The sequence below is a fragment of the Pelodiscus sinensis genome, chromosome 4 (assembly GCF_049634645.1).
Source record: "Pelodiscus sinensis isolate JC-2024 chromosome 4, ASM4963464v1, whole genome shotgun sequence".
Lineage (NCBI taxonomy): Eukaryota > Metazoa > Chordata > Testudines > Trionychidae > Pelodiscus > Pelodiscus sinensis.
The window spans coordinates 131,828,753-131,899,740 of NC_134714.1; the positions used below are offsets into that span (position 1 = coordinate 131,828,753).

At 45.3% G+C, this 70,988-nt stretch overlaps 7 protein-coding genes and 1 pseudogene across 7 annotated transcripts; 5 read left to right on the forward strand and 3 right to left on the reverse strand.

Annotated features, from left to right (window-relative positions):
• The first annotated feature begins 370 nt into the window (after positions 1-370).
• LOC102462783 (olfactory receptor 5AP2-like) lies at positions 371-1,309 on the forward strand. Its single transcript, XM_025186693.2, has one exon. It carries the CDS (start codon positions 371-373, stop codon positions 1,307-1,309), a length of 939 nt encoding a protein of 312 aa, XP_025042478.2.
• A 5,572-nt stretch (positions 1,310-6,881) lies between these two features.
• Positions 6,882-7,820, forward strand: LOC102462545 (olfactory receptor 5AP2-like). The gene has a single exon (XM_006111828.2). The coding sequence runs from the start codon at positions 6,882-6,884 to the stop codon at positions 7,818-7,820; it is 939 nt and encodes a 312-aa protein (XP_006111890.2).
• Positions 7,821-12,992: 5,172 nt separating this feature from the next.
• Positions 12,993-13,793, reverse strand: LOC142829327 (olfactory receptor OR9H1-like; annotated as a pseudogene).
• Positions 13,794-18,446: 4,653 nt separating this feature from the next.
• Positions 18,447-19,391, forward strand: LOC102462054 (olfactory receptor 5AP2-like). Its single transcript, XM_006111827.3, has one exon. The coding sequence runs from the start codon at positions 18,447-18,449 to the stop codon at positions 19,389-19,391; it is 945 nt and encodes a 314-aa protein (XP_006111889.3).
• A 9,725-nt stretch (positions 19,392-29,116) lies between these two features.
• On the forward strand, positions 29,117-30,092 carry LOC102461835 (olfactory receptor 5AP2-like). Its single transcript, XM_006111826.3, has one exon. It carries the CDS (start codon positions 29,117-29,119, stop codon positions 30,059-30,061), a length of 945 nt encoding a protein of 314 aa, XP_006111888.2. The 3' UTR covers positions 30,062-30,092.
• Positions 30,093-36,640: 6,548 nt separating this feature from the next.
• LOC102461593 (olfactory receptor 5AP2-like) lies at positions 36,641-37,585 on the forward strand. Its single transcript, XM_006111825.2, has one exon. The coding sequence runs from the start codon at positions 36,641-36,643 to the stop codon at positions 37,583-37,585; it is 945 nt and encodes a 314-aa protein (XP_006111887.2).
• A 7,207-nt stretch (positions 37,586-44,792) lies between these two features.
• LOC102461352 (olfactory receptor 5AR1-like) lies at positions 44,793-45,731 on the reverse strand. Its single transcript, XM_006111824.2, has one exon. It carries the CDS (start codon positions 45,729-45,731, stop codon positions 44,793-44,795), a length of 939 nt encoding a protein of 312 aa, XP_006111886.2.
• A 6,317-nt stretch (positions 45,732-52,048) lies between these two features.
• LOC102461112 (olfactory receptor 5V1-like) lies at positions 52,049-52,999 on the reverse strand. Its single transcript, XM_006111823.2, has one exon. The coding sequence runs from the start codon at positions 52,997-52,999 to the stop codon at positions 52,049-52,051; it is 951 nt and encodes a 316-aa protein (XP_006111885.2).
• Between the last annotated feature and the right edge of the window lie 17,989 nt (positions 53,000-70,988).

A 70,988-nucleotide genomic window follows, 5' to 3' on the forward strand; every position in this document is an offset into this window, starting at 1 on the left:
ACATAACATGTCTCTTATCCCTTGGCTTTCTACAGGTTGAATCTCTTTAATCCAGAATTCTCTTGTCCAGAAACATCTGTCGTCCAGAATGATTTTAGTTACACGGGTGTCCACTTTCTAATAGCACAGTAAGCAGTGAAAGTATTGGTAATGATGCTAGACAATAGTAACCTCCCATCGTCCAAAAAATTATCTCGTTCAGAACTGGTCAGGTCCCAAGGGTTCCAGATTAGAGAAGTTCAACTGGTATTGTATTTCACAATGGTGGTATCCACCGCCCAAGCCCATATGGTTGATCTTGAATCATAAGCTCTGTCTTGGCTTTGTTTTTCTTCTTCTACCCCAACAGCATTGATTGCATCTGGACTATATGGCACAAGGCAATCAAACTGGAGTGTCCGTATTCATCCTTCTGGGATTCCCAGGCAGTCAGTCATTGCAAGCTGTCCTCTTTGGGATGTTTCTGCTGATCTACACCATGAACCTAGCGGGGAATCTCAGCATGATCACTTTAATCAGGATCGAGATGCGGCTACACACTCCCATGTATTTTTTTCTGAGCAACTTGTCCCTGGTCGATGTCACTTACTCTTCCACTATTGTCCCTAACGCTCTGGTGAACTTCTTAGCAGAGAGGAAAGCCATTTCCTTTGCTGGCTGTGCCACACAATTTTTCTTTCACTCCTTCTCTGTGAACGCTGAGGGTTTGCTTCTGGCCGCGATGGCGTACGATCGCTTCATAGCCATTTGCAAGCCGCTGCTGTACACGCTCATTATGTCCCCGAAGGTCTGTGTTCAGCTGGTCGCTGCATCCTACTTCTATGCCTGTGTCAGTGCCCTTGTGCACACCGGCTCTTTGTTCAGCCTGTCCTTCTGCGGTCCCAACATCATCGATCACTTCTTCTGTGACATCCCCCCGCTCCAGAAACTCTCCTGCTCGGACACGCGCATGGATGACATTGTGCATTTCGTCTTTGTTGCCATACCCGCATTAATTACTATCGTGGTTGTTGTTGCTTCCTATGTTTTTATCATACTGGCCATCTTGCGGATCCGCTCCAGTGAGGGCAGACGCAAAGCCTTCTCCACTTGTACCTCCCACCTGACAACTGTGTCCATACTCTTTGGGACTCTGCTCTTTATGTACTTACGGCCCATAGCCATCGACTCAGCATTTTATGATAAAGTGTTGTCTGTGTTCTATACCCTAGTGATCCCCACGCTGAACCCCCTCATCTACAGCCTGAGGAACAAGGAGGTGAAGGATGCCTTCAGGAGGCTAATACACCAGAAAATTATTTCTCGCTGAGGAGATGAGTTTCATGAGTTATTAAGAAACAGAAGTGAGAAGCACTGCTCTGAAAATGGAATTTCTCTCCTTTTCGAAAATGTAGAGGTTTAAAAAAAAAGTTTCCTAACTTGGGACAAAACATTGAAAATTCATAGTATTTTGTGGGACAGAAATTCTGAAAAATTCAATTTTGGGAAAACCACAATGGAATTTTTTGGCTGTCTGGCTGAGGCTCTTCCCACTTCCACTGTGTTGTTAGAACATGAGATTGGAAAGAGCTTTTCAAGAGGATAGCTAGGGAGTTGCCCTTTTGAATTCTCAAAAGGAAAACAAAACCAATTAATCAAAAATAAACATTTCCCCCTTAAAATGTTGTGAGAAAGGTCTGTTCTATAGGACGACCCTCACAATGGAGAATTCCCAACTAGCTGTAGCAATGAGGCAAACGTGAGATCTTACTGCTCTTAGCCCTCTCGCTGGGTCTTACATGGTGAGAAAGAAGGCAGCAGGAAGAGAAGAGGGAAATGTCTTCTTGCTCCAGCCCAGAGGAGTGTGGCCAATGTCACACGGTGAGAGTTACACCTCTGAAGGAAGGGCTGGGGGCCGATTCTGGCACAGAGATGGAAGGGGACAGCTAAGGAGGTGAGCCATGATGGAGAATACTGGCTTATGGGGAGAACAAGGACTTCAGGCACTGGGATGATATGGAAGCCAGGGAGAACCCAGATGTTGGGTATTCAGTCAGTCCTTCCTCCTCCCCAGCACACCTGGAAGGCAGCCTAGGGAACGGACTCCCAGGGTGACTATTTTTTAAAGAAGAGCCTGAAATAAAGTGCTTGAAGTTACCCAAAATGGAAACTCAGATGAGAGGCCACTTGCAGGGTTACCTCCAGGCTACAAAGAGACACTCAGGAGAAGGCTACATGTTTCTCAGAAAATTCCCAAATTCGAAAAAAAAAGTTGACTTCCAAATTGTTACAGAGCCAATATTTTGACATTTCCTACAAAAACCACAATTCTGAACTTCTTCAGCTCGTGACCTACAAGAGGGTTCATTCTGATGATGTCTAGTCATTTCATTTTAATAACGTAGGGTATGTCTACACTACAGCATTGTTTTGAAATATCTAATTTCAAAATAGTTATTTCAAAATATCTAATTTTGAAATAACGTGTTGCCACACAAAATGCATTTCTAAATAGCTTTTTGCTATTTCGAAATGCACATCCACACTGATTGGACACTGAATCGCATTTAAGGCCAGCCGGAACTGATTCTGTCAGGGCATCAGGTCAGAAGTTACCTTGTGGCCAGGGCGTCCAGCAGGGCACCCTGGGAAGGGCTGGAGGCCCCCAATTTAAAATGAGCATCTACACAGAGCTTATTTCAAAATAGGCACTCTTCCTTGTGGAATGAGGTTTACCAATTTCGAAATAAGCCCGCCACTATATTGAATTAATTTTGAAATAGCAGTTGGCTTGTGTAGATGCTAGGAAAGTTATTTCGAAATAACGGCTGTTATTTCAAAAAAACTTGGCTGTGTAGACATACCCGTAGAAACATTTTGTTTTATGAAGGCAAAAATGTATCATTTCAATGATAAAAAATGTTTTGGTTCAACCTTATTTCATTCTTTATTTTTATATTTTATTAAAATATAATCTGGGTCTAGAATAACAGAATGCACACACACATACTGGGGCTAAGACAGTGACTGGGGAAGCTTTTGTGTTTGGGTGTTTGAGAAGAAAAGGATCCTTCCCCCCCCCCAAAAGGCCACATGGACAGGATAGGGCCAAAAGCCACAGATACTTCCAGAGCAAGCATAACCATAAGAGAGGACAAGAGAAGGAAAGGTTTTGCATACTGTGTTGGCTATTTCAGGTTTGGAAATGCGAGCAAAGAAACAGTGTCCTGCTGTTTGAGTTCCGCTTTGTTCAGAGAACCAGGACTTTATACACAATTTGTAAATAGACAGCATTGCATCAACGATGCCTAAATCCATCTTCTGTTGTTTCTCCCAATGGAAACAATGTACAGAGCGCTGAACGTTGGCTACCCATTGAGGCCCAAAAGAGGTAACACTACTTTAGAAATGTAGGTCAAACTCCTTGTGAATTCTACACATTTCTTGGTCTTTCTCTTTTCTGAAGAAGAAATTGAAGTTTCAGTACACGGTTGCTTTTATTTCTTTCATGTAATTAACATTTTGTCCTTAATCCACTTGCATTTAAAACAGAATTGACCCTACTCAGAGCTGAGCAGTTTCAAAATCGATTGCATCTCAGCTAATGCACCTCAATCTTGATATGCCCCACTCTCTGCTATAGCCCTTCACAACCCCCTGACTCGGTCAGTGCCCCTCAGTTCCGATCTTCAGCCATTTTAGCTATTCCAATCCAAGGCTTTTAGACATCCCTGAAGAGACACCTCAGTCTTGATCTAGTGTACAACACTTTGCTTCTCTTGTATCCCATCTCTGGGCTCTCAAAATACCAGTGTCCCGAAGAACTCAACTCTTGATTTCTCAGCAATTAAAAAATAATTAAATAACTGTACCAGGAAATGCATTTGCAATAAACATTGCCAGATTGATTTCTGACTGGAAGTCATTCTTCCAAGGGGCAGCTGCAGATTTATGGAGTGGATAAATCAGGCGAAAGGGATAAAGAGAAGCCACAGCACTTTGAAGGACTTGATCAGACTTTGGTACCAAACTATCTCCTGATCCCACGTGACCTAACAGGCGTGTTAATGATGCCCTTTGTGCCTGACCTGAGGTTGAGTGCGCTAAGGGATTCAGTCTCCAAATGCCATAGAGCAAATAAATACACCCCGCCTCTTATTACAGCTTTTGAATCCAAGAAAGAGAGATGTCTCTCTTGCAACAGGCAGTAAAGGACAAAGAGTAACGTGAGTAAAACAAATGCTTCCATTCTTCTAACACCTGGGAAATACACCCACATCCATTCTTTCCATTGCAGAACAGAATTTTTTTTCCATTCTCTACATGGTGATTCTTATTCCACCAAAATGATGGATTTTTTGTTGATCTCTGTATATTTGCAATAAAATGGGATAAAAAGCCTAAAATACCCTGAATGTGCCAGGACTCAAGGTGTAAGGTTTTTTTTTAATGTGGTTCATTCTTTTGAACAACAAATATTTTCATTGAAAACTTAAAGCAGGTTTTTTACTAGAGGGAACATTCCACACTGACAGCCCTAAAGAGAGCTGGTCTCTCTATGTAGACAGAAGGTCCCATACAGAATGGGCGGCCCTGGTTTTCCTCAGCATCCCATTCTCGGCTCTGATAGGAGGGCTTGTGGGCTCAGGGTGGATACACAGATATCAGGGAATGAATATCAGATTTTCTCACTAGTTTGCAGTGGAAAAACAAGCACATTTGGACCCACTTGGATTCCAAGGAAGCATCTCGCTGGATGCTTTCTGACTGGCACTCCCTGCTGCCAGGCCATTACCAGGTATGTATTCACCATGAGGCTACTTAATGTCTGCTTTCAAAATCTCTTCCGAGAAACAAAGGTCAGTCTTCCCACTATCTCCACATCCTTTGGGGAAATAAGAAAGATTAACATAGCAACAAAGAAAAAAACCTCTAATGTCAGATACTCAAGAGGCCAGGTCAATACACGGCTTTGTAGACATTCAGATTCTGGTTGGATTCCAGGTCTGACACCCAGCCCCATGGGCATGTGTTCAGGTATTGCCCTAGTGAGAGTGAGAGAAAGGGAGAGAGAGATTTTCTTTACATTCCTGCTCACTAAACTCTTTTTTTCTTGAAGGGGGACTTTTTCCTAACCCACTTGTTGTTTCTGCTACAACACTTCCATGCTAGTCCCAGGGTCCAAAAGACGTGGCAGGCTTTCAACCCTGGTGTAAATACAGCTTCTCTTTGCTTAACTCTTCTGTTTCTTCATATACCCTTGACGGATATAAACTTCCCCTTTGTGACTGTTACCTTGGTTATCTCAAAAATAATTTGGTTTATTGGATTTACCCTGGGGGTTTATGACAAATGGGAGCTATTGGCTAACGTGTCATTGTGAAAATATACTGATCCCTAACTAATGGAAAATTGCTTGAATGCCAGCATGAGAATGATTTTCAAACAGCTCCTTCATCTTCCTCTTGTATATTAGGTTGTTGCAGAGAACACAGACTCCCAGAATTACAGGATTAGAAGGTACCACTTGGGGCGTGTTCTAGCCGAGCCGCCTGCCAAGGACATGTTATGTCTAACCCACCCAAGTCGAACAGCGTGCACTTCTTGCCAAGAAGGCTAATGGCAGACGGGGGAGCATTTGTAGGAAAATTGCCAGCAGAACTAGAAGTGATTATTCCCCTCTATTTGGCACTGGAGAAACCACATCTGGAGTATTGTGTCCAGTTTTGTGCACCCCCACATCCACTACAGAAAGGATGTGGACAAACTGAAGGGCAACAAATAATTAGTGGGCTGGGCACACATGACCTAGGAGGTGAGGCTGAGAGAGCTGGTCTCATTCAGTCTCCAGAAGAGAAGAGTGAGGGGGGATTCGAGAGCAGCCTTCAACTTCCTGATGGGAGGTTCCAAAGAGGATGGAGAGAGGCTGCTCTCAGTATTGACGGATGGCAGAAGAAGGAGCAATGGGCCCAAGTTGCACTGGGGGAGATCTAGTTTGGATAGTAGGGAAAGTCTATTTCCCTAGGAGGGAGGGGAAACACTGGAATGCGTTCCCTAATGAGGGGGTGGAATCTCCATCCATAAGGTTTTTAAGTCCCGGCTTGACAAAGTCCTGGCTGAGATGAGTGAGTTGGGATTGGTCCTGCTATGAGCAGGGGGCTGAAATTGATGCCTCCTGAGGTCTCTTCCAACCCTCATCGTCTATGATTTTATCCAGCCTCCTTTTGAAAATCTCCAGTGAAGGAGATTCCACAACCTCCCTTGGCAGCTCTCTTCCATTGCCCTAGCCTACTTACCGTTAGGAATCTTTTAATGAGATTGAATCTAAATGCATGATGCTGTAGTGTGCTCCCATTACCTCTTGCTCTGCTGTCTCCTGCAAGACAGAATGACTTGTCTCCACTTTTTTTTATGGCAGTGTTTCATGTATTTGGACACGGCTCTCGTGTTCCTCTGTAATCTCTTTTTCAAAACTTTGCTCACATGATTTCATTCCATCCCTTTGATCAGCCTTGATGCTCACTTCTGGGACCATTCCGGTTGCTCTACATCCTTTCTAATGATGCTTAGCCATCTCATACCATGAGTCTATATTTGCAAATGCCAGTGCCTGCTAGGGATTCAGAGTTTTAAAATTCTGAACTGTCCTTTCTATTTTGTTTTGAAATGTCTGTTTTTTAAAAGGAGAGAAATCTTGGCACAGACACACAAAATTCATTTGTTTGCAAATTTCTCACAGCCATACCAACATAAAATTGTATCTAGACTTTCTATTGTATTTCACAATGGATGTAGCTGCCTTCTACCCCATATCGTTAATCTTGATTCATGAAATCTTTGAAATCTTCAGCTTTCCTGTGTTTTTTCTTCTATCCCAACAGCGCTGATCACATCTGGACTATATGGCACATGGCAATCACACCGGAGTGTCCGTATTCATCCTTCTGGGATTCCCAGGTAGTCAGTCACTGCAAGCTGTCCTCTTCGGGATGTTTCTGCTGATCTACACCATGAGCCTCGCGGGGAATCTCAGCATGATCACTTTAATCAGGATAGAGACGCGGCTACATACTCCCATGTATTTTTTCCTCAGCAACTTGTCCCTTGTGGACATCACCTACTCTTCCACTATTTCCCCCAGGACTCTGGTGAACTTCTTAGTGGAGCATAAAGACATTTCTTTTGCTGGCTGTGCCACACAATTTTTCTTTCACTCCTTCTGTGCGTACTCTGAGGTTTTGCTTCTGGCCATGATGGCGTACGATCGCTTCGTAGCCATTTGCAAGCCGCTGCTGTACACGCGCATTATGTCCCCGAAGGTCTGTGTATGTCTGGTAGCAGCATCCTATTTCTATGCCTCTTTTAATGCTGGGGTGCATACAATCACCTTGTTCAGCATGTCCTTTTGTGGTTCCAACATCATCGATCACTTCTTCTGTGACATCCCCCCGCTCCAGAAACTCTCCTGTTCGGACACTCACAGGGATGACATTGTGCATTTTGTCTTTTCTGCTTTATCTGGAATAAGCACTGCCCTGGTCGTCATCATCTCCTACATCTGTATCATGCTGGCCATCTTGCGGATCCACTCCAATGAGGGCAGACGTAAAGCCTTCTCCACCTGCGCCTCTCACCTGACAGCTGTGTCCATTCTGTACGGGGCTCTGTTCTTCATGTATTTTCGGCCAACCTCCGGCAACCCATCAGATTACGACAAAGTGGTGTCTGTGTTCTATACTCTGGTGATCCCCTTGTTGAACCCCCTGATCTACAGCCTGAGGAACAAGGAAGTGAAGGATGCTCTGAAAAGGACAATATACCAGAAAATTATTCCTCACTGAATCTAAGGGCTTGTCTTCACTTAACCTGAAATCGATGCTCTGGAGATCAATATCCTGGAGTTCAATTTAGTGGATCTAGTAAGGACCCATTAAATCAAATATTGACATGATTCCTGTTAACCCCACTACTGCACAGGGTCATGAGGAGAAAGGGAATTTGACCTAAGGTATGTCAACTGCCATAGATGGAGTTGCGTAGGTCAACTTTCTCCCATAGAAAAAGTTTCATGGTTTAATAATAAATAGAAGTGAGAAGAGCTGGCCTGAAAATGGAATTTTGCTTTTATGGAAAATGTTGACGTTTAAGAAAAAATCATTGGAACAGACAAATGTCCATCTAGCCCAGAGGCCTGTCTGCTGAAAGTGGCAAAAGCCAGATGCCCAAAAGGGAATGAACAGAACAGGGAGCCATTAAGTGATCCCTCCCTTGTCACCCTTTTCCACCCCCTGACAAACACCCATGGAATTCATCAAGTTCTTCCTTGAGCCCTGTTAATGTCTTGGTCCTCACAACCTCCTCCGGCAAGGAGTTCCACAAGCCGTGCTCTGTGTGATGAAAAACTTCCTTTTACTTGTTTTAAAACTGCTACCTATTAATTTTACGTGGTGACCCCTAGACGTTCTGTTATGGGAGCAAGTGAATAACTGTCCCTTATTCACTTTTTCCAACCCAGTCATGATTATATAGAACTCTCTGCTATCCCCCATCGTCTCTTCTTTTCTAATATGAAAAGTCCAAGTCTTTTAAATTTCTCTTCAGACGGGACCTGTTCCAAACGTATCATCATTTTGTTGCCCTTTTCTGAACTGTTTCCAATGCTAATATATCTTTTTTGAGATAAAGCGACCACCTCTGTACGCAGTATTCAAGATGGGGGCGTACCATGGTTTTATGTAGAGGAAATAAGATCATTCCTGTCTTGTTATCTACCCCTTTGTAAAAATAATTCAAGCCAAAAATGTGAAAATATTAATAAATGTTGTGGGATAGAAACTCTAATAATTGCAGGTTGAATTGCTTTAACTTTTGTTTTATTGATGTCTTGAGTCTCCTGCATCCAGGAGTCTTGCAGAAATGTGGATAATAAATCCCCTGGAGTGAGAAGTGAGGAACCGATCCAGACTAAGACAATCTCCAGGAAAGTCTCACTGAGATTCCCCACCAGGGTAGTAAGAAACCTCACAAAGGGAGTGATGGCCAGTGCTCCAGACACACAAACAGCCCTGACTTTGAATAAAGCACAAAGTTACAGTTAATTATGTAGGCTGGATTTTTCAACGGGCTTAAGGCAGTGGCTATCAAAGTGCAGTGTGTCCTCTCCTTTCACACACTCCCGGAGCAGTGAGTGTGCTGGCACTCTGGCCTGGCATCTGCCAAACCCCAGCCCCACCAAACCAGCTCAAAAGAGGCAGAGAGCAGAACCACACTGTGTTTCTCTCCTCCCTCCCACCCAGCTCAGCTGAGGGAATGTCCGTATAATCAAGAGCTTTCCCGGTGGAGAAGGGGGAAGTGGGAAAGAGTGTGAAGAGAGAGCAGAACAAGAGACTTTGTGCTGCATTTCTCACCTCCCTCCTGCCCAGATTGCGGGGGGGAACACCAGTATAACGATGGGCTTTTCCTGCTGCTCTCATTGACTGAAGTTGCAGTCAATGGGATCAGCAGGAAACCATATTGGGACCCACGAAGGCACAGAGTTAGGTAAGCAGCTCCCCTTAAGCCCAGACTCTGTACCCCAGTCCTCTGCATTCACTCCCCCCTTGCCAAGACGCTAAGACCCCACCTTGCTCCTACCCCAAGGCTAGTGAAAGATTCTATGGGCTGAATGTGGCCCACAAGAGCCCCCATGTGAAGGGAGCTGAGTTCCTAGCTCTGTGGATGCCTGCAAGAGTCAGGATGAACCTCTTGGGTGCCAGAGACAAGCAAACAACTGAGGTTTCCTCCATCTCTGCAGAGGGCCAGAGGTCCAGCTGGGCAAGCATGAGCTCTGTGGGGCGAGGGAGCTGTAGCTCTACTTCCCTCTCACCGCCACACACTACTGGGCTTGGATCCTCCCTCCTCCGGGGACAACCGGCTGCACAGGTGGGCCAGGCTGGGGCTGATTGTGTCCAGAGAAATTCTTTTACCCCTTCCTGGCCAAGGTGGGAATCACTGTTCCCTGTAAGCTGAGCGCTCGTGCGGCCACCCAGGAGAGATTTCCATGCCACCCAGCAAATCAGCAGAGCGCCCATAGCCAAGAACATGTGTTTCTACCGGTGGTGCACATCCACACCTGTCTGGGGGCACATCACAAGCTTTATTCTGCACAGGAATGGAAAAATTAAAGGGAACACTGGTGGGAATCTGTCCCACCAAAGCAGCCAATTGCACAGGATGGGCTAAGTATCCCTTACAAATCTGTCCGTTCTCTTTCTGTGGATATCACCTTCCAATGCCAATATCAGATACAGATGTGATGTTTTCAGAGTAACCATCTCTGTGGTCCGCTCCATGGATGCTCTTGTCACATTTCAGAGCAACTGCTCTTGTATTTCCCCTTCCATGGTCCAGCAAGACTCCTCATTCCAGTCTTCCAGCCCCTTGGCCATCCTTTCTCTTGGGCAGAGACGTGCATCTCTCTACAGTTAAAGTCTTTGATCTCCATGACCAGCTAATCAGCAAGAAAAGACCCTCTGCTTGGGGTGTATCTTCAAAATACTTTTTTTTGTGTGCATAATTGAAGATGGAGAATTTGCATAAACCTCTACCTATATACTTCTCAGGAAATCCACTTTGCACTTGTCCCAAAAAAGTCCATTCTTGTCTGGGCACATGTTCAGTGTAGTCCTTTGAATTCGAAGGCCTCATGTCAGAACTCCCCCCTGGAGATATTACATGCTATCACAGCCCGTAATACTACTTAAGTTTGCCCTTCATACCATAAGGCTTTCCAAGGACACATCAGGAAATTGTGGTATCTGTCACCTTAGGCCTCCGGTGTCTAGACGTCAGCTCTCTCTGGGCAGGGACCCACTTGGCCTGGAAATTAGATTGCAGATCCTGAAGTTTACTGGGATTCTACCAGCAGGTTTGACCTTAGTCCTGTCCCTGAATTTGCATTCTCTCTCCAATGTGAAAGGCTAGTTTTTGCATTACTAAGGCTAGATCTTCACTAAACGGAAGATTAACGCTTCCACGATTGATCTTCCTGAGTGTGATGTAGTGAAGCTAGTTAACACTTTCTAAATCAAATTCAGAGGATTCTCCCATCGGCAGCCCGTATTCCTGCTCCTGTGAGGAGTAACGGAAGCTGAGGAGAGCATTTTCTCCCATCCGCCTCTCACTGAAACTCAAAACAAAGTACAGTACACTGTGTCCAGCTATGTAATTAACTTGAGTATCTTGATTTGATCTTGCCTTTTAGTGTAGACCTGGCCTCATCCTCAACCAGAACACACAAATGCATATAACATGTATTGATAGAAAGGGCTATAAATAGTCTCTGTGTACCTTTTAATATGATAGTCTATGACATTGTCGTGTTTCCTGAATTTTTGCTCACCAACATACAGAAAACATTGATAAAGTTCATGCAATAGCCTCAACACCATGCCTGCGTTTGTCCTTTCTATCCCAGAGGCACATACAGGGCCAAATTATGAGTAGACGGAACTTGGTTGAAGTCATTTACTTCTAATGAGGATGTTTTGTTTGTATGTAATTTTGTCAACTGACTCTTAGAGGAACAAACTCAGACAAAGCTTTTAGCAGAGACTACCAGGCAACTAGCGGATGTAAATTCTATGTGCACATCCATGAAACAGAACAGGCTGCTGGTGATTAAGTGGAAGGTTATATAAAATGAGTGGACTAGCATTGTGAAGAAAAGCTTCAAAATGGCTCGTTGCGACATATCTTTTATGGAAGGTATAACCCTGTAATGGAATCTTCTTGACATGACCAGAATTCTCCCAATTATTAATTGGTGTGAATGACTCAAATATTCAAAAACTAGAAGGCAAATAATAAAACCACATTCAGTTATTTATTATAAAATACCAGCAGATTTACCCCAGTGTTGCTAACATCCTTAAGTCGATTAATTTTTTGTAAAATCAGGAAAATGTACAGGATTCATTTAAATTCTTGTATTTTTCAAAAATAAGGTGTTGTTTTTATAAAGCTAATGTTTATTTTGGATTACTTAAAGTGGATTCTTAAAACTTTTCACTTTAATTTTTTTTAGTAATGTTTAAATGGGAATTTCATCACGTATTTTTTTTCTTCATCACTATAAACTCTTTTAATTTGCTCAGTTTTAACAAAAATGGCTATACTCTATTTGTTATAAACAATGTTTTTAGAAACATTTTCTTCTTCTTTCCACAAACCAAGCATTGATGTAGCTATGCCAAAACAAAGCACTACTCCAAATTTCTATTTTATCTGTTTTCTGTCGGGTTTATTGAAACGCAATCCTGTCCCAAGTTCAGCCTATTTTTCTTGCTCCTCTTGGCTCAGTCTCTTTCAAGAGTTGCTCAGATATGTCAATTGGAGGAAAATACTTGGTTTGGCGATTCTGTCTCTTTTCTGTTTGGTTTTATGAGACACAATCCCATTCTAGGCGCAGTGCCTTTTCCTGGCAAAGTCAAAACCCGAGCTTGCTTTAAGTTAGGATCAGGGGAAGCGGTGTACCAAATCTGGTGGTCCTAGCTTTTACCATTTAGAAGGAGTTCTTGAAGAGACAGACAAACTCTAGAAAATAAACAGTAGAGGAATGATTTCTTTAGCCACTCTCATTATTAGAGTATCCAACCCAAGCTCCTAAAACACTTAATACATGAATAATAATTAATGCCTATTTCTCATATCAGTAAGTCTCAAAGCACTTCCCTGTCTTTTTTTCATGAATGTATTTCCCTTCTCAGCACTCTGGGGAGGCGGGGCCATGCCACCAACCCCATTGATGGAGAACTGAAGAACAGTGAGGCTAAGTGACTAGCCCAGGTTCAAACCAGAAGTCCATTGTGGATCAAGAAAACCAAAGCAGGTTTTCCATGTCTTCAGCCAATGCTTAGACCATTGGCCCAGTGGGCCCTTCCCTTGAGGATGGCAATGCAGCCTTGGCACAAAATGGTTCCCAACTGGGAGCTGAACATCTCTGAGGAGTTCGCTACCACAGGAGATGCCAACGCTCAGCTGTTGGGTGAAGGTCTCCTTGGCATACCTGCCCCTTCGTTCGTTTTGATACAGGGGACAGAAGCTTGATTATCAGCAAACACCAAACTAGTGATGTGGAGAACCCTCTCCCTCCGTCTCTCCCGCTTACTCCTTAAACCCATTCCGAACATTTCAATTCCCCAAGAATACATCTCCCGACCTAACTTCCTTGAAAGGGCCTCTTTCACTTCCTTGTTCCTCAGGCTGTAGATCAGGGGGTTCAACATGGGGATCACATAGGTATAAAAGAAAGAAATGATTTTGTTGCAGTCCATGAGGCCGTAAATACATGAAAAAGCCCTTTCTGTAGAAAATGAAGATGGCTGCTAGGTGGGAGGCACAGGGAGAGAAGGCTTTGCGTTGGCCCTTGGCGGAGTTGATCTTGAGAGTGGCCACATTGTGTATATATAGGAGACAAGGATGATTAAGAGAGTCGACGTTACCACCACAGCCGTACACTTGAAATGCACAAGGTCTGTGGTGCGGGTGTCAGAGCAACACAGCTTCAGGAAGGAGGGCACGTCACAGAAGAAGTGATTGATGATGTTGGAGTGGCAGAAGGACAACCGGAATATAAAGATAATTTGAACAACTGCATTCAGCCAGCCCACTAGGTATGACCCCAGCACCACCAGCACACAGAACCACTTGAATATGTTGATAGTATAGAGCAGTGGATTGCAGATGGCCATGAACTGATCCTATGCCATGACAACCAAGATGCATAAGAAGAAGAACTGGAGAGCATACTCAGCGAACAAAACTACTTTCCTCATGGATAGTAAAGTCATAAGTGTGCTGGACAAGAAGCAACGGGCTTCAACTGCAGCAAGGGAGGTTTAGGTTGGACCTTAGGAAAAACTTCCTGCCTGTCAGGATGGTTAAGCACTGGAATAAATTGCCTAGGGAGGTTGTGGAATCTCCATCACTGTAGATATATAAGAGCTGGTTGGAAAGAATCATAGAACACCAGAACTGGAAGGGCCCTTGAGAGGTCATCGAGTCCTGACCCCTGCCTTCACGGCAGCATCAAGCAAAGTCTAGATCATCTCTGACAGGTGTTTGTCTAACCTGACAGGTGTTTGGCCAAAAAGAAAGCCCCAAAAAAGGACAGGAGAGGGCCAAAAGCCAAAGATACTTTCAGAGCAAGCATAATCATTAGAGAGGACAAGAGAGGGAAAGGTTTTGCGTACTGTGTTGGCTATTTCGGGTTTGGAAATACGAGCAAAGAAACAAGTGTCCTGCTGTTTGAGTTCTGCTTTCTTCAGAGAACCAGGACTTTCTACATTCTTCATAAATAGACAGTATTGCATCAAAGATGCCTAAATCCATCTTCAGTTGTTTCTCCCAATGGAAACAATCTACAGGGCCCTGAATGTTGGCTACCCATTGAGGCCCAAAAGAAGTAACAATACTTTAGACGTGTAGGTCTAACTCCCTGAGAATTCTACACATTTGTTGCTGTTTCTCTTTTCTGAAGAGGAAATGAAGGTTCAATACACTCCTGCTTTTTATTTTTTGATATAACAAGCAGGATTAGAATTTTTTCCTTAATTCACTTAGGGTATGTCTACACTACCCCGCTAGTTCGAACTAGCGGGGTAATGTAGGCATACCGCACTTGCAAATGAAGCCCGGGATTTGAATTTCCCGGGCTACATTTGCATAAACCGGGCGCCGCCATTTTAAAATCCCGGTTAGTTCGAACCCCGTGCCGCGCGGCTACACACGGCACGGAGTAGCTAGTTCGGATTAGGCTTCCTAATCCGAACTAGCTGTACTCCTCATTCCACGAGGAGTACAGCTAGTTCGGATTAGGAAGCCTAATCCGAACTAGCTACTCCGTGCCGTGTGTAGCCGCGCGGCACGGGGTTCGAACTGCCGGCATTTAAAAATGGCAGCGCCCGGCTTATGCAAACGAAGCCCGGGAAATTCAAATCCCGGGCTTCATTTGCAAGTGCGGTATGCCTACATTAGCCTCCTAGTTCGAATTAGGAGGGTAGTGTAGAGATACCCTTACATATAAAACAGAATGGACCCTCATCAGAGATGAGCAGTTTTAAAATCGGTCTCACCTCAGTGAATGCACCTCAATCTAGATATGCCCCACTCTCTGCTATTGCAGCCCTTTCTGACCCCCTGACTCTGTCAGTCCCCTCAGTTCTGATCTTCAGCCATTTTTGTTATTCCAAACTAAGGCTTTTAGACATCCCTGAAGAGACACCTCAGTCTTGATCCACTGTACAACTCTTTGCTTTTCATGAAGCCACCTCTGTGCTCTCAAAATACCAGTGTCCCAAAGAACTCAATTCTTGTTTTCTCAGCAATTAAAAAATAATTAACTAACTGTACCAGGAAATGCATTTGCAATAAACGTTGCCAGCTTGATTTCTGACTGGAAGTCGTTCTTTCTGGGGGAGCTGCAGATGTATGGAGTGGATAAATCAGGGGAAAGGGATAAAGAGAAGCCACAGCACTTCGAAGGAGTTGATCAGACTTTGGCATCAAACTATCTCCTGATCCCATGTGACCTAAAGGGCCTGTTAATGATGCCATTTGTGCCTGACCTGAGGTTGAAAGCCCTAAGGGATTCAGTCACCAAATGCCAGTCGAGCAAATAAATACACCCCACCTCTTATTACAGCTTTTGAATCCAAGAAAGAGAGATGTCTCTCTTGCAACAGGCAAAGAGTAACGTGAGTAAAACAAATGCTTCCATTTCTTCTAATATCTGGGAAATACCCCCAGATCCATTCTTTCCACCGAGGAACAGAATTTTTTTCTATTCCCAAAATGGTGATTCTTATAACACCAGAATGAAGGATTTTTTTGATGATCTCTGTATATTTGCAATAAAATGGGATAAAAAGCCTAAAATACCCTGAATGTGCCAGGACTCAAGGTGTAAGGTTTTTTTTTAACGTGGTTCATTCTTTTGAACAACAAATATTTTCATTGAAAACTTAAAGCAGGTTTTCGACTAGAGGGAACATTTCACACTGACAGCCCTAAAGAAAGCTGGTCTCTCTATGGAGACAGATGGTCCCATACAGAATGGTCAGCCCTGGTTTTCCTCAGCATCCCATTCTCGGCTCTCATAGGAGGGTTTGTGGGTTCAATGAAATGGGATAAAAGCTTAAAATACCCTGAATACAACATGTGTTTTTTGCGGGGGGTCATATTTGGAACCATCAGCTGATGTCGATTGTCATCACACCATTGAGTTCAATAGAGCTGTAGTAAGACACAAGAACTAAGAATCTTGCCCTAATAGGCTTTAGAGAGTTGTTATCACATATACTCTGTCAACGAAAAATAAAAGGAAATGGTAAGAAAAAATACCCCTTGTCGGCCAGGAGTCAAGTTATAAGGGTTGTGGGTTTTCTTTAAATGTGGTTCATGCTTTTGAACATCAAATATTTTCATTTAAAACTTAAAGTTGGTTTTCTGCTGGAGGAAACATTGTACATTGACAGCCCTAGAGAGAGCTGGTGTCTCTATGTAGACAGAAGGTCCCATACAGAATGGGCAGCCCTGGTTTTCCTCAGCACTCCATTCTCAGATCTGATAAAAGGCCTCGCAGGTTCAGGGTGCATACACAGAGATCATGGAATGAATATAGAGCGTGTGTATTTCAGATTTTCTCATTAGCTTGCAGTGGAGGAAGTAGCAAGTTCAGACCCACCTGGATTCCAAAAAAGTGTCTCGCTGGATGCTTTCTGACTGGCACTCCCTGCTACGTGGGCATTACCAGCTATTTACTCACCATGAAGCAGCTTCATGTCTGCTTTCAAAGTCTCTTCTGAGAAACCAAGGTCAGTCCTCCTACCATCTTCCCACCCTCTAGGATAATGAGAGAGATTAACAGAGCTGCAAGGTTTGTGAAAAGAGCAGAAAGAACCCCCCTCTCACTCTCCCCCCAATGTCTCAAAAGGCCAAGTCAACACACGGCTTTGTAGACATTCAGGTTGTGGTTGGAGCCCAGGTCAGACACCCAGCCCCACGTGCATGTGATCGGCTCTTGCCTTAGTGAGCGTGAGAGAAAGGGAGAGAGAGATTTTCTTTACATGCCTGCTCACTAAACTCTTTTTCTCTTGAAGGGGGATTTTTTCCTAACCCACTTGTTGCTTCTGCAACAACACTTCCATGCTAGTCCCATGGGGCCAAAACAGGTGGCAGGCTTTCAACTCTGGTGTAAATACAGGCTCTCTTTGCTTAATTCCTCAATTCCTTCATATCCCGTTTAGGGATATAAACCTCCCCTCGTGACTGTTACCTTGGTTATCTCAAAAAGAATTTGCTGTATTGGATTTACCATGGGGGTTTATGCCAAATGGGAGCTTTTGGCTGACTTGTCATTATGAAGATATACTGATTCCTAACGGATGGAAAGGTGCTTGAATGCCAGTATGAGGCTGATTTTCAAACACCTCCTCCATCTTTCTCTTGTGTATTTGGTTGTTGCAGAGAACACAGGCTCCCAGAACCATGGGTTCAGAAAGGACCACATGGGGCGTGTTCTAGCCTAGCCGAGTGATGAAGCACTGGACTGGGTTCCCTACGGATGGGTGGAATCTCCATCACTAGAGGTTTTTAAGTCCGGGTTTGACAAAGCCCTGGCTGGGATAATTCTGAGTTGGGGTTGGTCCTGAATTGGTCCGGGAGCTGGACATGATGCTTCCTGAGGTCTCTTCCAACCCTCATCGTCTATGATTTTATCCAGCCTCCTTTTGAAAATTTCTAGTGAAGGAGATTCCACAACCTCCCTTGGCAGCTCTCTTCCATTGCCCTATCATTCATACAATTAGGAAGCTTTTAATGAGATTGAATCTAAATGCACGATGCTGTAGTGTGATCCCATTTTTTCCTGTTCTGCCATCTGCTGCAAGACAGAACAACTTTTCTCCATCTTTTTTTTATGGCAGTGTTTCAAGTATTTGGACACGGCTCTCATGTTCCCCTTCAATTTCTTTTTACAAACTTTGCTCACGTGTTTTGCATTCCATCCCCCTTTGATCAGCCTTGATGCTCACCTCTGGGACCTTTCTGGAAGCTCTACATCCTAATGTCACCTACCCATATAATACCATGAGTCTATATTTGCAAATGACAATATCTGCCAGGGAGGCAGTGTTTTAAAATTCTGCTGTTCATTCTATATTGTTTTGTTTTATTTTGAAACGTCTTTTCTAAAAAAGGAGAGAAATCTTGGCAATTATACAGACTCACACAAAATCAGTTTAAGTTTTCACATTTCTCACAGCCAGACCAACAAAGTTTCTTTTGTATCTTGACATTGTACTCTATTTCACAAAGCAGGTATGCACCTTCTGTCCTCATATTCTTAATCTTGAATCATGAAACCTTGAAAGCTTTACCTTGGCTGTGTTTTTCTTCTATCCCAACAGTGCTGATCACATCTGGACTATATGGCACATGGCAATCACACTGGTATGTCCGTATTCATCCTTCTGGGATTCCCAGGTAGTCAGTCACTGCAAGCTGTCCTCTTTGGGATGTTTCTGCTGATCTACACCATGAGCCTTGCGGGGAATCTCATCATGATCACTTTAATCAGGATCGAGACACGGCTACATACTCCCATGTATTTTTTCCTCAGCAATTTGTCCCTGGTGGACATCACATATTCTTCCACTATTGCCCCTAAGACTCTGGTGAACTTTTTAGTGGAGCATAAAGTCATTTCTTTTGCTGGCTGTGCCACACAATTTTCCTTTCACTCCTTCTCTGTGAATTCTGAGGTTTTGCTTCTGGCCGTGATGGCGTACGATCGCTTCGTAGCCATTTGCAAGCCGCTGCTGTACACGCTCATTATGTCCCCAAAGGTCTGTGTACGTCTGGTAGCAGCATCCTATTTCTACGCCTCTATTAATGCTGTGGTGCACACAAGCTCTTTGTTCAGCCTGTCCTTCTGCGGTACCAATATCATCGATCACTTCTTCTGTGACATCCCCCCACTCCAGAAACTCTCCTGCTCGGACACTCGCAGGGGAGACATTGTGCATTTCATCTTTGCTGCTCTAGCTGGAATGAGCACTGCCCTGGTCGTCCTCATCTCCTACGTTTCTATCATGCTGGCTATCATGCGGATCCACTCCAATGAGGGCAGACGTAAAGCCTTCTCCACCTGCGCCTCTCACCTGACATCCGTGTCCATTCTGTATGGGGCTCTGTTCTTCATATACTTACGCCCCACCTCCGGCAACCCATCAGATTACGACAAAGTGGTATCAGTGTTCTATACCCTGGTGATCCCTTTCTTGAACCCTCTGATCTACAGTCTGAGGAACAAGGAAGTGAAAGATGCTCTCAGAAGGACAATATACCAGAAAATTATTCCTCACTTAATCTAAGGGCTTGTCTTCACTGTCCCTGAAATCTATGCTCCAGAGATTGATCTTCTGGAGTTTAATATAGCAAGTCTTGTAAGGACCCACTACATTGATTGCTGATGTCATTCTTGTTGACCCTGGTACACTACAGGATCACGAGAAAGGGAAGTTGATGGGAGAGTTTCTCCCGTTGACTTCCTGCAGTGTGGATGCAGAAATTTGACCTAAGGTATGTCAACTGCAGCTACACTATTTTCATGGGTGGAGTTGATTAGGTCAACTTTCTCCCATAGAAAAAGTTCAGGATAGGAGTTTCATGATTTAATAATAAACAGCCATGAGAAGAGCTGGCCCGAACACGAAATTTCTCTCCTATGGAAAATATTGAAGTTTAAAAATATCAGAAGAACCTAAGAATGGCAAGACTGGGTCAGACCAAAAGTCCATCTAGTCGAGTATCCTGTCTCCTGACAGTGGCCAATGCCACATGCCCCAGAGGAAATGAGCAGAACAGGAAATCATCAAGTGATCCCTCTCCTATCATCCATTTCCAGCCTCTGACAAACAGATTAGGGACACCATCCTGGCTAATAGCCTTTGATGGAATGAAGCTCCATGAGTTTACAAGTTCTTTCCTGAGTCCTGTTAATGTCTTGGTCTTCACAACATCCTCTGGCAAGGAGTTCCACAGGCCGACCGTCCACTGCGTGAAGAAAAACTTCCTTTTGTTTGTTTTAAACCTGCTACCTATTGATTTTATTTGGTGATGCCTAGTTCTTATGTTATGGGAACAAGTAGATAACTTTCCCTTATTCACTTTTTCCACACCAGTCACAATTTTTATAGACCTCTATCATATTCCCCCTTTGGGTACGTATACACTAGTCCCCTAGATCAATCTAGGGAGGCTAATGAGGGCGACTGAAACTGCAAATCAAGCCCGGGATTTAAATACCCCATGCTTGATTTGCATGTTCCCGGCCGCTCGCCATTTTAGAAATTGACTAGCCCGAAGTAACTGCCCGCTTCTACATGCGGCAGTGAAATGGGATTCCGATTTAAAGCCCTAACTCAAATTAACTGGTATTCCTCCTGCAATGAGGCTTACAAGCTAATTTGATTTAGAGTCTTTAAACTGGAAACTCCTTTTCACTGCCGCGTGTAGACACGGGCAGTTACTTCGGGCTAGTCAATTTCTAAAATGGCAACTGGCCGGGAACATGCAAATCAAGCGCGGGATATTTAAATCCTGGGCTTGATTTGCAATTTTGGTCACCCTCATTAGCTTCCCTAGATCGATCTAGGGGGCTAGTGTAGATGTAACCTTAGTCTTTTTAATCTCTCTTCATATGGGACCCGTTCCAAACCCCTAATCATTTTGGTTCCCCTTTTCTGAACGTTTTCCAATGCCAATATATCTTTTCTGAGATAAGACACCCACGTCTGTATGCAGTATTCAAGATGTGGGCATACCATGGTTTTATATACAGGCAATAAGATATTTTCTGTCTTATTTTCTACCCCCTTTTTTAAAAAAACTTAAGCCAAAAAGTGAAGATGTCAATATTTTTTGGGATAAAAACTCTAACAATTGAAGGTTGAATTGCTTTAACTTCTGCTTCATGGATGTCTTGGGTCTCCTGCGTCTAGGTGTCTGCCAGAGATATGGATAATAAATATCCAGGAGCAAGAAGTGAGGAACCGATCCAGACTAAGACAATCTCCAGGAGAGTTTTACTGCGATTCCCCACCAGGGCAGTAAGAAACCTCACAAAGGGAGTGATGGCCATTGCTCCAGACACTCAAACAGCCCTGACTTTGAATTATGTAGGCTGAATTTTTCAATGGGCTTATGGCAGTGGCTCTCAAAATGCAATGTGCTCCACCATCCCCACCTCTCCCCGTATTCCCACCCCACCCCACCCCATAGCAGAGAGCACACTGGCACTCTGGCCCTGCCAGACGAACTCAAAAGAGGCAAAGAGCAGAACCACACTGCGTTTCTTGCTTCCCTCTCACACAACGCAGCTGGGGGAACAGCAGTATAATATGGACTTTCCTGGTGGGGAAGCGGGAGGAAGTGTGCAGAAAGACCAGCACAAGAGACTCTGTGCTGCGTTTCTCACCTCCCTCCTGCCCGGATTGCTGGGGAGAATGCCAGTGTAATGATGGGCTTTCCCTGCTGCTTTCATTGGCTGGAGTTGCAGCCAGTGGGATCAGCAGGAAACCATATTGGGACCCAAAGGGGCGCAGAGTCAGGTCAGCAGTTTCCTCCAAGCCCAGACCCTGTACCCAGTCCCCCGCACTCCACTCTTCCCCTCCTCCAAGACCCCAGGTCTAGAGAAATATAATCTGCCGGCTGGATGTGGCGCACAAGAGCCCCTGTGTGAAGGAAGCTGAGTTCCTAGCTCTGTGAGTGCCTGCAAGAGTCAGGATGAGCCTCTTGGGTGCCAGAGACAGGCCAATGACTGAGGTTTCCTCCATCTCTGCAAAGGGCCGGAGGTCCAGCTGGGCAAGCATGAGATCTGTGGGCGAGGGAGCTGTAGCTCTACTTCCCTCTCACCGCCACACACCACTGGGCTTGGAGCCTCCCTCCTCTGGGGGCAACAGGCTGCACAAGTGGGCCAGGCTGGAGCTGAGTGTGTCCAGAGAAATTCTTTAACCCCTTCCTGACCAAGGTGGGAATCACTGTTCCCTGTAAGCTGAGCACTCGAGCAGCCACCCAGGAGAGATTCCAATGCCGCCCAGCAGATTAGCAGAATGTCCACAGCCAGCAACATGAGTTTCTACTGGTGGTGCACATCCACACCTGTCTGGGGGCACATCACAAACTTTATTCTGAACAGGAATGGAAAAAATTAAAGGGAACACTGGTGGGAATCTGTCCTACCAAAGCAGCTGATTGCACAGGATGGGCTAAGAATCCCTTACAAATCTGCCTGTTCTCTTTCTGTGGCTATCCCCTTCCAATGCCAATGTCAGACACAGATGTGATGTTTTCAGAGTAAACATCTCTGTGGTCTGCTTGGAGGATGCTCTTGTCACATTTCAGGGCAACTGCACTTGTATTTCCACCTCGATGCTCCAGCAAGACCACTCGTTCTAGTCTCTTGGCCCCTCGGTCATCACTTCTCTTGGGCAGAGACTTGCATCTCTGTACAGGTCAAGTCTTTGATCTCCAGGGCCAGCTAATCAGCAAGAAAAGACCCTCTCCTTGGGGTATATCATGAAAAGCCTTTTATTTTTTGCATAAGTGGAGATGGGGAATTTGCATAAACCTCTACTTTCATATTTTTCAGGAAATGCCTGCCCCCCTTCACCTCCCGCCATGCCACTCGGCTGACTACGGCGCCACTCAGCCGTGGTCCATATAGGCTTCCCCATGGCGGCATAGCTGAGTGGCGTATAAGTCAGCCATGCACCACGGCGGGAGGTGAAGGAAGATACAAAGGGGGGCGGGGCGGTGATGTTCATGGCCAGACCCTGCCCCCTGACTGTGTACATCACCGCCCCGGCCCCTTCCCCTCCCACCGGGGCGCTTGGGGTGGCTGCATGAGGACTCCAGCGCACAAATGTCTGCTTGTACCACTTGCTTCCCTGCGGCGGCCCGGCTGAGCGGTGCAGAAGTCAGCTGAGCTCTACGGCAGGAGGTGAAGGACGTGACTCAGGCAACAGCGCCACCCAGAGGGAATAGCCAGCATTTCAGTGTTACAGACTCACAAACATTGGGATACTATATATACGATATCAGCAGATTTACCCGGTGTGGATCACATCCTTAAGTCAATTAATTTTTTGTAAACTCAGGAAAATCTACATGCTTAATTAAAATTATTGTATTTTTCAAAAATAGTGTTATTTATATTAAGCTAACGTTTACTTTGGGTTTCTTAAAAAGGGATTGTTAAAACTTTTCACTATTTTTTTTGTAGTAATGTTTAAATGGGAATATCATCAAGTGTATTTTTTTTCGTCATCCCAGTAAACTCTTTTAATTTGTTATAATCAATTGTATTAGAAACATTTTCTTCTCGTTTCCAAAACTTAAGCATTGATGTGGCTGTGCCAAAGCAAAGCGCTACTCCAAATGTCTCTGTTTTATCTCTTTTCTGTAAGGTTTATTGAGAAGCAATCCTGTCCCAGGGTCAGCCTATTTTTCTTGCTCCCCTTGACTCAGTCTGTTTCAAGAGTCGCTCAGATATGTCAGTTTTGAGGAATATACTTGATTTGGCGATTCTGTCTCTTTCCTGTTGGGTTTTATGAGACACAATCCCATTCTAGGCACAGTCTCTTTTCCTGGCACAGTGAAACCCTGAGCTTGCTCTAAGTGAGGATCAGGGGAAGCTGTGTATCAAATTTGGTGGTCCAAGCTTTTACCATTTAGAAGGAGTTCTTGAACAGACAGACAAACTCTAGAAAATAAACAGTAGAGGAATGATTTCTTTAGCCACTCTCATTATTAGAGGATCCAACCCAAGCTCCTAAAACACTTAATACATGAATAATAATTAATGCCTATTTGTCATATCAGTAGGTCTCAAAGCACTTCCCTGTCTTTTTCATGAATGTATTTCCCTTCTCAGCACTCTGGGGAGGCGGGCCCATGCCACCATCCCCATTGATGGAGAACTGAAGAACAGCGAGGCTAAGTGACTAGCCCAGGTTCAAACCAGAAGTCCATTGTGGATCAAGAAAACCAAAGCAGGTTTTCCATGTCTTCAGCCAGCGCCTAAACCACTGGACCAATGGGCCCTTCTCTTGAGGATGGCAACACGGCCTTGGCACAAAATGGTTCCCAACTGGGAGCTGAACATCTCTGAGTCGCTGGCTACCAGAGGAGATGCCAACACATAGCTGTTCAGTGCAGACCTCCCTGGCAAACCTGATCCTTAGTTTCTTTTGATACAGGAGGCACAAGCTTGATTATCAGCAAGCACCAAACTAGTCATGTGGATAATCCTCTCCCTCCGTCTCTCCCACTTACTGTTTAAACCCATTCCCAATATTTACATTCCCCAAGAATATATCTTCCGACAACTTCCTTGGAAGGTCCTCTTTCACCTCCTTGTTCCTCAGGCTGTAGATCAGGGGGTTCAACATGGAGATCACATAGGTATAAAACAAAGAAATGATTTTGTCGTGGTCCATGAGGTACTTTGAACAGAGCAAGCATAACCATAAAAGAGGACAAGAGAGGGAAAGGTTTTGCATACCGTGTTGGCTATTTCGGGTTTGGAAATGCGAGCAAAGAAACAGTGTCCTGCTGTTTGAGTTCTGCTTAGTTCAGAGAACCAGGCCTTTATGCATTCTTTCCAAAAGTAGGCAGTATTGCATCAAAGATTCCTAAATCTATCGTCAGTTGTTTCTCCCAATGGAGACAATCTACAGGACCCTGAACGTTGGCTACGTATTGAGGCTCAAAAGAGGTAACACTACTTTAGACGTGTAGGTCTAATTCCCTGAGAATTCTACACAGTTGTTGCTGTTTCTCTTTTCTGAAGAGGAAATGAAGGTTCAATACACTCCTGGTTTTTATTTTTTAATGTAATAAACAGGATTAGAATTTTTTCTTTAATTCACTTGTATTTAAAACAGAAGGGGCCATTATCGGAGCTGAGCAGTTTCAAAATGGGTCGCATCTCAGCTAATGCACCTCAAATCTTGAATCATGAAATCTCTGCTATTGCAGTCCTTCCTGACCCCCCCAACTTGGTCAGAGCCCCTCAGTTCTATCTTCAGCCATTTTTGCTATTACAATTCAAGGCTTTTAGACATCCCTGAAGAGACATCTCAGTCTTAATCCACTGTACATTTCTTTGCTTCTCATGTAGTCATCTCTGGGCTCTCAAAATACCAGTGTCCCGAATAACTCAATTCTTGTTTTCTCAGCAATTAAAAAATCATTAATAATTCCTGTACCAGGAAATGCATTTGCAATAAACGCTGCCAGATTGATTTCTGACTGGAAGTTGTTCTTCCTAGGGGGAACTTCAGATTTATGGAGTGGATAAATCAGGGGAAAGGGATAGAGAAGCCACAGCACTTCGAAGAACTTGATCAGACTTTGGTATCAAACTATCTCCTGATCCCATGTGACCTAAAGGGCGTGTTAATGATGCTGTTTGTGCCTTACCTGAGGTAGAGAGCTCTAAGGGATTCTGTCTCCAAATGCCAGTAGAGCAAATAAATACACCCTGCCTCTTATTACAGTTTTTGAATCCAAGAAAGAGAGATGTCTCTCTTGCAACAGGCAGTACAGGACAAAGAGTAACGTGAGTAAAACAAATGCTTCCATTTCTTCTAATACCTGGGAAATACACCTAGATCCATTCTTTCCACCGAGGAGCAGAATTTTTTTCTATTCCCAAAATGGTGATTCTTATGACACCAAAATGATGGATTTTTTGATGATCTCTGTATATTTGAAATCAAATGGGATAAAAAGCGTAAAATACCCTGAATACAACATGTGATTTTTTGGATGGGTCATATATGGGACCATCAGCGGCTGTGGATTGTCATCACACCATTGACCTCACTAGAGCCGTAGAAAGATACAAGAACTAAGAATCTAGCCCTAATGGGCCTTAGTGAGTTAAGTTATTGCATACACTCGGTCAACGGGGGGGAAAAGAAGGAAATGGTAAGAAAAAATATCCCTCGTTTGCCAGGAACCAAGCTATAAGGGATTTTTTTAAAATGTGTTTGATGGTTTTGAACAACAAATATTATCATTTAAAACTTAAAGCATGTTTTGTGGTGGAGGAAACATTCTAGATTGACAGCCCTAAATGGAGCTGGTCTCTCTGTCGATAGCGGGTCCCATACAGAATGGGCAGTGTTGGTTTTTCTCAACAGCCCATTCTCGATTCTGAAAGAAGGTTGCAGGCTCAGGGTGGATACACAGAGATCATGCAATGAATATAAGGCGTGTATATTTCAGATTTTCTCATTAGCTTGCAGTGGAAGAACAAGCACGTTCAGACCCACTTGGATTCCAAGGAAACATCTCGCTGGATGCTTTCCGACTGGCACTCCCTGCTACCGCGGCAATACCAGGTATGTATTCACCATGAAACTGCTTAATGCCTGCTTTCAAATTCTCTTCTGAGAAATAAAGGTCAGTCCTCCCACTGCCTCTTACCCTCTGGGTAAATGAGAGAGATTAACAGAGCTACAAGTTACGCAAACACAGCAGAAAGAAAAACTGACAATGTCAGAGAGTCTCAGAGGCCAGGTCAATGCACAGGTGTGTAGATATTGACGTTCCAATTGGAACCGGGCTCTGACACCCAGAGTGGCGGGCGTGTGATCGGCTATTGCCTAAGTGAGCATGAGAGAAAGGGAGGGAGAGATTTTCTTTGCATCCCTGCAAACCATACTCCTTTCTCTTGAAGGGGGATTTCTTCCTAACCTGTTTGTTGCTTCTGCTACAACACTTCCATGCTAGTTCCGGGAGCCAAAAAGGGTGGGAGGGTTTCAACCCTGGTGTAAATACAGCCTCTCTTTGCTTAACTCCTCCATTTCTTCATATCCCCTTTAGGGATGTAAACCTCCCCTTTGTGACTGTTACCTTCGCTATCTCAAAAAGAATTTGGTTTGTTGGATTTACCCTGGGGCTTTATTCCAAATGGGATCTTTTGGCTGACTTGTCATTATGAAGATATACTGATTCCTAACTGATGGAAGGTGCTTGAATGCCAATATGAGGCTGATTTTCAAACACCTCCTCCATCTTTCCTGTGTGTATTAGGTTGTTGCAGAGAACACAGGCTCCCAGAATCAAGGGTTAGAAGGGACCACATGGGGCATGTTCTAGCTGAGCCTCCTGCCATGGACTTGTTATGTCTAACCCACTCAAGTCCAAAGGCTTTCGAGAGCATGCACCTCTTGCCAAGACGCCTAACGGCTGATTGGGCTGCACTAGAAGAAGCATCGCCAGCAGATGGAGGGAAGTGATTACAGTAATTCCTCATTTAATACAGTAGATACATTTCAGAAAATGATCGTGCTAAGTGAAAATGTGTTATTGTCAATTTTCCCATTGAAAATAATGGAAAAGGTGGGGGTTGTGTTTGCGCTCACGGCTCCAGCCTGCACTTGTTAGCAGCTGGGATCAGGACATAAGCTTGGGGAGAAAAGGGACTGGGTTATAGCAGGGAGGGGAAGTGTCTGGCTCTTGGGAAGGAAAGGGAAGGACAGGGGAGAGGGCTTGCAGCCGGCAGCTGGGTTTCCCCAGCTGCCTGGTTGCTGGCAGCTGTGCAAGGGTTCTCCCTGCCTCCTTGCATCCAGCGAGGAGGGGTTGCCGGGGAACAGCGCGGTGAGCAGCGAACCTCTGCCAGATGCAAGGAGGCAGGGGGAAGCCCCGCGGAGCTGCCGGCAACCAGCCAGCGGGTTGGGGAAATCGTGTTATTTCGTCCCCGGTCATCTTCTTCAAAAAATGCTCCCTAAAAAATAAATCGTGCTATCGTGAAAATGTGTTAAGCGGGCACATGTTAAGCGAGCAATTACTGTATTCCCCTCTATTTGGCACTGGGGAGGCCACATCTGGAGTATTGCGTCCAGTTTTGTGCACCCCCATCCACTACTGAAAGGATGCAGACAAATTGGAGGGCAACAAATAATTAGTGGGCTGGGGGCACATGACCTATGAGGAGAGGCTGAGAGAGCTGGTCTCATTCAGTCTGCAGAAGAGAAGAGTGAGGGGGGATTTGAGAGCAGCCTTCAACTTCATGTAGGGGGGTTCCAAAGAGGATGGAGAGAGGCTGTTCTCAGTAGTGACTGATGGAAGAACAAGGAGCAATGGGCTCAAGTTACAGTGGGGAATGTCCGGGTTGGATATGAGGAAAAACTCTTTCCCTAGGAGGGGGTAAAGCACTGGGATGGGTTCCGTAGGGAAGAGGTGGAATCTCCATCCCTAGAAGTTTTTAAGTCCGGGCTTGACAAAGCCCTGGCTGGGATGATTGAGTTAGGGTTGGTACTGAACTGGGCACGGGGCAGAACTCATTGCTTCCTGAGGGCTCTTCCAGGCCTCATTGTTTATGATTTTATCCAGTCTCCTTTTGAATATCTCCAGTGAAGGAGATTCCACAACCTCCCTTGGCAGCTCTCTTCCATTGCCCTCGCCTACTTACCGTTAGGAATCTTTTAATGAGATTGAATCTAAATGCACAATGCTGTAGTGTGATCCTATTACCTCTTGTTCTGCCGTCTGCTGCAAGACAGAACAACTTTTCTCCATCTTTTTTTATGGCAGTGTTTCAAGTATTTGGACATGGCTCTCATAACCCACTTCAATCTCTTTTTCCAAACTTTGCTCACGTGGTTTGCATTCCATCTCTTTGATTAGCCTTGACACTCACCTCTGGGACCTTTCTAGTTGCTCTACGTCCATTCTAATGATGCTTAGCTATCTCCTACCTTGAGTCTATATTTGAAAAAGCCAATGCTTGCTAGGGAAGCAGAGTTTTAAAATAATGAACTGTTCTTTCTATTTTGTTGTGATTCATTTTGGAACGTCTGTCCTCTAAAATGAAAGAAATCTTGGCACAGAGTCACACAAAATTAGTTTGTTTGCAAATTTCTTGCAGCCAGACCAACATAATTTCTTTTGTATCTTGACTTTCTATTGTCTTTCCCAATGCAGATATCTGCATATTGTTAATCTGGAATCATGAAATCTTGAAAGCTTAACCTTGGCTGTGTTTTTTCTTCTACCCCAACAGTGCTGATCACATCTGGACTATATGGCACATGGCAATCACACTGGAGTGTCCGTATTCATCCTTCTGGGATTCCCAGGCAGTCGGTCACTGCAAGCTGTCCTCTTTGGGATGTTTCTGCTGATCTACACCATGAACCTAGCGGGGAATCTCAGCATGATCACTTTAATCAGGATCGAGACGCGGCTACACACTCCCATGTATTTTTTCCTCAGCAACTTGTCTCTTGTGGACATCACATACTCTTCCACTATTGCTCCTAAGGCTCTGGTGAACTTCTTCGCAGAGTGTAAAGTCATTTCTTTTGCTGGCTGTGCCACGCAATTTTTCTTTCACTCCCTTTCTGTGAACTCTGAGGGTTTGCTGCTGGCCGTGATGGCATACGATCGCTTTGTAGCCATTTGCAAGCCACTGCTGTACACATTCATTATGTCCCCAAAGGTCTGTGTACGTCTGGTAGCAGCGTCGTATTTCTGTGCCTCTGTAAATGCTGTGGTGCACACAAGCTCTTTGTTCAGCCTGTCCTTCTGTGGTCCCAACATCATCGATCACTTCTTCTGTGACATCCCCCCGCTCCAGAAACTCTCCTGCTCAGATACTCACAGGGGTGACATTGTGCATTTCGTCTTTGCTGCTCTAACTGCACTGAGCACTGTTCTGGTCATCCTCGTCTCCTACATTTCTATCATGCTGGCCATCTTGCGGATCCGCTCCAATGAGGGCAGACGTAAAGCCTTCTCCACCTGCGCCTCTCACTTGACAGCTGTGTCCATTCTGTACGGGGCTCTGTTTTTCATGTACTTACGGCCCACCTCCGGCAACCCATCAGATTACGATAAAGTGGTGTCTGTGTTCTATACCCTGGTGATCCCCTTGTTGAACCCCCTGATCTACAGCCTGAGGAACAAGGAAGTGAAGGATGCTCTGAAAAGGACAATATACCAGAAAATTATTCCTCACTGGATCTAAGGGCTTGTCTACACTTACCCTGAAATCGATGCTCTGGAGATCGATCTCCTGGAGTTCAATTTAGCGGGTCTGTGAGGGCGAGCCGCTTGGGTGCCAGAGACAGGCCAACGACAGAGGTTTCCTCCACCTCTGCAGAGGGCCAGCGGGGCAAGCATGAGATCTGTGGGGTGAGGGAGCTGTAGCTCCACTTCCCTCTCACCACCACGCACCACTGGGCTTGGAGCCTCCCTCCTCTGGGGACAACCAGCTGCACAGGTGGGCCAGGCTGGGGCTGATTGTGCCCAGAGAAATTCTTTAACTCCTTCCTGGCCAAGGTGGGAATCACTGTTCCCTTTAAGCTGAGTGCTCCTGCGGCCACCCAGGAGAGATTTTTAGGGTATGTCTACACTAGCCCCCTACTTCAAACTTGCAGGAGGATTACCAGCTAATTCAATTAGGGCTTTAAATCGGACTTCCATTTCACTGCCGCGTGTATATGTGGGCAGTTACTCCGGGCTAGTGGAATTCTAAAATGGCAACCAGCTGGGAACATGTAAATCAAGTGTGGAATATTTAAATCCCGGACTTGATTTGCAATTTCAATATGCTTCATTAGCCTCCCTAGTTCGAACTAGGGGGCTAGTATAGACATAGCCTAATGCCACCCGACAGATTAGCAGAGCGCCCACAGTCAGCAACATGTGTTTCTACCGGTGGTGCACATCCACACATCACAAACTTTATTATGAACAGGAATGGAAAAAATTAAAGGGAACACTGGTGGGAATCTGTCGTACCAAAGCAGCTAATTGCACAGGATGGGCTAAGTATCCCTTACAAATCTGCCCATTCCCTTTCTGTGGATATCCCCTTCCAACGCCAATATCAGACACAGATGTGATGTTTTCAGAGTAACCATCTCTGTGGTCTGCTTGGAGGATGCTCTTGTCACATTTCAGGGCAACTGAACTTTTATTTCTCCTTCCACGGTCCAGCACATTCTAGTCTACCAGCCCTTTGGCCATCACTTCTCCTGGGCAGATTCGTGCACCTCTATACAATCCATAGACTCATAGACTTTAAGGTCAGAAGGGACCATTATGATCATCTGGTCTGACCCCCTGCACAGTGCAGGCCACAGAATCTCACCCACCCCTCCTAGAATAATCCTCTCACCTATATCTCAGATATTGAAACCTTCGAATACTTCGAAGACCCAAAGATGCAGAGAATCCTCCAGCTGTGATCTGTACCCCATGCTACAGAGCCTCTGCCAATCTACCCTGAAGGAAAATTCCTTCCCGACCCCAAATATGGTGATCAAGTCTTTGATCTCCAGGACCAGCTAATCAGAAAAAAAGACCCTCTCCTTGGGGTATATCATGAAAAGACTTTTATTTTTTGCATAATTGGAGATGGGGAATTTGCATAAACCTCTATCTATATATTTCTCAGGAAATCCACTTCACACTTATTGTCCCCATAAAGAGTCCATTCTTGTCTGGGGGCATGTTCAGTGTAGTCCTTTGAACTCCCAGGCCTCATGTCAGAACTCCTCCCGGAGATATTATATGCTATAGCCCGCAATACTACATAAGCTGTGAACTTCATACCGTAAGTTTTTCCAAGGACACGACAGGAAATTGTATTATCTGTCACCTTATATCTCAGGTGTCTGGCCATTACCTCTCTCTGGGCAGGGGCCCACTTGGCCTGGGAATTAGGAGGTAGGCCCTGGAATTTATTGGGATTTACAGTTTCTAGCAGAGTGCCCCAACGATCGGTTCTTGGACCGGTTTTGTTCAACATCTTTATTAATGACCTGGATGAGGAGGTGGATTGCACCCTGAGCAAGTTTGCAGATGACACTAAGCTAGGGGGAGAGGTAGATATGCTGAAGGGCAGGAATAGGGTCCAGAGTGACCTTGACAGATTAGAGGACTGGGCCAAAAGAAATCTGCTGAGGTTCAACAAGGACAATTGTAGATTTCTGCACTTGGGACAGAAGAATCTCAAGCATTGTTACAGGCTGGGGACTGACTGGCTAAGTAGTAGTTCAGCTGAAAAGGACCTGGGGGTTACAGTGGATGAGAAGCTGGATATGAGTCAACAGTGGGCCCTTGTAGCCAAGAAGGCTAATGGCATATTAGGTTGCATTTAGAGGAGCACTGCCAGTAGATCCAGAGAAGTGATTATTCCCCTTTATTTGGCACTGGTGAGGCCACGTCTGGAATATTGTGTCCAATTCTGGGCCCCCCACTATAGAAAGGATGTGGACGCATTGGAAAGGGTTCAGCGGAGGGCAACCAAAATGATGGGGGCTGGAGCACATGACCTATGAGGAGAGTCTCGGGGATTTGTGTCTCTTTAGTCTTCATAAGAGAAGAGTGAGGGGGGAATTGATAGCAGCCTTCATCTGCCTGAAGGGACGTTCCAAAAAGGATGGAGACAGTCTCAAGTTACAGTGGGAGAGGTCTAGGTTGGATATTAGGAAAAACTATTTCATTAGGAGGGTGATGAAGCACTGGGATGGGTTACCTACGGAGATGGTGGAATCTCCATCCTTAGATGATTTTAAGTCTCTGCTTGACAAAGCCCTGGCTGGGTTGATTTAGTTGGGATTGTTCCTGCCTTGTGCAGGAGGCTGGACTTGATGTCCTCTTGAGGTCTCTTCCAGCTCTATGATTCTATCCCAGCAGGTCTGAACCTTAGTCCAGCCCCTGAATTTGCATCCTCTCTCAAAATCGGTTGCACCTCAGCTAACACACCTCAATCTTGGTATACCTCACACTCTGCAATCACAGCCTTTTCTGACCCCCTGACTTGGTCAGTGCCCCTCAGTTCTGATCTTCAGCCATTTTTGTTATGCCAATCTAAGGCTTTTAGACATCCCTGAAGAGACACCTCAGTCTTGATCCACTGTACAGGTCTTTGCTTCTCCTGTATCCCATCTCTGGGCTCTCAAAATACCAGTGTCCCGAAGAACTCAATTCTTGTTTTCTCAGCAATTAAAAAATAATTAAATAACTGTACCAGGAAATGCATTTGCAATAAACTTTGCCAGCTTGATTTCTGACTGGAAGTCGTTCTTCCTGGGGGAGCTGCAGATCTGTGGAGTGGATAAATCAGGGGAAAGGGATACAGAGAAGTCACAACACTTCGAAGAACTTGATCAGACTTTGGTATCAAACTATCTCCTGATCCCATGTGACCTAAAGGGCATCTTAATGATGCTGTTTGTGCCTGACCTGAGGTTGAAAGCCCTAAGGGATTCAGTCTCCAAATGCCAGTAGAGCAAAGAAATACACCCCACCTCTTATTACAGCTTTTGAATCCAAGAAAGAGAGATGTCTCTCTTGCAACAGGCAGTACAGGACAAAGAGTAACGTGAGTAAAACAAATGCTTCCATTTCTTCTAACACCTGAGAAATACACCCACATACATTCTTTCCACTAAGAAACAGAAATTGTTTTCTGTTCTCTACATGGTGATTCTTATAGCACCAAAATGATGGATTTTTAATGATCTCTGTATATTTGCAATCAAATGGGATAAAAAGCCTAAAATACCTGAATACAACATGTGATTTTTGGGAGGGGCTCATATATGGGACCATCAGCTGTTGTCGATTATCATTACACCATTGACTTCACTAGAGCGGTAGTAAGATACAAGAACGAAGAATCTAGCCCTAATGGGATTTAGTGAGTTAAGTTACGGCATAAACTCTGTCAATGAAAAAAAAAGAAAAGAAAAAATATCTCTTGTTTGCCAGTAATCAAAATGTAAGGCTTGGGGTTTTGTTTTTTTTTTAAATGTGGCTCATGCTATTGAACAACGAATATTTTTTGAATGAAAACTTAAAGCATGTTTTCTACTGAAGGGAACATTCCACACTGACAGCCCTAGAGAGAGCTGGTCTTTCTATGTAGACAGAAGGTCCCATACAGAATGGGCAGCTCTGGTTTTCCTCAACGCCCCATTCTCAGCTCTGATAGAAGGGCTCGCAGGTTCAGGGTGGATACTTAGAGATCATGGAATGAATATAGGACGTGTATATTTCAGATTTTCTCAGTAGCTTGCAGTGGAAAAACAAGCACATGTGGACCCACTTGGATTCCAAGGAAGAGTCTCGCTGGATGCTTTCTGACTGGCACTCGCTGCTACCGGGGCATTACCAGGTATGTAGTCACCATAAAGCTGCATCATGTCTGCTTTCAAAATCTCTTCTGAGAAACAAAGGTCAGTCTTCCCACTATCTCCACATCCTTTGGGCAAATGAGAGAGATTAACAGAGCTACAAGGTATGTGAACACAGCAGAAAGGAAAAAAACCCTCCAATGTCAGAGAGTCTCAAGAGACAATTCACAGCTGTGTAGACATTCAGGTTCTGTTTGGAACCCAGGTCTGACACCCAGAGTGGCGGGCGTGTGATCAGCTATTGCCTACGTGAGCATGAGAGAAAGGGAGGGAGAGATTTTCTTTTACATGCCTGCACACCAAACTCTTTTTCTCTTGAAGCGGGATTTCTTCCTAACCTGTTTGTTACTTCTGCTACAACACTTCCATGCTAGTTCCGGGAGCCAAAAAGGGTGGGAGGGTTTCAACCCTGGTGTAAATACAGCCTCTCTTTGCTTAACTCCTCCATTTCTTCATATCCCCTTCAATGATATACACCTCCCCTTTGTGCCTGTTACCTTCGCTATCTCAAAAAGAATTTTGTTTATTGGATTTACCCCAGGGCTTTATGCCAAATGGGAGCTTTTGGCTGACGTGTCATTGTGAAGATATACTGATTCCTGACTGATGGAAAGGTGCTAGAATGCCAGTATGACGCTGATTTTCAAACACCTCCTCCATCTTTCACTTGAGTATTAGGTTGTTGCAGAGAACACAGACTCTCAGAATCACAGGGTTAGAAGGACCACATGGGGCGTGTTCTAGCCGAGCCGCCTGCCAAAGACTTGTTATGTCTAACCCACCCAAGTCCTATAGCATGAACATCTTGCCAAGAATGCTAACGGCAGATTGGAGAGCATTTGTAGGAGCACTGTCAGCAGATCGAGGGAAGTGATGATTCCCCTTGATTTGGCACTGGGTGGCCACATCTGGAGTATTGTTCCAGTTTTATGCACCTTCTCCCCACCCGCTTCCAGAAAGGATGTGGACAAACTGGAGGGCAACAAATAATTAGTGGGCTGGGGGCATTTGACCTAGGAGGTGACGCTGAGGGAACTGGTCTTATTCAGTCTGAAGAAGCGAAGAGTGAGGGGGGATTTGAGAGCAGCCTTCAACTTCATGAAGCGAAGTTCCAAAGAGGATGGAGAGAGGCTGTTCTCAGTGGTGGCAGATGGCAGAACAAGGAGCAATGGTCACAGGTTGCAGTGGGGGAGGCCTAGGTTGGATATGAGGAAAAACTCTTTCCCTAGGAAGGTGGTGAAGTCCTGGGAGGGGGTGGAATCTCCCTAGGGAGGGGGTGGAATCTCCACCCCTAAAGTTTTTTAAGTCTGTGCTTGACCAAGCCCTGTCTGGGATGATTGAGTTGGGATTCATGAACTCGATGCCTCCTGAGTTCTCTCCCAACCCTCATCGTCTATGATTTTATCCAGCCTCCTTTTGAAAATCTCCAGTGAAGGAGATTCCACAACCTCCCTTGGCCGCTCTCTTCCATTGCCCTATCGTTCATGGGATCGTAGTGTGATCCCATCACCTCTTGTTCTGCCGTCTGCTGCAAGACAGAACGACTTGTCTCCACTTTTTTTTATGTCACTGTTTCACGTATTTGGACACAGCTCTCATGTTCCTCTTTAATCTCTTTTTCCAAACTTTGCTCACATGGTTTGCATTCCATCCCTTTGATCAACCTTGACACTGACCTCTGGGAGCATTCCGGTTGCTCTACATCCTTTCTAATGATGCCAAGCCATCTCATACCATGAGCCTATATTTGAAAATACCTACTAGGGAGGCAGAGTTTTAAAATTCGGAACTGTCCGTTCTATTTTGTTTTGTTTTGAAATGTCTGTTCTTTAAAAGCAGAGAAATCTTGGAACAGACATAAAGTTTCTTTTGTATCTTGACTTTCTACTGTATTTCACAATGGGTGTAGCTGCCTTCCACTCCATGGCTATGTCTAGACTGCAGGCTTCTTTCAAAAGAGGTTCTTTCGAAAGCATCTTTCGAAAGAGCCTCTTTCGAAAGATCGCGTCTAGACTGCAGGCGGATCTTTCGAAAGAGCAATCCGCTTTTTCGAAAGAGAGCACCCAGCGGGTCTGGATGCTCTCTTTTGAAGAAGCCCTATTTACATTAAAGAACGCCTTCTTTCGAAAGAGGAACTTTCGAAAGAAGGCGTTCTTCCTCGTGAAACGAGGTTTACCGCCATCGAAAGAAAAGCCGCGTTCTTTCGAAATAATTTCGAAAGAACCCGGCTTGAGTCTGGACGCAGGGGAAGTTTTTTCGGGAAAAGGCTACTTTTCCCGAAAAAAACCCTGAGTCTGGACACGGCCCATATCGTTAATCTTGATTCATGAAATATTTGAAAGCTTTAACTTGTCTGTGTTTCTCCTCTACCCCAGCAGCGCTGATCACATCTGGACAATATGGCACAAGGCAATGACAGTGGAGCGTCCGTATTCATCCTTCTGGGATTCCCAGGCAGTCGGTCACTGCAAGCTGTCCTCTTTGGGATGTTTCTGCTGATCTACACCATGAGCCTCGTGGGGAATCTCAGCATGATCACTTTAATCATGATAGAGACGCGGCTACATACTCCCATGTATTTTTTTCTCAGTAACTTGTCTCTTGTGGACATCACATATTCTTCCACTATTGCCCCTAAGACATTGGTGAACTTCTTAGTGGAGTATAAAGTCATTTCTTTTGCTGGCTGTTCCACACAGTTTTTCTTTCACTCCTTCTGTGCGTACTCTGAGGTTTCGCTTCTGGCCGTGATGGCGTACGATCGCTTTGTAGCCATTTGCAAGCCGCTGCTGTACACGCTCATTATGTCCCCGAAGGTCTGTATACGACTAGTAGCAGCATCCTATTTGTATGCTTCTATTAATACTGTGGTGCACACAAGCACCTTGTTCAACATGTCCTTCTGTGGTCCCAACATAATCAATCATTTCTTCTGTGACATCGCTCCGCTCCAGAAGCTCTCCTGCTCGGACACTCTCAGGGGTGACATTGTGCATTGTGTCTTTACTGCTTTAGCTGGAATGAGCACTTCCCTGGTCATCCTTGTCTCCTACATTTCTATCATGCTGGCCATCTTGCACATCCGCTCCAATGAGGGCAGACGTAAAGCCTTCTCCACCTGCGCCTCTCACCTGACATCCGTGTCCATTTTGTACGGGGCTCTGTTCTTCATATACTTTCGGCCCACCTCCGGCAACCCATCAGATTACGACAAAGTGGTGTCTGTCTTCTATACCTTGGTGATCCCTTTGTTGAACCCCCTGATCTACAGCCTGAGGAACAAGGAGGTGAAGGATGCTCTGAGAAGGACAATATACCAGAAAATTATTCCTCACTGGATCTAAGGACTTGTCTTCACTTACCCAGAAATCGATGATCTGGAGATCAATCTCCTGGAGTTCCTTTTAGTGTATCTAGTAAGGACTCACTTAATCAGCTACTGATGTGATTCCTGTTGACCCCATTACTGCACAGGGTCATGAGGAGCAAGGGAAGTTGATGGGAGAGTTTCTCCCATTGATTTTTTGCATTGGGGATGCAGAAATTTGACCGAAGGTATGTTGAATGCAATATGTGGAGTTGCGTAGGTCAACTGTCTCCCATACAAAAAGTTTCTTGATATAATCATGAATAGAAAAAGTTTCTTGATATAATCATGAACAGAAGTGAGAAGAGCTGGCCTGAAAACGGAATTTTTCCGATTTGGAAAATGTTGACGTTTTTAAAAAAATCATAAGAACGTGCAAAAGTCCATCTAGCCCAGGGGCCTGTCTACTGACAGTGGCCAATGCCAGATGCCCCAGAGGGAATGAACAAAATAGGGAACCATCAAGTAATCCCTCCCTTATCACCGTTTTCCAGCCTCTGACAAACAGAGATTAGGAACACAATTCCCACCCATGCTGGCTGATAGCCATTGATGGACCTAACATCCCTGAATTTATTAAGTTCTTTCTTGAGCCCTGTTAATGTTTTGGTCTTCACAACATCCTATGGCAAGGAGTTCCACAGGCTGTGTGCTATATGAAGAAAATCTTCCCTTTCTTTGTTTTAAAAGTGCTACCAATTAATTTTATGTGATGACTCCTAGATCTTATGTTATGGGAACAAGTGAATAACTGTCCCTTATTCACTTTTTCCACACCAACCATGATTATTTAAACCTCTATCCTATCCCCCGTCATCTCCTCTTTTCTAAGATGCAAAGTCCAAATCTTTTTAATTTCTCTTCATATAGGAGCCGTTCTAAACCCATCATTTTTGTTCCCCTTTTCTGAACTTTTTCCTATGATAATGTGTCTTTCTTGAGATAAGGCGACCACCTTTGTATGCAGTATTCAAGATCTGGGCGTACCATGGTTTTGTATAGAGGCAATAAGATAATTTCTGTCTTCTTCTCTACCTCCTTTGATTAAATTCAAGACAAAAAGTGAAGATGTCAAATATATTTTGTGGGATAGAAACTCTAAAAATTGCAGGTTGAATTGCTTTAACTTTGGGTTCATTGAAGTCTTGGGTCTCCTGCATCCAGGGGTCTGGCAGAAATATGGATAATAAATCCCCTGGAGTGAGAAGTGAGGAACTGATCCAGACTAAGACAATCTCCAGGAAAGTCTCACTGAGATTCCTCACCAGGGTAGTAAGAAACCTCACAAAGGGAGTGATGGCCAGTGCTCCAGACACTCAAAGAGCCCCGACTTTGAATTCAGCACAAAGTTGCAGTTAATTATTTAGGCTGGATTTTGCAACGGGCTTAAGGCAGTGGCTCTCAAAGTGCAGTATGTCTCCCCCCGCCCCCACACACACACCTTTGGAGCAGGGAGCACGCAGCACTCTGGCCTTGTTTTGGCCAAGCCCCAACCCCACTAAACCAGCTCAAAAGAGGCAGCGAGCAGAACCATGCTGCATTTCTCAGATCAGCTGGGGGAACAGCGATATAATCAAGGGCTTTCTTAGTGGGGAAGGGGGAAGCAGGAGAGAGTGTGAAGAGAAAGCAGAAGAAGTGGCTCTATGCTGCATTTCTCACTTCCCTGCCACCCAGATTGCTGGGGGGAACACCAGTATAATGATGGGCTTTCCCTGCTGCTCTCATTGGCCAAAGTTACAGCCAATGGGATCAGCAGGAGACCATATTGGGACCCACGAAGGCACAGAGTTAGGTCAGCAGCTCCCTCCAAGCCCAGACTCTGTACCCCAGTCCTCTGCATTCCCTTCCCCCACCCTCCTGCCAAGTTCCCAAGCCCACAGCTTGCTCCTACCCCAGGGCTAGTGAAAGATAATCTGCTGGCTGGATGTGGCCCATGAGAGCCCCCATGTGAAGGGAGCTGAGTTCCTATCTCTGTGAGTGTTTGCAAGGCTCTGTCTACACTATGAGGATGGGCCTCTTGGGTGCCAGTGACAAGCAAACTACAGATGTTTTCCTCCATCTCTGCAGAGGGCCAGAGGGCCAGCTGGTCAAGCATGAGCTCTGTGGGGTGAGGGAGCTGTAGCTCTACGTCCCTCTTACCGCCACGCAGCACTGGGCTTGGAGCCTCCCTCCTCCGGGGGCAAGCTGCTGCACAGGTGGGCCATGCTGGGGCTGAATTTGTCCAGAGAAATTCTTTAACCCCTTCCTGGCCAAGGTGGGAATCACTGTTCCCTGTAAGCTGAGCGCTCGTGCAAATCACTCAGGAGAGATTCTAAGGGTATGTCTACACTAGCCCCCTAGTTCAAACTAGGGAGGCTAATGAAGAATACCGAAATTGCAAATCAACCCCAGGATTTAAATATCCCACGCTTGATTTTCATGTTCCCGGCTGGTCGCCATTTTAGAATTCCACTAGCCCGGAGTAACTGCCCGCGTCTACATATGGCAGTGAAATGGAAGTCCGATTTAAAGCCCCTAATTCGAATTATCTGGTAAACCTCCTTGCAGGAGGATTACCAGCTAATTCGAGTAAGGGCTTTAAAATGGACTTCCGTTTAACTGCTGCATGTAGACGCGGGCAGTTACTCCGGGCTAGTGGAATTCGAAAATGGCAACCAGCTGGGAACATGCAAATCAAGCGTGGGATATTTAAATCCCAGGCTTGATTTACAATTTTGGTATGCTTCATTATCCTCCCTAGTTCGAACTAGGGGGCTAGTGTAGACATAGCCTAAAGCCACCCGACAGATTAGCAGAGCGCCCATAGTCAGCAACATGAGTTTCTACCGGTGGTGCACATCCACACATCACAAACTTTATTGTGAACAGGAAGGGAAAAAATTAAAGGGAACACTGGTGGAAATCTCTCCTACCAAAGCAGCTGATTGCACAGGATGGGCTAAGTATCCCTTACAAATCTGCCCGTTCCCTTTCTGTGGCTATCCCCTTCCAACGCCAATATCAGACACAGATGTGATGTTTTCAAAGTAACCATTTCTATGGTCTGCTTGGAGGATGCTCTTGTCACATTTCAGGGCAACTGCACTTGTATTTCCCCTTCCACGGTCCAGCACATTCTAGTCTACCAGCCCTTTGGCCATCACTTCTCTTGGGCAGAGACGTGCACCTCTATACAATTCAAGTCTTTGATCTCCAGGACCAGCTAATCAGAAAGAAAAGAGCCTTTCCTTGGGGTATATCATGAAAAGACTTTTATTTTTTGCATAATTGGAGATGGGGAATTTGCATTAACCTCTATCTATATATTTCTCAGGAAATCCACTTCACACTTATTGTCCCCAAAAAGAGTCCATTCTTGTCTGGGGGCATGTTCAGTGTAGTCCTTTGAACTCCCAGGCCTCATATCAGAACTCCCCCCTGGAGATATTATATGCTATCATAGCCCGCAATACTACATAAGCTTTGAACTTCATATCATAAAGATTTCTAAGGGCACCACAGGAAATTGTATTATCTGTGACTTAATGCCTCAGGTGTCTAGCCATCACCTCTCTCAGGGCAGGGAGACACTTGGCCTGGGAATTAGGATATAGGCCCTGAAAGGGCCCCAAAGATCAGTTCTTGGACCGATTTTGGTCAACATCTTTATTAATGATCCGGATGAGGAGATGGATTGTACCCCCAGCAAGTTTGCAGATGACACCAAGCTAAGGGGAGAGAGAGATTTGCTGGAGGACAGAGATAGGGTCCAGAGTGATCTTGACAGATTAGAGGATTGGGCCAAAAGAAATCTGATGAGGTTCAGCAAGGACAAGTGTAGAGTCCTGCACTTGGGACAGAAGAATCCCAAGCATTGTTACAGGCTGGGGACTCAATGGCTAAGTAGCAGATCAGCAGAAAAGGACCTGCGGATTACAGTGGATGAGATGCTGGATATGAGTCAATCATGTGCCCTTAGGTTAGGTCCATAAAAGGCTATTAGCCAGGGGATAGGAATGGTGTCCCTGGCCTCTGTTTGTCAGAGGCTGGAGAGGGATGGCAGGAGACAAATCGCTTGATCATTGCCTTCGGTCCACCCTCTCTGGGGCACCTGGTGCTGTCCGCTGTCGGCAGACAGGATACTGGGCTAGATGGACCTTTGGTCTGACCCAGTACGGCCGTTCTTATGTTTTTGTAGCCAAGAAGGCTAATGGCATATTAGGGTGCATTAGGAAGAGCATTGCCAACAGATCCAGAGAAGTGATTATTCCCCTTTATTCGGCTCTGGTGAGGCCACATCTGGAATATTGTGTTCAGTTCTGGGCCCCCCGCTATAGAAAGAATGTGGACGCATTGGAGAGGGTTCAGTGGAGGGCGACCAAAATGATTATGGGGCTGGAGCAAATGACCTATGATGAGAGACTGAGGGATTTGGATAGTCTGCAGAAGAGATGAGTGAGGGGGGATTTGATAGCAGCCTTCATCTGCCTGAAGGGGGGGTTCCAAAGACGATGGAGACAGGCTGTTCACAGTAGTGATGGATGGCAGAACAAGGAAGAATGGTCTCAAGTTATAGTGGGGGAGGTCTAGGTTGGATATTAGGAAAAACTCTTTCCCTAGGAGGGTGGGGAAGCGCTGGAATGGGTTACCTAGGGAGGGGTGGAATCTCTACCCCTAGAGGTTTTTAAGTCCTGGCTTGACAAAGCCCTGGCTGGGTTGATTTAGTTTGGATTGGTCCTGCATTGTTCAGGGGGCCATACTTGATGACCTTCTGAGGTCTCTTCCAGCTCTATGATTCTATCACAGCAGGTCTGACCTTAGTCCAGCTCCTGAATTTGCATTCTCTCTCAAAAGCTATGCCATTGAATCTCAGTGACCAACCAGCTTTCACAAAGCAACCTGCCTCTATGTAAAGACAAAAAGCCTTACTGATAAAATATATCTTATAACCATAAAAGGGTCTAAGGAAAGCACATCTGCCTCATGAAGAGCCAAACATCTTCCATATGGAGACCTGGTAGCTTTTAGTATTCAAATCCCTCCACCTATGTTTTGCCCCCTTGATGAATGGTTTGTGCGAGTTTGCAAGACAGTTTCATTGGAGTTATTCCAACTTTGAGCAGGTATGTTGGACCAGACAATTCCTGAGGTCTCTTCAAAGCTTAATAGTCTATGATTTTGTCAAAATCAAGGCCCCTCAGCTTGGTTTCAATCCAACCTTTATACTTTAAAGACTATTTTTCAGGTCTCTTCAAACAGGCAAAAACAATTACTGCCACTTTTCCCAAAAGGCAAAGTGTCAAACCCTAGCTTTTGCATTAGTTAGGTTAGATCTTCACTAAATGGAAGATTAATGCTTCCACGATTGATCTTCCACAGTTTGATTTAGCAAGTCTTGTTAAGACTCCCTAAATCAAACTCAGAGGGTGTTCCCATCGGCAGCCAGTATTCCTGAGCCTGTGAGGAGTAACGGAAGCTGACAGGAGTATTTTCTCCCATTGATCTCCTGCTGAGGGGATGAAGGGAAAACTCAAAACAAGGTACATTGACTCCAGCTATGTAATTAACATACATATCTTGATTTGATCTTGCCTTTTAGTGTAGACATGGCCTCACCCTCTAGTGAGTCCAGATTCCACGGGAAACCCACCCAGTGAAACCAGAACACACAAATGCATATAACACGTATTGATACAAAGAGCTTTGCATAGTCTCTGCACACCTTTTCATATGACAGTCTGACATTGTCATGTTTCCTGAGTTTTTGCTCACCAACATACAGAAAACATTGATAAATTTAATGCAATAGCCTCAACATCATGCCTGTGTTTGTCCTTTCTATCCCAGAGGCACATAGAGGGCCAAATTCTGAGTAAATGTAACTTGGCTGAAGTCATTTACTTCTAATGAGGATGTTTTGTTTGTATGTAATTCTGTCAACTGATCCTTAGAGGAACAAACTCATACAAAGATGAAACAGAATGGGCTGCTGATGGTTAAGTACAAAGTTGTACACGAGTGGACTAGCATTGTGTAAGACAGTGAAGAAATTCTCTAAAATGGGTCATTGAGACATGTCTTTTACTGTAGGTATAATTCTGCAATGGAATCTTCTAAACATGACCAGAGTCCTCCAAATTATTCACTGGTGTGAATGTCTCAAATTTTTAAAATCTAAAAGGCAAATAATAAAACCCACATTCAGTTATTATTATTATAAAATATTAGCAGCTCACATCCTTAAGTCAATTAATTTTTTGTAAAATAAGGAAAAGGTACATGCTTCACTTAAATTATTGTATTTTTCAAAAATACAGTGTTATTTTTATGAAGTTAATGTTTATTTTGGATTTCTTAAAAAAGGGGATTGTTAAAACTTTTCCCTTTTATTTTTTTTGTAGTAATTTTTTTAAGTGGGAATTTCATCAAGTGTATTTTTTTCTTCATCCCTATAAACTTTTAATTTGCTAAGTTTTAACAAAAACAGCTATAGTCAATTTGTTACAGTCAATGTTATTTGACACATTTTCTTCTTGTTTCTAACACTTAAACATTGATTTAGCTATGCCAAAGCAAAGCGCTACTCCAAATGTCTCTGTTTTATCTCTTTTCTGTAAGGTTTATTGAGAAGCAATCCTGTTCCAGGGTCAGCCTATTTTTCTTGCTCCCCTTGACTCAGTCTCTTTCAAGAGTCGCTCAGTTATGTCAGTTTTGAGGAATATACTTGATTTGGTGATTCTGTCTCTTTTCTGTTTGGGAATGTCTGCACTTACACCCTACTTCGAACTAGGGATGCAAATGCAGGCATTCAAAATATCCCATGCTTCATTAGCATGATCTCGCCGGTGTGCTGGTTCGAAATAAGGTTACTTCCCTTTTTTTGTCAGCTGTGATTCAAACTAAGGGGTTTTGTTTGAACTAACGCGTCCCGGCGCGCACTTCCTGGTTCGAATCAGCTGGCAAACGGAATAGCGCATGGGCGAGATTATGCTAATGAAGTGCGGGATATTTAAATCCCCACTTCATTAGCAATTTTGGTTGGCTACATTTTCATCCGTGGTTCAAACAAGGGAGCAAGTATAGACGTACCCTTAGACGTAGGAGGCACAAGATTGATTATCCACAAACATCAAACGAGTGATGTAGAGAACTCCCTCCCCTCGTCTCTCCCGCTTCTTCTTTAAACCCATTCCCAACATTCAAATTCACCACGAACACATCTTCCGACCTAACATCCTTGTAAAGGCCTCTTTCACTTCCTTGTTCCTCATGCTGTAGATCAGGGGGTTCAGCATGGGGATCACATAGGTATAAAACAAAGAGATGATTTTGTCATAGTCCATGAGGTACTTTGAACTGGGCCGCAAATACATGAAAGAGCCTGTTCCGTAGAAAATGAAGATGGCTGCTAGGTGGGAGGTGCAGGTAGAGAAAGCTTTGCGTTGGCCCTTGGAGGAGTTAATCTTGAGGATGGCAACCACAATGTATATATAGGAGACAAGGATGATCAAGAGAGTCGATGTTACCACCACAGCGGTACAGGCGAAATGTACAAGTTCTGTGGTGCGGGTGTCCGAGCAGGACAGCTTCAGGAGAGGGGGCACGTCACAGAAGAAGTGATTGATGACATTGGAGTGGCAGAAGGACAACCGGAATATAAAGATAGTTTGAACGACTGCATTCAGGCAGCTCACTAGGTATGACCCCAGCACCAGTGTCATGCAGAATCGTGTGGACATGATGACAGTGTAGAGCAGTGGGTTGCAGATGGCCATGAAGCGATCGTAGGCCATGACCCCCAAGAGGTAGCATTCACAGGTCAATGCGATGCATAAGAAGAAGTACTGGAGAGCACACTCAGTGAACAAAATGGCTTTCCTCGCAGACTGTAAAGTCATCAGCGTGCTGGATGTGAGAATTGTGGTGTAACTGACATCTAGGAGGGCCAGGTTGCTGATGAAAAAGTACATGGGGGTGTGAAGCCGGGAGTCCATCTTGATTAAGGTGGCCAAGGTGAGGTTCCCTACAAGGGTCAGCAGGTATATGAACAGAAATATGACAAGGAGGACGACTTGCAGCTTTGGGTTTTGTGTGAATCCCAGCAAGACGAACTCGGTCACGACAGTGTGATTCCTCTCTGCCATTATTCCAGGTGCACTTTCCTCCGCAGACAAGAATGCGAGGAGGACACTGGAGGAGGAGACAAATAGGGGCTGAATGCAAAAACCCCGATCTTTGTCACTTTCTACAGATCATAAACTCTAGGCTATAGGGTTGGAAAACAGAGGGGTGGATACAGCTGCAGCACCTCTGGGGCTGTTGTGTTGCAGGAGGGGTAGCTCAGTGGTTTGAGCAGTGGCTTATTAAACCCAGGGTTGTGAGTTCAATCCTTGCGGAGGCCATTTGGGGCAAAAATTTGTCAGGGATGGTACTTGGTCCTGCTGTAAAGACAGGGGATGGACTTGATCACCTTTCAAGGTCCCTTTTAGTTCTAGGAATCTCCATTAATTTAATTTAAAACCTCCTGGCTTTGGGCACAGTGTGGCCTGGCACCGGCTTCCAGACTGCACATAGGAACCCCTTTGTGACTCGGACTTCTGGCTGCTAGTTGCAGGGACCTGGCCACTGGGTACGTGACTGGTCAGAGGCCAGAGTTCTGCAGCAGCGCTCATAGAATCATAGAATAATAGGACTGGAAGGGACCTAGAGAGGTCATCGAGTCCAGCCCCCCGCCCTCAAGGCAAGACCAAGCTCTGTCTACACCATCCCTGACAGATGTCTATCTAACCTGTTCTTAAATATCTACAGAGAGGGAGATTCCACCACCTCCCTTGGCAATTTATTCCAATATTTGACCACCCTGACAGTTAGGAATTTTTTCCTAATGTCCAATCTAAACCTCCCCTGCTGCACTTTAAGCCCATTACTCCTTGTCCTGTCCTCAGAAACCAAGAGGAACAAATTTTCTCCTTCCTCCTTGTGACACCCTTTTAGATATTTGAAAACCGCTATCATGTCCCCCCTTAATCTTCTTTTTTTTTTGCAGAAAAGCGTCCGTGCCAATCTAGACGCTCTTTTCCGAAAATGCTTTTAACGGAAAACTTTTCCGTTAAAAGCATTTCTGGAAAATCAAGCCAGTTTAGACGTAGCCCTAGTGTAAATGGAAAATAGACTTTAATGGAGTATCCCCAGCTGAGGGTGTAGCCTTCTGAGAAAAATCAGAACTCCAAAGTCCATAAATCTGATCTCCATAAGACCTGGCTTGGAATCAGAATTACTTCGAATTGCCAGAACCAAAAGAGAATATTTATTCCACTTCCATGGGAACCAGAGCAATTCAACATACCTGCAGACGAGAGGCATCCGTTGCTATTGGCTGGAAAGTGGATTGCGTTTGGATGCCACAGGGTTTATTTATATACTTATTTCTGTAGCATTTAGGGAGAGACTCCTTGGAGAGCCCAAGCATTTCACAGTTCAGGGCAGACACAGGTGGGGTCATTAAAACCTTCTGGTCCCCAAGGGAGCAGCACACAAAGACGTGCTGTGTCCAGTTGCTGAAGTAGTAGGCTTTGCCCATGAAAGCTCATGGTCCCATCTACATGTTGTGTTAATCTATAAAGTGCTACCAGACCGTTTGTTGTTTTTTAATCAGACTTCCAAGTTTGTTTGTTTTTTCTTCCCCTTTTCTTTGTTCCAAAGAGAACTGGCCCATTCCTCCACTCCCGTCCCCTGAATCCTGATCAGATACTCTTGAGGTAACTCACCTCAGAAGGTGCAAAACGTGACATATACTGGGAAACAGATTCATATTTGGTTCCTTTGAATTAGAGCCCTGCAAATCAGTGGCTATCCACGTTATATCCATGGACCATTCTTGTGGATCACAGCCTGGAGACAGACACAAACTTTGTATCTAGAAGCCCTGCCGATTTGTGGCTATTCACTTGATAGCCACAGATGGTTTTTGTAGTTTGGATGTGGATACCATTTTTTGTCTGATATTAGTGTCTTGAGAGCTATGGATACATTGCTGAAAACGTCAATAAGGCTTGGTTGATATCAGCCTAGGTGTTTAAATATGGGGACTCTGAGTTAAAGAATATTTTTTTAAAAATATGAGTACTTCCCTATATGCCTCCATTCTTCGGTATATGAAATGAAGCTAATATTTTCCCTGGGACTTGTATTTGTCACCCCCTTAGGCACTTCTGAATGGTTCACCCTGGAAAAATGGCTTTTCCAGACGTGTTTTCTCGTTGAACCACCAATCTAGGAATTTTCTCTGTCATGCTGCCAGTTCATCCCCGTAAAGCCGCACAGGCTGCAGTCATGCTAGCAAATCCCCTCACCTCATGTCATCGCAAAAAGCAGTGTTACCCCCCTCATATCCACTCAGATTGTTACTAATTGCGTATTTTCCTAGCCCATTGCTTAGACCAGGGCTACTCAACTTTGGAAGCCGCAGGAGCCACAATAATACTCACAAAACATGCTGAGGGCCGCAACTTAAGTGTGGTAGCATATATATGCAAATATATATGCAAATATATGCAAATAGTTTTTCACACGGATGGGCATAAATACAAAGATTAAGGCAAGACTGCATAACACACACGCCCCATTTTAGTCAGTTCTGCTAATATTAATAACCCAACCCAAATGACAGCACTTTTAGGGTATATCTAGACTACGTGCTTCTGCCCACAGAGGTATGTAAATTAGACATACCAACATAGTCAAAGAAGTGGGGATTTAAATATCCCCCGCTCATCAAAATAAAAATGGGCCCCCGTAAAATGATGAGTGGCTTAAAAAAATTGAGATCCTTTTGATGTGCCTTCTGTGTGTGCAGCCTTTGGATGACACTCAGGTCATGTCAAGCTTTTCGCCACCATCACATGGGCTAGAAACATACTCAGGGTGGCTGCAGCGTAGATTAGAGGGAGGTGGGGTGGAACCACACTCTGTAATCCCCATGTCCTAGTCAACGTACAGACAGATTCTGGTACTGGAACTCAGGCTGGTAGCCTGGTTGGGTGAGGCAATATGTCAGGAGGGAAGGGAACATTGGGAAAGAACGAAAGGTTGGGAATGGTTTTAGGAATATGTTTATGAACCCGGGATGACTAGAATAGCCCAAGAAGGCTAATGGCATATTAGGGTGTATTAGGAGGAGCACCGCCAGCAGATCTAGAGATGAGATTATTCCCCTTAATTCGGCTCTGGTGAGGCCACATTTGGAATGTCATGACCAATTCAGGGGCCCCCAATACAGAAAGGATGTGGACGCATTGGAGAGGGCAACAGAAATGACGAGGGGGCTAGAGCACATATTACTTATGAGGAGAGGCTGAGGGAGTTGGGTCTATTTAGTCTGCAGAAGAGAAGAGTGAGGAAGGACTTGAGAGCAGCCTTCAACTTCCTGAAGGGAGATTCCAAAGAGGCTGGAGAGAGGCTGTTCTCAGTGATGGCAGAACAAGGAGCAATGGTCTCAAGTTACGGGGGAAGGAGGTCTAGGTTGGATATTAGGAAGAACTCTTTCCCTAGGAGGGAGGGGAAGCTCTGAGATGGGTTCCCTAGGGAGGGGGTGGAATCTCCATCCCTAGAGGTGTTTAAGTCCCAGCTTGACCAAGCCCTGTCTGGGATGCTTGAGTTGGGGTTGATCCTTCTTTGGGCAGGGGGCTGGACTTGCTGACTCCTGAGGCCTCTTCCAGCCTGATGGTTCTAGGATTCACTGGCCCCAGGGCATTCCTGCAGCTCTTTAATCACGGGGAAACCTGGGCCAGCCTCGAATGGAAAGTTCCAAATGTGAAGGCGAAGAGAGAGGCTGCAGGGGTTGTGGGTGGTAGAAACAGGCTCAGATAAAGAGACTGGACAGTGGAAGGCAGATGTGGGGGAGGTGGAGAAATAACCCGTTAAGAAAGAAAAGGAAGCAGCAACCCTGACCACAGAGTCAGATGCTCTCTGGGGTAGCCATGTGGCTCAGGCCGCACAGGTCCAGCAACACAGAAGCAAGAGCGTGACAGGGAGACGCCGGCGCAGGAAGTCTGTGACTGTGACAGGTAACCTGGGGTATGAGATGGCTGCTTTTCAACAGGCCTTGATCGAAGGCAGCCATGACCAACCCACGGCTTGTGAGCCACATTCAGCTTCTTGCCCCCAAAAGTGAGGCTCGTGAAGCCTCTCCTGCACACCCCTCAATAGTCCCCGCCTCCCGCCAGCTTTCCCCCAATCCCTGGCTTCCCTGTGCTTACCGGGTCGGAGCTGCTAGGTTTTAAAAATGGCACCCAAGACGATCGCCATCTTAAAGGGGCAGCCTCCTTTTTTTTTTTTTTAATTTGATTTTTTTTTTGCTTTTGTTTGACAATTCTGGTGTGGCTGTTCAAATTTTTTCCGCTGCTGTTTTGGCTCTCTTTGTTAAATGGGTTGGCCAGCCCTGATCTCAGGGTTTCCCCTCATGTGAATTTGGTAGGTTCTGATTCAGGAGCAGCGAGGTTAGAAGATAAAGGACTGGAGAAGTCTGTGAGGTGCAGAAGGAGATGTCTCGCTCCAGGAAAAAGAGTTGATGAGGGAGCAGTAATGACCCTCCCAGACAATGCTTTGGGGGAAGCTGAGGAAAAGAAAAATACAAGGGACAAAAGAACACACACACACACACACACACACACACACACACACACACACACGCACCCCATTCCTGGCAGGTAGAAATTTAGAGACAGCTCCTCACATACAAACTGAAGGAAAAATTAGAGGGTTGCCCAGCAAGGAGCTTTTATTACAGCTGGCAGAGCAAGAAGGAAAGACCTTGAGTGCACCCCGGACATCTCCCTGAATTGGGCACCTCTTGTTCCCCCATCTAGTGGCACATTTGAACAATGGAGGGTATCCTGCGATCAGCTGAGTTCCATGCAGGATGGGTTGGCCCAGGTTTTAGAGGAATGGGGGCGATTTCAGGGACCTCTTTGCCTTTTGCCGGCTCTCCGAGCTCTCCCGAGTAATGTTTCCTTCACTCTGACATGACTACAAAGGCCTTCTCCCAGACAAAGCCCCCATCACAGATAGCGGAAAAGTACAGGCACAAGATGGGTGATCCCCCCTCCTGTCATCTTTCCTCCCAAAGGCTATTGCATTTAGTCCCCATCAACTTGCCCTTTTTGTTTAGTTTAGAAAAGAGAAGACTTAAGGTCTTAGACTTAGAAGACATGATAGCCGTTTTCAGGTATCTAAAAGGGTGTCATAAGGAGGAGGCAGAAAACTTGTTCATCTTGGCCCCTGAGGATAGAACAAGAAGCAATGGGCTTAAACTGCAGCAAGGGAGGTTTAGGTTGGACATTAGGAAAAAGTTCCTAATTGTCATGGTGGTCAAACACTGGAATAAATTGCCCAGGGAGGTTGTGGAATCTCCATCTCTGGAGATATTTAAGAGTAGGTTAGATAAATGCCTGTCAGGGATGACTAGATGGTATTTGGTCCTGCCATGGGCGCAGGGGACTGGACTCGATGACCTCTCGAGGTCCCTTCCAGTTCTAGTATTCTATGATTCTAACAGGAGGATAAAGGTGCCCACCTCCATATGTGAAGAGCACAGCTGCAGCTTGTCAAATACATTTGCCATTTTTAATAGCATAGGCAACTCATGGTAGCATCCAGGAGGTACACCGCCCCCTCCCAACATTTTGATTGCTAAATGGGGTGCCCCCTCATCCGCTCCTTCCTGTTCCTTGGCATGGCCCAACCTACACCTCCCAGTCACCCGTGTTTAACAGGTTCATTTGTTTGTGGCTCCTGAGAGATTATTTATGAAGAAAAACGTTGGCGAGATTCAAAGAGTTTTTATGAATTTTATTAACACCCCAACCGGTATAAGCAGAGCCACAGGTCTATTCAAACACTACCCTGAAAAACAGCTGTACAGGCATTCCGCCTCAGGCGCCAACTGGAGATCTGGGACTCTATAAGAAATGGAACATTTTCTGAAGGACAACAAGTCCTCTTGCCCATCTCTTATAGTGGCCATTGATTGGAAGTGCTGCCCTTATGCCATTAGCCAGGCCAATTCCACCACAAGCAAACCTAATGTGGGCTTTACATGCTCCCCTCTGGGCCAATCACTGGGCTCTGTGAGCCTGTTACAGCCCCCATCTAGAAAAGCTTTGCGGTGTAGTTTAAGCTGTGACAGCTCATGCCGTCAGCACTGGATTTGTCCCCTGCTAGGATGGCCAGGAGAGGAAAGGAGTTTTCCTTCTCAGGGCTTCTTCCAGCTCCTACAATGGAAAGACACCCATTGGTTTCCACGACTGGGGCATTGCAACACGTGGCAACAGATAGGAAGTCTCTGATCCAACAGAGTGTTTAAGCCTGTGCTTAGCTTTAAGCACAAGAGGGGTCCCCTGGACATTAGTGGAATGACTCTCAAAGTTAAAGTTGAGTATGTAAGTGCCGGGACGTCAAGGAGTTAATCTTCCCTCCTGCCTGTAAATCTCTCCTGACTGACCACTCTGATCAGGGCCCGTTTCACTTCCTTATTCCTCAGGCTATAGATCATGGGGTTTAACATGGGAGTGACGATCCCGTAGAACATAGAAATGACCCGGTCCTGATTTGGCGAGTAGCGAGAGGAAGGGCGCACGTAGGTGAAAATGGTGGTGCCGTAAAACAGGCCAACCACCGTCAGGTGAGAGGCGCAGGTGGAGAAGGCTTTGTGCCGGCCCGGGGCGGAGTTCATGCGCAAGATGGCAAAGACAATGTAGACATAGGAGACTAGGGTGATCACGAACGCACTGCTTCCTAAGACCCCGGCCACCACCAGGATCACCATTTCACTGGTGTAGGTGGAGGAGCAGGAGAGAGCCATTACGGGAGAGATGTCGCAGAAATATTGATTGACTTCATTAGACCCACAGAAAGACAGCGTAAAGGTGAAGGACGTGTGCAGCAGGGCGTTAAGAAACCCAGATATCCAGGTACCAGCTGCCATCTGAACACAGATTCTTCTACTCATGATGGCCATGTATTGCAGGGGTTGGCATATTGCGATGTACCGGTCATAGGCCATCACGGCCAGAAGGAAGATCTCTGTGCCCAACACGTCGATGAGGAAATACAGCTGCAGCATGCAGCCAACAAATGAAATCTCCTTGTTCTCCGACAGGAGCATGTCCAGCATCTTCGGCACCGTGATGGTTGGACACAGGATGTCCAGCAAGGACAAGTTGCTCAGGAAGAAATACATGGGGTTGTGCAGGCGAAGGTCCGTTGCTATGGCGACGAGGATGGTGATGTTCCCTGCCAGGGTGGCTGCATAGATGAGAGCAAACAGCAGAAAGAGAGGGAAGCGCACCTCCGGCAGGTCGGACAGCCCCACCAGGATGAATTTGGACACAATGGTGATGTTGGCTCCCTTCATCTTGTCCTTTGCCAATACGATGTTACTGCAGGGGCTGACATGGAAGAAAGAATGAAATGCACATCTATCAACATGACAGCTCCATCACATCCAACTAGATCGGCACTTCTCAACTTTCTCAGCTTGATGCCTCCTTACTCATTCCTGCCTGTAAATTAATTAATTTTCACCACACCTTTTTATTTATGTACGAGTAAAAAAACGTACCATTGATAACAACAATATGTCAATGGCATTATTTGCATGTGTGTTTCAAGAGGTTGACCATGAAGGCCAAAGGGGGGAAGAGTGTCTTTGGTTTAGTTTGTTCAGGATCTCTCTCTCTCTCTCTCTCTCTCTCACATACACACACACACACACACACACACTTTCCTATAGCGGGTCCTGACTGATTGGGGAATGCTGAGGTGAACGAGCTGGTATATTGTACAAGATGAATATCTCTAGTCTGGCACCCTCAGGACTGGACTTGTGCTGAACCAGAGAATTTGGTGAACCACAGAAGGTCAATATTGCCTCGCAGCTTTACAAACACTTCCACTGTTTACTGGGCTCTTAAAAGACTCTTATGGGTAAATCAGAGCTAAATAACAGCACAGAACACTGAGGGTGTGTCTAGACTACCTAGTTTTGTCGACAAAAGTGGACTTTTGTCGACAAAACTATACCAACGTCTAACTACCGCTGAGTTCTGTCGACATAAAGTCGACAGAACTCAGCAGTTTTGTCGACGCTGGTATACCTCATTTTACGAGGCATAACACCTTCTGTCGACAGAACTCTGTCGACAGAAGGTGTTATTGCCTGTAACGTTGCATCCAGACTACGGAGTTCTGTCGACAAAGCAGCTTGCTTTGTCGACAGAACTCAATGTGTCTGGACGCTCTTTGTCGACGGAAGTTTTGTCGACAGTATCTGTCGACAAAACTTCTGTCGACAAAACGCGGTAGTCTAGACGTACCCTTTGATCCAAGATGGGTGGCTGTAAACAAACTTTATAGAACCAGGGAGAACACGGCCACACCCATGAGAAGTGAATATCTGGTGAGCTAATATCATGCCGGACCATGGAATTTCCCAGATTAGACAGTGCTGGACTAGAGGGCTGTGTCTAGACTGGCAAGGTTTTCCACAAAATCATCTGATTTTGTGGAAAAACTTGCCAGCTGTCTACACTGGGCGCTTGAATTTCCGCAAGAACACTGACAATCTCATGTAAGATCGTCAGTGTTCTTGCAGAAATACTATGCTGCTCCCGTTCGGGCAAAAGTCTTTTTCCAGAAGACTTTTGCGCAAAAGGGCCAGTGTAGACAGCACAGTAGTGTTTTCCGCAAAAAAGCCCTGATCGCGAAAATGGCGATCGGGGCTTTTTTGCGGAAAACCGCGTCTAAATTGGCCACGGACGCGTTTCCACAAAAAGTGCTTTTGCGGAAAAGCATCCTGCCAATCTAGACGTGCTTTTCCGAAAATGCTTTTAATGGAAAACTTTTCCGTTAAAAGCATTTCTGGAAAATCATGCCAGTGTAGACGTAGCCGAGATGTTCAACCTGTAGTTGCATAGGACAGAATCATAGAACACTAGAACTGGAAGGGACCTCAAGAGGTCATCAAGTCCAGTCCCTTGCCCTCATGACAGGACCCAGCACCATCAAGACCATCCCTGACAGATGTCTATCTAACCTGTTCTTAAATATCTCCAGAGATGGAGATTCCACAACCTCCCTAGGCAATTTATTCCAGTGTTTCACCACCCTAACAGGTAGGAAGTTTTATTCTAATGTCCAAACCTAAACCTCCCTTGCTGCAGTTTAAGCCCATTGCGTCTTGTCCTGTCCTCAGAGGCCAAGGAGAACAATTTTTCTCCCTCCTTCTTGTAACACTTTTTTAGTTTCTGAAATCTTTGCCTGGTGAGCTCACTGCCTCACAGTATTATTGAGATATAGAAAGATAAGAATTCATAGACCCATAGAACACTAGAACTGGGAGGACTCTTGAGAGGTCCCCTCGTGTGTTTGCCCCTAGTGTGTTTGTCCAGTCCCCTACCCCCATGGCAGGACTAAAACCATCTACTATTGGATCAAATCATTACCATCTAGATCATCTCATATTGGATCAGGTCTCTCATCTACTACAATCTAGTTCAGCTAATCTTTCACAGTGGGCAGTACCAGTTGCTTTAAAGCATGGGTTCCCAAACTCGGGGGCGTGAAGAAATTCTGGGGGGGGGGGACACGAGAGGCGACCCAGCCTCCCCCCCATCAAGTGTTGCTGCCCTGTTAAGTTCCTTTTTTTGCTCAACAAGTTTTGCTGCTATTGGGAGGGGGGGGCGTGAGGGTTTTTTAAAAATCAAAAAGGGGGGCGTGATGCCAAAACATTTGGGAACCGCTGCTTTAAAGAAAGGTACAAGAAAGATTGCAGTTAGTAGCTGTGGGATAACTTGTTTGCAGAAAGTTTCTTCCTAGCACCCACTGGTTAGAGGTTCATCTCTGCTCTAACGAATGCAGGTTTATATCTGTGCCAAAAAAAGTCTACATTTTTCAATCTTCATAATACATCTGGATGTTGTTTTTATCCATACAATGTCCCTTTCTTTTTAAACCCTGCCTCGGTAATATCTTAGGATTGTAACTTTCATAGGGAAATATATCAGCCCTGAGTCTCACATGACCGAGCACTTGAAATATTCGTTCCATTTACAGCGAGGGTAATGGTTTGGGAGATATTCCCTATAATTTAAATGAGGCATTATTGCTTAAACTGATATTACCGATAGAACTGAAAAACATTGTAAGTGCAATCATACTATATAATTCAGGAAATCAAAGCGAGTTAAGAGTAAAGGGCAAATTTGGGTCCAGTCAGTCAAGTGATTAATTATTCATTTATTATTATTTTTTGCGATCAGGTAGAGAAACCAGAGAGGGGCCATTTTATTTTTTATCTGTTTAATATCACAAATCGTAATTATTAGGACAAGATAGTTCAAATACTATAAGATGTTTTATTATACAAAACTCAGACAATGGGATATTACACAAATTTAGCACCATGCAAGACAGGCACCCAATCCTTCCCAGTTTAAATTCTGTGGAAGCTTTGCTACTGGCTGAAATGGGACTATGATCAGACTAAGATAAATATTTTCATTACAGTAGTAGCAGGAACTTTTACCTAGAAGAATCATCTAACCACAGAACTACAAAATACTAATAAATATTAATATGAATGCATTTAACTGTTGCCACAAGAATTGTAAGAGTTTATTTAGAAACTTTGATGGTGCATTTTTTTTCATTCTGTGCATGTGTAACAATTGACATGACCTCTAATTTTGTACATGTATTTGAGAAATGAAACCAAATATGCTAAACATATAATTATTTGTAGATTTACTTGCCACACAAACATATTCATTGGCACAGTCACAAATGCTAATGTAAGTGTTCATTCTATAACAAGATAAAAAGGACAGAAGAGTTTAGTCCAAAGGGTGGTTAACTATGGAAATTTATTTTGTTTATAGTTGTCTATCAGTATAAATTTAATAAAATCAAAGAAGGGGAGAAAGTTGCTTTCCATATTTATTTCTCATTCTTTCAATTTCTAGGACAAGACAGCTTGAACATTATATTATATTAACTTATATAAAAATTGTATAAAATATTAGGGTGTTACAAAAATTACCTCTTGAAACACACTTCAGACCCATTAAGATTTGACATATTTCAATTAACAATAACAAGAGGCACCCTTACATAAGACATCCACCTAGTCCAAAGAATCATTTCATGGTTGATAAACCCAAATGAAATACATCATAGAAGTTCAAAGGATTGTAAAGTTATCATTGGAAACAATCATATATACTGAGGTATAAGTGCATAAACACTATGAATTTACTTAAGATATTATGTTAGCTTTTCCATTCTCAAATTTACATACAAATAAATATGCTTGAAGTTTACTTTGTTAATTAATTGAAAGAAAATTAGAAAATTAACAAATTATACAGAGCAAATTATTTATTTGCAAGATGGAAATATTAATCACAGTCAAATATACTGGCATAAAAATTAGTTCTGTTGTCAAATCACAATTTCTTTGTTTGCCTACCTTGAGAACAAAGGACAGCATCTTTTTTTTAGTGTGAAAGGTTTTCATAAATATCTTCTGGCAGCTATATCCAGGGATCACAGCCCCTAAGGGACTTCAGTTACTAACATGGGCAAACACACGAGGCTTTTCTTAGTCTTATTAATGAATCACAAAACTAAACATGGAACTGACCTGTTATGTCATCCAGAACTCTGTGGGTTCCAGTCTATTTGATTCAAAATAGACTTTCCCATAAGGTCTTGTTTCCCAAACTTTTGAAATCTAAGCGTCCCTTCAGGAAAACCAAATCAATAACACCCCCAAGCTCTCTGAAACTTACCTTGTGGTCTCATATGCCTACACATCTTAATTTAAACATTTTCCAGAGTGTTCTGTCCTCTGGCCAGTCCTTTGCATATACATACAACCCTTTTGTTCTTTTCACACGCACAATTTCAGAAGTGTGTTGAAGGTCTTCATAATATTGTGGCCCCTTTGCTGGTCATTCTTCCGCTCTCCTCTGCACTGATTAGGCCTCAGATGGAGTATTGCGTCCAGTCCTGGGCACCTCATTTCAAGAAAGATTTGGAGAAGGTCCAGAGAAGAGCAACAAAAACGACAGGTCTAGAAAACATGAGCTATGAGGGAAGACTGAAAGAAATAGTCTTCCCTTTTCCAGTCTAAACAAGCCCGAGAGGGGACGTGATATTAGTTTTCAGGTATCTAAAAGGGTGTTACAAGGAGGAGGGAGAAAAACTGTTCTCCTTGGCCTCTGAGGATCGGACAAGAAGCAATGGGCTTAAATTGCAGCAAGGGAGGTTTAGGTTGGACATTAGGAAAAACTTCCTCAGTGTTAGCGTGGTTAAGCACTGGAATGCATTGCCTAGGGAGGTTGTGGAATATCCATCACTGGAGATATTTCAGAGCAGGTTGAACAGACACCTGCCAGGGATGGTCTAGACGGTGCTTGGTCCTGCTGTGAGGGCAAGAAACTGGACTCCATGACCTCTCAAGGTCCCTGCAAGTTTTAATGTTCTATTCCCAGAGCTCACCCCAAGCCCTTGCGTCTATCCTCCTATTTTATAGCCCCGCAGCCACAACCCTGGGTGAGCCTGAGTTAGTTGACCTGGGCCAGCCACATGTCCTTTATCACAGAATAGCTATATCTATAAGCAGTTATGGTGAGCAGTTAGGTTGTGTGGGATTTGCCACATTGGTAAAAAAGCTTCCGAGGGGCAGCCGAGTTAGTCTGTAACTGGAAAAACATAAAAAAACCACAAATGGTTTAGCAGTACCTTAAAGACTAACAAAACATGTAGAGGGTAACATGAGCTTTCGTGGGCACAGCCCACTTCTTCAGATGACCGGAGTATTAAAAGTCCAGATCCAAGAATAAATAAGGGAATGTGGGGGGAAGGAGGAGAAAGGAGGGGAGGAAAGAAAAAAAGAGAAAAAATTGGGAATTAGATTGGTCAAGTTACAAGAGGCTGATAAGAACAATTTGCACCTCTATAAGGGTATGTCTACACCAGCCCCCTAGTTCGAACTAGGGAGGCTATTGTAGGCATTCGAACTTGCAAATGAAGCCCGGGATTTAAATATCCCAGGCTTCATTTGCATGTTCCTGTCCAGTCGCCATTTTTAAATTCAGGGAATGAGGTGTAACAGTTAATTCGAACTAAGGACTTAATTTGAATTACAGTTTCACTGCCGCGTGTAGCCATGGGCCGTTACTTCAGACTAGTGGAATTTAAAAATGGCGACCGGACGGGAACATGCAAATAAAGCTCGGGATATTTAAATCACAGGCTTCATTTGCAACTTCGAATGCCTACATTAGCCACCCTAGTTCGAACTAAGGGGCTAGTGTAGACAGACCCTAAGTAGCCTTTGTTTGGTTGGTTGGTTAAGTCGTTAGGATGTGGAAGGTAGTGTGGGAGCCAGCGATAGCTTTATTCATTCCTCTCTGATAGGAATCAAACTTGTAAATGAAGTTAAGTGCCAACTTTTCCCTGTGTATTTGGCTTGTGGAATTGGTCCAAAACAACTGACTTTGAGATCCGTTAATGAATGCCCAGGCAGGTTAAAGTGTTCTCCACCCCAATTCCAGTACACCATACCAACCAACCAATGGATACTTATGCAGATGCAAATTGTTTTTATCAGTCTCTTGTAACTTGAACAATCCTAGTCACTATTTTTTTCTCTTTTTTTCCCTTCTTCTCCTCCCTCCCCATGACCTTCCCTTATTTATTCTTGGATCTGGGCTTTTAATACTCCAGTCATCTGAAGAAGTGTGTTGTGCCCACGAAAGCTCATGTTACCATCTACATGTTTTGTTGGTCTTTAAGGTGCTGCTAGAGTATTCATTGTTTTTTTTAAGTTTTTTGACACTGGTAAAGTTAGGTACAGACGCATTTGTCCTGAAAGGAGATTCTTTCTAGAATCACTGCCTATAACAGGCGTGGGAAACATGTTTGTTCCGAGGGCCACAGCTGGATAGGAAGATTGTATGGTGTGCCATGAAAGTAGGTCTGGGTCAGGGGGAGGGTGCAGGAGCAGGGTGTGGGCTGTGGCAGGGTGTGTCAGGCAGGCCTAAGCAAGGCTCTCTGCCTCTCCTGGCTCCACATAGCTCCTGGAAGCAGCTGGCATTTCCAGCAGCAGACCCTGGCGGCAAGGTGTGTGGGGGGTGTCACTATGCCCTGCTGCCATCTGCAGGCATTGTCCCTGCAGCCAATGTTCCAGCTAATTTTTTCCCCACCCATGTGCAGAATAAATTTTGTTCTGCGCACCAAGTCATGTGTGGATGTGCACCACCAGTAGACCCCCCCCCACGGTCTGCAAATCAGCTGGGTGGCATTTAAACCTCTCCTGGGTGGCTTCCCAAGTGCTCAGCTGACAGGAGGCACTGCCCGCAGCCCCCATTAGCCCGCAAATGGGAGTACAGCGGTGACAGCAGGCGGGGCAGGGCACAAAGACTTTCCACCGTCCTGCCCCCAGGGGCTGCAGGGATGTGCTGGCCACTTCTGGGAGCAGCACAGAGCCAGGGCAGGCAGGGAGCATGCCTTAGCCCCACTGTGCTGGGAGACTGGTAATCCCCATGGGCTGGCTGGGTGCATTCCATGGATCATAATTTTCCCGCTCCTGGCCTATAACAGTAGAGGTGCCTGCAACCATCCCACGGAACAGGCCACATTTCCAAAATGTGGTCACCTCTGCCAGTTTTACATGGGGGTGGGGCCAGACTGTCCTCCAGCTGTCAGATACCCATGGCAGGGATCCAAAGGGTGGCAGGCCAGGGTTCCCCCCGTGGGTGACAAAGCCGGAACACAAGACTCAATGCACAGCTGGGATATAACCTCCTGCCTGCTGCAGGAGTCCCCAGAGCTGTTGACTCGAGTCCCACGACTTGAACTCGAGTCGGACTTAAGTCGCCTACGTGACTCGACTTGAGACTCGACTCGGGCTCATTGTGTGTGACTTGAGACTCGACTTGAGACTTGCTCATTTTATTAAATCGACTTGGTGAAAAAATTGTCTGAAAATGCCACTGTTGTTAATAACAAACTGCCCACAGTGGCGATCATGGCCCCGCCTCCCAGTTGGACTACTTGTAGTTAGCAAATACGGCAAGTACGATTTATGTTAATAAATGAAAACAGATAGTGATTATTGTTATTTATGGATATCGATGGCTTGTACAAAAGTGACTTGACATTTTTTTAATTAAGACTTGAGTCTCGACTTAGACTTGACAATGACAATGACGACTTGCAGACAACACTGGGAGTCATTGGCCCCCCAGCATAAACTGGGCCCGACACATCCACGAGCTCCGGGAACTGAATCACGTCATGGCCTCATCATAATCGTGTATCTAATCAGGTGTCCTCTCAAATCAAATTCAAAAAGTCCCATTGGGCTCCAGGACAGTAGAGTTGGGGGCCAGAGGTGAAAGTACGCGGGTGCGCAGTGGTGCATAGCTCTGTGAAGTGGTGGCTGAGCTGTGGAAAAAGCCATCCGGGAGCTATTAAAAGAGCTGCCAGGAACACGGGTTGCAATAAGGCAGCACCTGTAAGAAATGTTAAGCTACTTTCAGCCAGGGACAGATATTAAACTGAAGTAGGCTAGATGACTTGGAATTGTTAACACATTATAATGTTCCCTAACGGCCTATTCTTCTGAGTCAACATCACCTTCTACTTCATGTGTAGTCACAGGGCATCAGCAGAATAGCTCAGTGCCTATAAAGTTGGGGTCTGAACCTAACTTAATTGCAGTATCACAAGAAATAATACCTTGCTCATAGGTGCTGTTTGTCACCAAGAGCTCTCAAAGCTCTTTACTGAGGAAAGCGGTGTCATTGTTCCCATTTTAAAGATAGGGAAACTGAGGCACAGAAAGGCGGGAGGTAACTTGCTTTAGATTATTGATAGAACAGATGGGAAATTTCCCAACAGATTTTTTTTTTTTTTTTTTTTACAAAAATAGCACAGGGAAACCAGATCTGAGCTGAGGGCAGGCTTCCACTAGGGAGCAATGTTGAACTAGAGTATGCATCTCCAGATGTACGGCTGGAGACCATGTAACTTAGATCAAGTTACCGTGGTGTCTCTCCTGCAGGAGGTTGACAGGAGAAACTATCCTGTTGACTCCCCTTACTCTTCTCGCTGTACCAGAATCGACCCCTGCGCGATCGGTGGTTGATTTAGTGGGTCTTTACTAGATCCCCTAAATCAATCCTCAGGGGACCAATCTCCACAATGCCATTCTCCTGGTTATGAACTAATAGTCACAGGAGAAAACCCTAAGAACTGACTCCTACCAGAGCCCTGCTGGATGTGGGAGGTGATTTCTTTTAAATTTATTAGCAGGTGTGTAGATTTTGTTGTTGTTTTTAGTATGTGTTCTCTGTAATGATTTAATTTTAAGAATACAAGTGCTATACGGGCCACTGAAGTCATTTATAACTGCTGGAAATTACATTGTTCCTAATCCTTTGAGAAAACAAAGTGGGGATGCTGGCCTGTTGAGGCAATTTGTAGGCAAAGAACTGGAAAATCCCCAGCCAGGCAGGAGAGGGATGCAGATTTCTGTCGATGAGACATGTTGGCCGAGGAGCTGGGACCCTAGAAAAGAAGCAGGGGAGGGGGAAATACAAGGGCGGTTGCTGTGACTGGTGACTGTGGTATGGCTTACCTCAGATTAGTAGGCCTCAGTCCGAGATGGCTTTAGCTAAGTATTACTTCTCTCCCCTACTGCATTAGCATTCAAGCCTGTCTGGTAGGATGTATGTGGTAGTTTTACTGTAAAGATTATGAGACTTGTCCCTACATAGCAAAATTGCTGTGGAATTGCTCATCTACATATTATGACACCGTAGGTCTGCACAGCAGTATCTGTGTGGCATTAGTCACCCAGGCTGTGTCTAGACTGGCAAGTTTTTCCACAAAATCATCTGATTTTGCGGAAAAACTTGCCAGCTATCTACACTGGCCGCTTGAATTTCCGGAAAAGCACTGACGCTCGCCTGTAAAATCATCAGTGCTTTTCCAGAAATACTATGCTGCTCCTGTTCGGACAAAAGTCTTTTTCCGAAAGACTTTTGCGCAAAAGGGCCAGTGTAGACAACACAGTACTGTTTTCCGCAAAAAAGCCCCGCTGGCGAAAATGGCGATCGGGGCTTTTTTGCGGAAAACCGCGTCTAGATTGGCCACGGACGCGTTTCCACAAAAAGTGCTTTTGCAGAAAAGCATCCTGCCAATCTAGACGCGCTTTTCCGAAAATGCTTTTAACGGAAAACTTTTCCGTTAAAAGCATTTTCAGAAAATCATGCCAGTGTAGACGTAGCCCCAGAGTATGAGGCCGTAGGCCTACTTGGCATTGCCTGGGTGTTATTGGTCACTGGCAAGGTATGTGTCTATGTTAGCCGGGGGTATGATTCCCAGCTTAGGAGACATACCCACACTGGCTCTGATCCAGCTGGTGCACTAAATATAGAGCGTAGCTGGGATGGCATGAGGGGCTGACCACCATGCGTGCATGCCTAGTAGAATCATAGAATACTAGGACTGAAAGGGACCGCGAGAGGTCATCGAGTCCAGTCCCCTGCCCTCATGGCAGGACCAAATACTGTCTAGACCATCCCTGATAGACATTTGTCTAACCTGCTCTTAAATATCTCCACAAATGGGGATTCCACAACCTCCCTGGGCGATTTACCTCGGACGTCTATGTACTTGGGGGCGGAGGGGGTCGATAGCCCCTCCGGCTGCTCGTACCTCTCCAGCTACATGCACTCGCTCAGCCCTGATATGGAAAGGGCTCCGTGAGCAGTGAATTACAGGCACCGCTCTTAGGGTTTCTCTGCAGACAGAGAGATGCAGATTAGGCACATCGAAATTGCTAATGAAGCAGGGATTTAAATATCTTGCATTTCATTAGCATAAAAATGGCTGCTGCTTTTTTCCAGCACGGAGCTTTGTCGGAGAGAAAGCCTTTTTCGAAAGATCCCTTATTCCTCATGAAATGAAGTTTACAGGATCGTTCGAAAAAGTCTTTATTTTTCGAAAGATCAGCCTCTAGACTGCTGCTTTTTTCCGACAAAGCTCTGTGCCAAAAAAAAGCGGCGGCCATTTTTATGCTAATGAAGCACGGGATATTTAAATGTCAATGTGCCTAATCTACATCTCTCTGTCGGCAGAGAAGTGTAGTCTAGACACACCCATAGTGTAGCCCTCCCCACAGAGTATTACACGTCAAGTGCTAACCTAACGATGATTAAGCCTTAGCCCTAGAAATCGGTACCTGGCGTGCTATTGCTCGCCTGACAATAATTAGGCCTCATTCCTGCCCGGAAGTACTTGTGTCCTCTTGCTAACCTAAAGCTCCTCGCCTCACAAACCTATGCGGTAATACCTGTGAGGTACTGCGTATGTAAATGTTATTCGGCTGCACCCCTGGAAAGCAGCTCCTGTCGGGTATTGCTACCGTTGAAGGTTAGGAGACCATCAGCCAAGATGGTGGCTCCTAGCTCACCTAACAATGATGAGATTTCGTGACTGGGCGGCAGTACCCGTGAAGCATTGCTCACCTAACTGGATAGGCCTTTAGGCCTTGATGACAGTACCTCGGTGGTTTTGCTCACCTAATGAATTGTCCTCGTTCAAGTGCTAATTAGGGGCAAAAGTACTGGCGTTAAAAGCGGTGTCAACATTTCATTCTCGTTTGCACATCTGTGCATATTTTGATTATGGCCTACGGTTTTCACCCCGAAGCATTTCTGTTCAGGTTTCCTATACCTTTGAACCGTGTAAAATCAAATCCATTCACATTGTCTGCTTAAAACCTCGCCCCTTATGTGCGTGTCTCAGGCTGCCTCCTCTTTGCGAGTGGATTTTTTTGACACAACCGGCCGTAGAACCATATTGTCAATGGTTCTGTCAGGCGCGGTGAGCAGCCTGAGACACAAACAAGAAGAGGTGCGCACAGCAGGACTGCTGGGAGCAAGGACATTAGCCTGGGCAGTGGTGCCAGATGTTAGATAGTCTTACATTTGCAAAACATACTTCCATGGTATCTTTATTCTCCATGGTATGGGGACTGTGGCTCAGATTCATCAGCCTGCTGCGGTTGTTTTGTGTTGTTCTAGCAGAGCAAAGTTATCTAGAAACCTACTTTAGTTAAGCCTTAATTTACAGCTGCTTTGCAGTGGTAGCATTGCGGAAAGCAGCTAGATGAACAGAGTGCTTAACACAGTGGCTAGCATAGGCCAGGGACTTCTAGCTTTCTTTTTTCAATAAATAATCACTTTATACATCCTGTTTCTCTCTCTACCGGACTCTGTTGCTTTAAGGAAACCTTTCAGAGTCCCTTAAGTTAGGACAACAATCAAGTCAAGTCATTTATCTTAGATCTGCTCGTTTCAATAATTGTTTGCACATTCTGATTTTAACGATGCACAGAGGAACCAATTTAATCTCACTTTCAAACTTCCTGGAAAAGCGACGTAATCACCATGTGGTAGGCACAAACTTTCTAATTATGCCCAAGGGAGCTCATTAAAATAATCGGGGTCAATTACAGTCAATTGATTCCCTCCGGCCCGAGACAGAGGCACCTGAAAGTGTAACCTACTGAGAATTTTCATTTTTCTTTTGGTGCCAGAGTCAGGGTGATTATTTTGGACCAACACACCTAGTCTCCCGACTGCATTAGCTTATTCCTCATAGGGAATTCTCTGCTGGTAATTTCCTCCAGTCCCCTAAGAGGGAACATGCAGAGAAAGAAACTAATTATTTGATTTGTGACTGCAAATCAGCACAGACGATACAGATGAATTTCAAAACTTTTGTTCTAGTGACTGTATTAATAATCAATCATATATTACTATTAATTCACTTAATGTCAGACTGACATATTGAGCTCTGTATATTCCACATACCCTCTGCCCACACTTTAACCAGGACAGACACATCTTGATTGGATGCCTCTTAATACCATGGGAAAAGCAGTGAAAGAGTGACAGAACAATTGAACTGAAATGGCTACAGGTTACCAAACAGGTTCTCCCATAGGGCACAGGAATTCCTTTTGCTGTAGGAATGACTGGAATTTTCTGACCTGTGGCAGGCAGGACCTCGGACTGTCGGATCATCCTGATTTTTTCTGGCCTTCAAATCTATGGGCCTGTGCACTGATTTCATTTTCATAATGCCAGGAGCAGCTTCTAGGCTTGTAACAGTTTGCGTGGATTCAGAGCGAGATTAAAAAAAAAATTAAAACCAGTTGCTAAAGACAGAAATGGACCTTGCAAAAATCCACCCACTCCTCAACTAGACAGTGCACTTCATTTCGAACCTGGTATTTCTATTTTCATATTTCTGTTCCTGGATCACTTGGTCTGCCAGGCCTGTTCATCTCATCTCTAATCTGCAGGTCTCCCTCATGTGCCCCCAGCTCCGTCAATGCATCAAAATCTTAATTTACATCATCTTGGTTTCCATCAAATTAAATATATTAGATACCTCCACATGTAGCTGCGCACACACACACACACACACATCTCCACAAACACATTTTAGTTGAGAGGATAGACAGCCTAGAAGTTAGACTGTTAGATGAGGGCTGTGTCTAGACTGGCATGATTTTGCGGAAATACTTTTAACGGAAAAGTTTTTCCGTTAAAAGTATTTCCGCAAAAGAGCGTTTAGATAGGCAAGTGCCTTTGCGCAAAAGATTTGCTTTTGCACAAAAGCATCTGTGCCCAGTATAGACGCGGTTTTGCGCAAGAAAGCTCCGGCGGCCATTTTCGCCATCGGGGCTTTCTTACACAAAAAATTCCTGTCCCTGTCTACACTGGCCCTCTTGCGCAAGAACACTTGTGTAAGAGGGCTTTTTCCTGAGTGGGAGCTTCAGAGTTCTTGCACAAGAGCACTGACAATCTTACATTAGATCGTCCCCCGCCCCCGGCTGCGATGGCAGAAATTGACTTTTGAAGTCGAAAATGCCGACCTGTGCCGCGACGGCTGAAATTGACGTCAGGAGCCAGAAAACGCCCCCCCCCCGGGGATCGATGACCGAAATCGACTTTTGAGCTCGAAAATGGCGACCGGGGCCACGGATGCCTCAATCAACGTCCGGAGCCCGAAAATGCCTCCCCTGCTCTAAATGCAGGCCGAGCTCTCTGCGTTATCTAACTTTTCAAGGGCATATGGGGGCCTGGCTGGGGAGCTGACCAGAGCCTGCGGGTGAGGGCTGCTTTTGCGCAAAATCTTGCCAGTCCAGACGCACCGCACGTGGGGTCATGTTTCTGCCCTGCCACAGACATCCTGGGGAACCTTGGGATTGTCCTAGGCTCAGATCTGTAAAGGGCGTCTGGTGGTGTCGTGCTCCGTGTTGCAATGCCTAGCTGATTTAGGAGCCTGAATATCATTTCTAAATTGTAATTTCTTGGCATGTATGCATGTACGATTGACTATCAATGAGATTTTAGTTTATAAGTTCCTAAATCCCTTTGGAAAAGTGAGGCAGGTTCCTAAATCTATTAGGCACTGCACCGCTGAGTGCAAAACATGTTTAAATACCTTACAAATCTGGGGCTTTGTCTCCCTCTGCCCCAATTCCCCCTCTGCAAAGGGGTACCACGGTTTCCCCCTACCTCAGGGAGGTATTATAAGGCTAAATACAGTGGAGTGTCACATATTTTGCTCTAAATGTAGGCCGAGCTCTCTGTGTTATCTAACTTTTCAAGGGCATCTGGGGGCCTGGATGGGGAACTGACCAGAGCCTGGGGGTGAGGGGCCCCACTGGAAGTAGGGGGGCTGGCCAACACGAGGGGTCTGTCTGCTGAGTGCTGCCCACAGAGGCTGTGAGGAGCATAGTTGTGGGGTCCTGGCTGGAGAGGGGATAATGGGCCTAGCTCGAGGGGTGATACCGGGAAAGGAAGGAAGACGTTTAGCTGGGGTACTGGGTGGGGGGGAGGTTGGCAGGTAGGGACAATGAAAGGCCAAGCTGGGGGGCTGGCTGGAGTGGGGCGAAGACACAGTTGGAGGCTGGGGACTGACTGGAACAACATAAGCTACAAAGGGCAGGCCACACGAATACGTTGTTGACTGGTATGTGCTGGCAGCAGCAGAGGGCACCAGAGAGCTTCCTGCCCCCTGCAGCACCAAATACGTATTGCAGGGTGTGCCAAGACTGTGCCAATGGGGGCCACACACGATCCTCAGATAGACAGTCCTGACCTGTAAGAACCCCCCTCATTCTTTGCCTGCAACCTCTGGCATTCCAGTGGTAGACGGTCCACACAGCTCTGCCGGTGCCCCTGAGTCCCACAGTGCTACAACCCTCCCGCTGTCTCACTCTCTGCCCCCGTGCACCCTAGACAGCTCTGCTAAAGCCTTCTCCATATACACATTCCACCTGTGATGGCCCAGAGTGACTTTCAGCCCATAAAGCCGTGGGCACCCGAGGCAGCACGCAGTGGAACGCCATGCACCGGATGGGTGAGATGCTGTGAGCTTTGTGTGCCAAAGGGGGACTGGTTCCTCCTGCTATCTCTGTCCTAAAGCAAGTCCCAGGCCCCAAGACCATTTATTTCCTGGAGAGGCCTTCGTTTGAACAATGGTTCCACGCTCACAGGGGCCCAATGCTGAGCACGGAAGCGCCACATGGACTGGGGCTACTGAAATTCTTTGCTCCCATACTGCCCTGGTGCATCTGAGACCCCCCCCCCCCACACACACACAGAGTGGGCACCTGAGGGAATGTGGAGCACAGAGACTCAGGCAGGAGTAAGGCCCTATAGAGAAGAACTGGGCCACAGCTCATTCTGGGAAGAGAGCTGGTTCATGCATGGCACAAAAGGGCCTGGGGGTGACAGTGGATGAGAAGAGGGATGTGAGTCAACAGTGCGCCCTTGTAGCCAAGAAGGCTAATGGCACATTAGATTGCATTAGGAGCAGCATTGCCAGCAGATCTAGAGAAGAGATGGTTCCCCTTTATCCAGCACTGGTGGGGCCACATCTGGAGTATTGTGTCCAGTTCTGGGCCCCCCAGTACAGAAAGGATCAGGACACATTGGAGAAAGTCCAGTGGAGAGCAACCAAAATGAGGAGGGGGCTGGAGCTTTGGGCAGAGGGTTGGACTTGTTGCCTCTTGAGGTCTCTGCCAGCCCTGGGATTCTATGATTCCCCCTGCCCAAGAAGAGAACCTCCTGTCAACATCAGCAACGTCTACCTGGAAGCGCTCCAGTGGCAACCGTAATGAGACAAGCCCCAGGATCTTTCATTGTGGCTCTGGCAAAAGGCATCCAGCCTGCACCTGGCCCAAAGCGGATCAAACACCTAGATCATCACATAAAGGTGCCATTGCCCACTGACTCTGATCCAGGAGAGGTTAGACCAAGAAGACAGTACATCGGTGCTCAGGAGTGGCCTGAGGCCGAATGTGGTAGCTGGCACCCCAGGCAGAATGCGCGATCGGCGCCCCCGCCTGCAGGGCTGTCAATGGACTGATGTCATCGGCAGGCACCCCCGTGACATCATCATTGGGTGCCGTGGGCGGCGGCACCCTAGGCAGCAACCGAGTCCGCCTATAGCCACGGGCCACCCCTGTTGGTGCTCCTTCCATTGGCTCCTCGATGGGTGCAAATTGGTTCAGGAATCACCAGCTGGGGTCTGGCCTGTGGATTTTGATGGAGCGGCACCAGTTTACACCCTCGGGAGCTCCAAATCAGTGATACCCATTCCACTAACAAAAAATCTCCAAAGGGGCATCTTGGATTTATACCATCTGGGTATCTGGCCCCATTGAATTACATAGCGCTTATGGCCAATTGACATGAGCTGGAGAGTAGCTAGAGCATTTCTCGTTGGCTAGAGCATTTCTTAGGTATTACCAGCTGAGTATCTGGCCCATTGACAGCTGTGAAGCTACGCTGATTTACACCAGCTGACCACATGGTCCATGGCATTCATGAAGCAAGGGCTGATTCACACCAGCAACGGGCCTTGCCCTTTGGTGTCAATACCATTATTCTGCTACAGACCTTGGCAGCCAAGCGGGGAAAACCAGCAATGTTTAAAGAACGCGAATGTGTTTTCCTTCAAAGCTCCTCGTTTTGAAAACAAGTGAATGACGGTCTCGTTCGTTTTAAACCCATGCGGAATGTTTTAAGCAAATGTTCTTGAGATTTTCAGGGGAAAAACGGCTCACCCCTGACATTTCTTCCTGCAAAGTCCCGTAAGAATGGACCAAACATCAGAAGAGTCATTCTGGGTCATGTAGCCCAGTCTCCTGTCTTCCGACAGTGGTCAATGCCAGGTGCTTTGGAAGGAATGAACAGAACAGGGAATTATTGAGTGATCCACCCCGTGCCCATCCCTCTGTCAATATGACAGATTTTGCATTCCCTTGCAGCTTTTGTGGTCCTGTAGCCCTGTGTATCATAAGGGCTCAGGCCAACACCCTCTGAAGTCAATGGAAAGACTCCAATTCGCATCAGTGGCGTTTGGCTCTGCACATCATATTGCGTAGTTGTGACAGCACAGAATGCTCAGAAACAGACAGGTCGGAACTAGAGCAGGTTAAAACAGAGCTTTAAGAAATTCAAAATTTCAGAGTTTTGGCTTGTAGCTTTCAAAACACACTCACTCTAAGGGTGTGTCTAGACTACAAGGTTTTGTCCACAAAAGTGGACTTTTTTCGACAAAACTATACCTGCGTCCACACTGCCTTTGAGTTATGTCGACGTAACGTCGACAAAACTCAGCAGTTTTGTCAATGTATGGAAACCTCATTCTACAAGGAATAACGCCTTTTATCGACAGAGTTCTGTCGATAGAAGGCATTATTGCATCTACACTGTCCTTTGCGTCCACACTGTTATGTCGACAAAGCGGCTTGCTTTGTCGACAGAACTGGATGTAGTCTAGACGCTCTTTGTCGACAGAAGCTTTGTCGACAGTATCTGTGGACAAAAATCTGTAGTCTAGACATACCCTAAATGTCTGGCAAGGTGATTTTCTTTTAGCTTTTTTTGTGTCTCCTGCTTTCCTGTTTTCTTTTGTCCTCTTCAGAAAGACAAAAGGAGAGGGGAGGGAAAGAGAGTGGGAAAAAAGAAGAAACCAAGAAAACACGTTGATAAAAAAATGTAACAAGCAACACTGAAGAGAAAAAATACCATGAAACATATTGTAAGTAGAAACATTTGTTGATGAAAAGTACCAGTTTAGGAATATAAAACAGCTACTTTTGACTATAAAAGGTTATATCTTTAAAAAATGCCAGCCAGCCTGTAATGGCTGTTGTCATTCAGGATAGTGATGTAATAAATTCAGGATTGACTGGTGTCAATCTCCTGCCCTGTCTGTGATGATAAACATTCAGCCAT

Coding starts and splice junctions, on each gene's coding strand:
- LOC102462783 (XM_025186693.2), top strand. CDS start 371: ATGGCACAAGGCAATCAAACTGGAGTGTCCGTATTCATCCTTCTGGGA.
- LOC102462545 (XM_006111828.2), top strand. CDS start 6,882: ATGGCACATGGCAATCACACCGGAGTGTCCGTATTCATCCTTCTGGGA.
- LOC102462054 (XM_006111827.3), top strand. CDS start 18,447: ATGGCACATGGCAATCACACTGGTATGTCCGTATTCATCCTTCTGGGA.
- LOC102461835 (XM_006111826.3), top strand. CDS start 29,117: ATGGCACATGGCAATCACACTGGAGTGTCCGTATTCATCCTTCTGGGA.
- LOC102461593 (XM_006111825.2), top strand. CDS start 36,641: ATGGCACAAGGCAATGACAGTGGAGCGTCCGTATTCATCCTTCTGGGA.
- LOC102461352 (XM_006111824.2), bottom strand. CDS start 45,731: ATGGCAGAGAGGAATCACACTGTCGTGACCGAGTTCGTCTTGCTGGGA.
- LOC102461112 (XM_006111823.2), bottom strand. CDS start 52,999: ATGAAGGGAGCCAACATCACCATTGTGTCCAAATTCATCCTGGTGGGG.